Below are 72,089 nucleotides of genomic sequence, written 5' to 3' on the forward strand. Positions count from 1 at the left end.
GATGCTTTGAAATTAGAGAAGACAAAGATAAGAGATTATTTGATTGACTAAATGAGTTTACCACCTATGCAAGCGGAGCAAGATCTAATTACTAAAGACTTCAGGAATATAGAAATTCTTTAATTCCTAGAAGTCACTGGAGACTCAAGGCAAAAAATATTCTTCAAAAATTAAAGTCGTGAATGTAAAAAAGAATTAAGGAAAAGATGATACCAGTGGTTTATCTCATCCCTTCTGAGACTGAAGGTGGAATTTCATTGAGGAAAAAGAATACATATGTGTCATCTTATTTATATTTTAAGCTAAAATGAAGAGTAGGTTGTTAATCCTCATCTATAAAAATCAAAGATAAAGTCCCAGGCTATGTGAATGTTCTCACATGAGAAAACAGAGCTATCTCCGTTTTTGTTTGTACATTTTCCAACAAAATGTATGCAGAATAATCAAAAAACTTTAATGAAAATAACCTTTTCTGATAGATTCTTTTGGCTAGCATGCTTTAGAATTCAATTCCTCTATTATCTTTCTTTATCATAGAGTAATATGAAAATCAGAAGCTTAGCCACATTTAGTAAAATAGAACTTTCATAGTGTTATATAAAATTTCTTGGAAGATTTTAGTAGGAAGACATTCTTCATTTCTAGAAACAGTTACATGAAAATTGCAATAGCAGATCTGAGGCTGATTCCTTATAACATAGTGCCATCTAGAGATTAAAGCTGATGTTGCTACAAGCTACAATAACCACAGCTAGCTTCTATTAATAAACGACATTACATTTTATAGCTGATAAGTTCAGTAGGGTACATCTATAGGGTGTACAATTTGAAACAAATTAATGAGCCTATACACAAACGAGGGCTTCTCAAATGGTGCTAGTGGTAAAGAATCTGCCTGCCAATGCAGGAGACATAAGAGATGCAGATTTGATTCCTGGGTCAGGAAGATGCCCTGGAGGAGGGCATGGCAACCCACTCCAGTATTTTTGCCTGGACAATTCCATGGACAGAGGAGCCTGGCAGGCTACAGTCCATAGGGTCACAGAGTAAAACACAACCGAAGTGACTTAGCATGCACACACGAACAAATTTTTAGCTGGTACACTGACATCTGTTGATTGCATTGAGTGGCCTCTCTGGGTGATAGCCCATTTATGGGCTAATATGTCTAATGTGTCTAGTTTAATGACACACTGTAGCACTGAGGAAAGTTACATGGGGCTCTAAGAACATGCATTTGATTAGATGTCTCCCTGGTGGCTCAGACAGTAAAGCGACTGCATAAAATGCAGGATACCCGGGTTCAATCCTTGAGTCAAGAAGATCCCCTGGAGAAGGAAATGGCAACCCACTCCAGTACTCTTGCCTGGAAAATCCCATGGATGGAGGGAGGAGCCTGGTAGGCTACAGTCCAGGGGGTCTCAAAGAGTCGGACATGACTGAGTGACTTCACTTTCTTTCTTCTGTAAGAAAATATAATTGCATTTCTTCAAGGAAGCAAGACAGTTCTACCATAAATATGAAATTGTATTAAGTACTTACTATGGGTCAGGCATTGTACTTACTATATGTATAAATTGCCTGAGGCTGCTATAGCAAATTACCACACATTCGATGGCTTATTGTTGTTCAGTCACTCAGCTGCGTCCCACTCATTGTGACCCCACAGCAGCATGCCAGGCTTCCCTTGTCCTTCATTATTTCCCAGAATTTGCAGAAACTCATGTCCATTGAGTTGGTGATGCCATCGATCTCATCTATTCTCTGTCACCCCTTTCTCCTCCTGCCCTCAATCTTTCCCAGAATCAGGGTCTTTTCCAACTATGGCTTAATAACAGAAATGAAGTCTATCACAATTTTAAAGGCCAGAAGTTTGATATCAAGGTGTAGGGAGGCTGTGCTCCCTCTGGAGCTCTAGGGAAGCAACCTTCCTTGCCTCTAAGGTTCCGGGAGCTGTCAGTACTCCCTGGATTCCTTGGCTTGTGGCAACATCACGACAACTTTTGCCTTCATCTTCCTATCACTTTCTCCTTTGTGCGTCTTGCTGTGGCCTCAACACTCCAATCTCTCCAGTCTCTGCTTCAGGATTTACATTTCCGCCTCCTCTTCTGTCTGTGTGTCTTCTCTCTGTGCGTTTCTCCTGTGGGTCTATTTTAAGGACACTTCTCATTGGATTTAGGGCTCATTTTAACAATCCAGGGTGGTCCCCTCATCTCAAGACTTTTAACTCCATCTGCAGAGATCCCCTTTTTTTTCCAAATAGGGAAACATTCACACATTCCAGACATTTAATATATCTTTGGGGGAACCATCATTCGATCCAACATACTATGTCTTTTAAAGTAAGGAAAGGAAATAGAGAGGTAAATGGCTTCTACTTCAATAAGCTTATAGCACAATCAGAAACAGGCTTGTGTTCATAGTTTAACAATCTACTAGATCAGGGCTTCTCAATATTGACATTTGGGACTAGATAATGATTTGTTGTGGGGAGCTGTCCAATGCATTTTTCAAATGCTTAGCATTCCTATCTTCTACCCATTAGATGCCAGCAGCACTGTCTTAGTCATGACTACTATAAATGGACATTGTCTCCAGACATTGCTAACTGCTCTGTGTGGAGTGAAACAGCCCTGGTTAAGAACAAGTCATCTAGGGAATTCCCTGGAAGTTCAGTGATTAGGACTTGGCACTTTCACGGCCGGGGTCTGTGTTCAGTTCTGGTTGGGGAATTAAGATCCTGCATGCCACACGTGCTTCCATGCTCAGTCGCTCAATCGTGTATGACTCCTTGCAACCCTATGGGCCATAGCCTTCCAGGCTCCTCTGTCCATGGGATTTCCCAGGCAAGAATACTGGAGTAGGTTGCCATTTCCTCCTGTAGGAGATCTTCCCGACACAGGGATGGAAAAATATTTGCAAAGTATATATCAGATTAAGGGTTGATATTCAAAACATATGCAGAACTCATACAATCAATAGCAATAAAATAAATAATCTAAGCAAAAAATGGACAGAGAACCTGAATAGAGGTTTTTTTCCAGAGGAGATACACAAACGGCCAACAGTCTGCACAGGGTGTACATCTGAAGGGAATGACGTCATTATCTTGAAGATCTATCTGTACCCCCATGTTTACTGCAGCACTATGCACAGTAGCCAAGATATGGAAACAACCTCAGCGGATGAATGGATGAAGAAAATGTGACTATAAATACAATGGAATATTATTCAGACATGAGAGAAATGAAATCCTACCACGGAAGGACCTTGAGAGCATTAAACTAAGTGAATTAAGTCAGACAGAGAAAGACAAATGCTGCATGATCTCACTTGCATTTGGAATCAACAAAAAAAAGCCAAATTCATAGAAACAGAGTAGAATGGTGATTGCCAGGGCTGGGGGCTGGAGGAAAAGGGAAGATGTCAAGGGTACAGACTTCTAGTTATCAGATGAATACGGTCTGGGCATCTGTTATTCAGAATGGTGACTGTAGTTAACAATATATTATTTACTTGAAAGTTTCTAAGAAAGTAGATCTTAAATATTTTCGCCACACATATAAGAAAAAGCATAATTATGTGAGGAGATGGATGTCTTAACTAACCTTATTACTAGCGACCTTACTAAATCATTTTGCAATATATACACATGTCAAATCATCACATTGTACACCTTAGATTTACGTAATGTTACATGCCAATTATCTCTCAATAAAGCTGAGGTAGAGGGAACAGCAAGTCGTCTACATTATCATAAACAAATCTTATGGCACAGACATTCCTGATGGCATCATCAGACAAATCTGATGGCACAGAGGAGAAAGAAACCAAAAGGACTGGGATGGTTAAAGAAGTTTTCATGGAAGAAATAAAATGTCACTAGATGAGAATATAGCACTTGGAATTGTGGAGGAGGCCATGGAAAGCGTTACTAACGTCGTCTTACTGAGAGGCACTGTGCGCTTGTGAAGACCAAGAACCATACCTTATGTATCCTTTTTTTTTTTTTTTTTAAAGTTTGTTTACTTAAGCCACATTTCACGGTATACGAAACCTCAGTTCTCTGACCAGGGATCAAAGCCACAATCCTAGAGTGGAAGCAAGCAGTCTTAACCACTGGACTGGCAGGCAAGTCCTGATACACCTTGTTCATCTTTATGTGTCAACCTCCTAAGCACAGTCCTTGGCACAGAGTAACTCTCAAAAATGTCTGTTGAATGAGTCCATGTTATTCATTCAATCATGACTGACTCTGTGATCCCATGGACTGTGGCCCTCCAGGCTTCTCTGTCCATGGAATTCCCCAGGCAAGAATATGGGGGGGGTGGGTAGCCATTCCCTTCTCCAGGGGATCTTCCTGATCCAGGGATGGAACCTGAGTCTCCTGCATTGTAGGGAGATTCTTTATCATCTGAGTCACCAGGGAAGCCCAAATGAGTACATGAGGTTAGATAAATAGATTGGAGTCAGAAGTGAAGGGTCTGAGATCACAGACAAGGGAATTTTAAATTTATTTTGTTGGTGAAGGGGAAGTCTTGAAGGATTTTGAGCATCAAAGATAAACTGCATAAGGAAAGCAGTGGTATATAAAAAATATTGAAGAGGCCAGAAATACGATCAAGAAAGATCAGCTAAGAAATTATTAAAACAGTCTCACTGTGAAGTAATGAGTTCTGGGACCAAGATAATGACAGTGGGAATTAAAATGAGGTATCAATGACAAGAAGAAATAATTGTCAGCTTCTTATTACTGGATTTGGAGAAGATGGAGAAAAAAGGCATAAAGGAAAAATTTCAAGACAGGTTGACTAAGGGAATAGAGTTTGTTCATTTGAGAAAAATTAAAAAGTCCAGAGTGGGAAAAAGATGATGAGGTTGAGATGAGTAGCTGCTAATGGAGATGCAGGGCATGTTTTTTTTTTTTTTTTAAGGTAACCTCCAAAAAAGTGATTGTAGTTGAGAATGGATCTAAATAAATATGAGGTAAATTGTGATCAATTTTAGGACTTTGCTTGCTAGATACTACTCTCAAAGAAATTCATAAGACTTTTTGGATCACTAAAAAAAATTCTTTTTGCAGAGATTTTGGAAGCAGTTTGTCTGAACTCAAAATCATGAATTCTATTTCTAATCAATGACTCTCATCTTGGACTGAAAGGGCAGACAGTTATGGATTACTGCATTATTCACACTCTAACATGCCAGCCACTATTTCCACTGGATATTCTGACAGTCAGGACAAAAAAAAATTTTAATCTACAGCTATTTTAACATGACAAACAAGTTTTATTTTTTAAACAATTTATGTAGTAAAAGAGAAAAAGGACAGAAAAGACAAAATATTTTAAAAATCCATTAAACAATGGGATTTTTTTCATTGTCAATAGTTTACACAAACAGGTTATTAACAACTTGCAAAAATAATATACTTAAGTTATTTTTAATTTTCTATTCTGTAATTTTAGGCTGTAATCCTTTTTCATACTGTAGGTTATCATATTTTGTGAGAATGGACTCTTATATAGTTAATTAAGAAAGTAACTTGATTTAAAAAAATATTCACTAGGCTAGGAATTAGTGAGTGAAGAATAGAGGCAACTCAAACTCCAAATGTGCCCTTAAAGAAAAAGGGGGCTTTTGTCAACTTTGTGGGTCGTTATCTAATTACCTTACTATCTGTGTAGGAAAAACTTCACAATCATTATTTGGTATTCCTCTAATTAATATGTGGGTATATACACACTGAATTGTGGTGTTCAGTTCTGGAGAATAATTAAAAATAAGAATTAACTAGCAAAGTCAGAACTAAAGCCATCGACTTTGTTGGACTTTATGATTAATTTGCTTTCTGTTTATTTTGCTAAAATCGGTCCCATGTAGCAGTATGAAATAAGTTAAGAAGTTGACTCAAAATAGTTTTACATTTAAATCCAAAAATCTAAATAAATAAAAGGCTTTTTCTAAAAAAAAAAAAAAAACAAAGAATTCAGTGTTTCTTATAAAACCTCCCTAGCTGCATAATAAACAGCTTTTCCCTCAAGAGCTACCCACTTGTTCAATTAATTAAATTAACAGACAAATAACTGAAATTAAAATGGTCATTATTATCACCATCCTCTTCTAGAATTTATCTGAATTTCAAGCATCACAAACAGACCCTGTTTCTGAAGACAAGCTTCACTGGGAACTCGAATATGTATAAGAAGGTAAGAGAGGCAGCCCTTGAGGTCTTGCAGTGCTTTGGTTAATCATTGCAGGAGCCTTGTATTTTGTTTCAACCGCCCTGGGTTTTATGTTCCAGAGCATTACTCCACGGTTAGCTTTGGGTGAGGAGAAGGTATTCCAGTAACCTGGGTTACTGTGAACTCGACTTCCCATTAGGTTCAGTGGGTAAAGAATCCATCTGCAATGCAGGAGACACAGAAGACGAGGGTTTGATCCCTGGGTAGGGAAGATCTCCTGGAGGAGGAAATGGCAACCCACTCCAGTATTCTTGCCTGGGAAATTCCATGGACGGAAGAGTCTGGTGGCCCACGTCCATGAAATCGCAGAGTTGGATGTGACTAGGCAACTGAGCACGCACACACACATTACCTCTTGATAAAAAGTTTAATTTTTGTAGGTCAATTATAAACAGAATTAGTGAAAATTCTGAATAAATCTTGGCAGCTGACATTGAGGACATTCATTCATTTGATTCACCAGACATTTACTGAGTGTCTGTTGTTTGCAGGTACATTTTAGGTATCCTCAAAATACAAGTAAGAAAAATGCACTTCCAAGTTAATATTGGGCTTCCCTGGTGGCTCAGCTGGTAAAAAATTCGCCTGCAATGCGGGAGACCTGGGTTCGATCCCTGGGTTGGGAAGATTCCCTGGAGAAGGGAAAGGCTACCCACTCCAGTATTCTGGCCTGAAGAATTCCATGGACTATATAGTCCATGAGGTCGCAAAGAGTCTGACATGACTGAGTGACTTTCACTTCACTTCACTTCAAGTTAATGTTAAGATAAAGCCTGCAAATGTGTAACAATAATGTAAATGAATGCACACTGGGAGTTCGAAAGACATTTTAAAGCAAAAGTGTGGACTCAAAGAAAAATATACGATTGCTTCAACCAGTATATATTATTCATTAAAAGATTCTTTGGGGACTTCCCTGGTGGTCCAGTGGTTAAGAATCTGCCTTTTAATCCAGGGGACATGGTACAGTTAAGTCCACACCCACAACTACTGAGCCTGCACATGGCACTAAGAAGCATAGCCAAATAAATAATAAATTTTTTCTTCAAAAAAAATTAACTTCTGCTCTAAAAATGGATGTATTTGGATCTCCAACAATGTTAGATTATGAACATTAAATATTCAATGCACAATATTTACACAAAGAACTCTAATAGTAAGAGAAAACAATTGCTTTGAGTCTTAAAAACATTTAAAAATTTTTCTAACATATATTTTATAAGGTATGGAAATAAACTATTTATATCCAATAGAAAATCTGACATTTTTTACACACTAAAATATGAATCCTACTTTATAAGCAGACCCGTTCACAAAAAAACAGGCTAATAAAAGACAATGGTAGCATATATAAAATGTCCATTGCCTTTCAAGTTGCAGGCACCCCAAAATATTAAGTAACAGTAAATTGAGAAAAAGAAAAATAATCTCAAGCTTTCAATTTTGCAGAGAGAAAGAAAGAACTGGTGATGTTTATCTTTTATTGAGACTATATATGACATGATAATGCTTAAGAGCAAAGAGTTTATAATCAGACAGACATTTTATAAGCTGGCTATGTTTTAATTCAGGGTTTAATTCTCAAGTCTCAATCCAGGGTTTAATTTTATCTAAGGGTTAGGTTTTAAAGTCAGTCAAGGAGATGAAAATAAGGTACACAAAATTTACCTTTGAAAACCCTTTGAGAATTGGGCCCCCTTGGAAAACAATATATCATCTCTTTATAAGAAATAATCACCAGCTTTCTTTGTGCTTTGTTCTTTTCATTCACTTCAGTTGAGTCACTCAGTCGTGTCTGACTCTTTGCAACCCAGTGGACTGCAGCAGGCCGGGCTTCCCTGTCCATCACCAACTCCCAGAGCTTATTCAAATTCATGTCCATCTAGTCAGTGATGCCATCCAACCATCTCATCCTCTGTTTTCTCCTTCTCCTCCTGCCTTCAATCTTTCCCAGCATCAGGGTCTTTTCTAAAGAGTCAGTTCTTCGCATCAGGTAGCCAAAGTATTGGAGCTTCAGCTTCAGCATCAGTCCTTCCAATGGATATTTAGGACCGATTTCCTTTAGGATTGATTGGTTTGATCTCCTTGCAGTCCAAGGAACTCTCAAAAGTCTTCTCCAACACCACAGTTCAAAAGCATCAATACTTTGGCACTCAGCTTTTTTTATGATCCAACTCTCACATCCATACATGACTACTGGGAAAACCATAGCTTTGACTAGATGGACCTTTGTTGGCAAAGTAATGTCTCTGCTTTTTAATATGCTGTCTAGGTTGGTCATAGCTTTTTTTCTAAGGAGCAAGCATCTTTTAATTTCATGGCTGTAGTCACCATCTGCAGTGATTTTAGAGCCCAAGAAAATAAAGTCTGTCACTGTTTCCATTGTTTCCCCATCTATTTGCCATGAAGTGATGAAACCCAAGGCCACGATCTTCGTTTTTTGAATATTGAGTTTTAAGCCAGCTTTTTCACTCTCCTTTTTCACTTTCATCAAAAGGCTCTTTAGTTCCTCTTCACTTTCTGCCATAAGGGTGGTGTCATCTGCATATCTGAGGTTATGATATTTCTCCCGGCAATCTTGATTCCAGCTTGTTCTTCATCCAGGCCAACATTTTGCATGACATGCTCTGCTTATAGGTTAAATTAGCAGGGTGACAATATACAGCCTTGACATACTCCTTTCTCAATTTGGAACCAGTCTGTTGTTCCATTTCCAGTTCTAACTGTTGCTTCTTGACCTGAACACAGATTTCTCAGGAGGCAGGTAAGGATATCTTTAAGAATTTTCCACAGTTTATTGTGATTCACACAAAGGCTTTGGCATAGTCAATACAGCAGAAATAGATGTTTTTCTGGAACTCTCTTGCTTTTTCTATGATCCAACAGATGTTGGCAATTTGATCTCTGGTTCCTCTGCCTTTTCTAAATCTAGCCTGAACATCTGGAAGTTCACGGTTCATGTACTGTTGAAGCCTAGTTTGGAGAATTTTGAGCATTACTTTGCTAACATGTGAGATGAGTGCAATTGTGTGATATTTTTAACATTTTTCGGCATTGCCTTTCTTTGGGATTGGAATGAAAACTGACCTTTTCCAGTCCTGTGGCCACTGCTGAGTTTTCCAAATCTGCTGGCATATTGAATGCACTACTTTAACAGCATCATCTTTTAGGACTTGAAATAACTCAGCTGGAATTCCATCACTTCCACTAGCTTTGTTCGTAGTGCTGCTTCCTAAGGCCAGGACCACTTGACTTCACAGTCCAGGATGTCTGGTCTAGGTAAGTGATCACACCATCGTGGTTATATAGGTCATTAAGATTTTTTTGTATAGGTCTTCTGTGTATTCTTGCCACCTCTTCTTAATATCTTCTGCTTCTGTTAGGTCCATACTGTTTCTGTCCTTTATTGTGTCCAGTGAAATGTTCCCTTGGTATCTCTAAGTTTCTTGAAGACATCTCTAGTCTTTCCCACTCTATTGTTTTCCTCTATTTCTTTGCATTGAGTATTCCCCTAGTTCTTTCATTAAGTACCCGATAAACTAGCTGATGTACGTTTAAGGATCACATTGTACAAAATAAGTAAACTCTGCTGCTGCGGCTGCTGCTGCTAGGTCACTTCAGTTGTGTCCAACTCTGTGTGACCCCATAGACAGCAGCCCACCAGGCTCCCCCGTCCCTGGGATCCTCCAGGCAAGAACACTGAAGTGGGTTACTATTTCCTTCTCCAATGCATGAAAGTGGAAAGTGAAAGTGAAGTCACTCAGTCGTGTCCGACTCTTCGTGACCCCATGGACCATAGCCTACCAGGCTCCCTCATCCATGGGATTTTCCAGGCAAGCGTACTGGAGTGGGTTGCCATTTCCTTCTCCAAGTAAACTCTAGACTCTCGCTAACATTAACTGGACGAGCAGGTGGGTTCATCTATTATTTAAATTGTCATTTTGCTTCCTATCTTCTTCCCTACAAGTATTAGGGAATTCACATAAGATTTTTTAGTATGTGTATATAATGTGATGGCATTATAAACACTGATATGCTTCAATATTATTAAGACAATGAAACTAACATCTCTTTCTCAGAGATAATGAGGGAAGTAAATGAGATTACAGGCTTTCCCAGTGGCTCAGGGGTAATGAATCTATCTGCAATGCAGGAGCCTCAGGAGATGTGGGTTCTGACCTCTGGGTTGGGAAGACTCCCTGGGGCAGGGAATGGCTACCCACCTCAGTATTCTTGCCTGGAGAATCCCACGGACAGAGAAGCCTGCTTCACAGGGTCACAAAGAAGTCGGACATGACTGAAGTGACTTAGCACACACGCATGCAAATGAGATAATATATGTCAAGTACTTAGGGACGTGCCAATCACATGTAATAAATTACAGTATCTTTTATTCAGCAAATACATGAGCAAAATATTACTTTTCAACTTTGAAGGTAGAGGCAAAGGTCTTCCAACCCCCAAACACAAATAGCCCCTGACAATGCTATTTTCTTAAGGAAACAGTGTGATCCATCTCATGTTTGAGAAGGATGTGCTAATATAGTTGCTGTTGGTGTTTCCAGATCTATTCTTCCCCTTCTCCACACTGCTCTGTGTCCTGATAGGCCAACCAGTATGGACTACATCCAGTGGGCTCCCTGACTTTCAGTTTGACCAGTAAAAATCATGGGCAAGGCTCTGAAGGGAAGAGGGTATGAAGTCAGTATCTGTTTCCCACCAGGCTGTGGATCAGCAACGACTGTATTTCTCAGCTGCTGCTGTTCAGTGCTTCACCAGGGGATCTTACCTACCCAGGGATTGAACCCGTGTCTCCTGCATTGGTAGGCGGATTCTTTACCACTGACCCACCTGGGAATTTCATGTTTCTCTACCAAAGGCCATAGCTTTTGTGATCTGACTTCCTACCACTAGGAATCTCTTTCTCTTGCTTTTGGGAGATGATTTCTTTCCCTGGCCCCTACAGGTAACAGCTCCCTGTTGTTGCATGGAAGATGGGTTGGAAGGGAAGGAGATGGGAAGTGGGGAGATTACTAGAAAATACTTGTAGACAGGAAATAATGAGGATCTGATCGAATCCTGGAAGGTGGGCCAGAGAAAACAAGACAGAAATAACACGCAGTTAGAATATATCTAGTATAGGATACAAAAGAAATTGTAGCTCACTGGATGAAAGAGCAGTGGAGAGAGTCTGTCCAGGAGACTTGCAGGGATCTTGTTTTAGCAAACATATGTGTCTATTCACAGACACCAGAAATGATACTTTCTGATTTGCTTTTTTCCCTTAATTTCTGTTATCACTCACTGGGGAATGGATTGCTTGCTTCTTTGAGGTATCTCATATTTTATTCAGCACTTACTAGGACCCCACCTACTCTCCTGTTGGACTGTGAAAATTATTTGGGTATATGGCTTTATTTTTGAGTAGTCAAAAACTGTTGTTGTTTAGTCACTAAGTCATGTCTGATCCTTTTGCGAGCCGACCAGACTCCTTTTCCCATGGGATTTTCCAGGCAAGAATACTGAAGTGGTTGCCATTTCCTTCTCCGGGGGATTTTCCCAGACCAGGCATCAAACCTGTGTCTCTTGCATGGGCAGCTGGATTCTTTACCACTGAGTCACCTGGGAAGCCTAGTTAAAAATTAGAGCACTCTATTTTAATTAAAAAGAATTTTAAACGGCTCTATTGAGATAAAATTGACATAAACGATGTTTTTTCAAGCATACAAGATGTTAAGCTTTGACATATGTATACTTGTGAACCATCACTACAAGCAAAATAATTAACATATACACAACCACTCAAAGTTTCCTGTTGGCTTTTTGTAATCCCTCCTTCATACACCCCTTCCCACAGCTCTCCCTATCAAGACCCAGGCAACAACTGTCTGCTTTCTGTCACGATACAGTAGAATGTAATCTGAAGAAATGTATATAATCTTTATATATTTATATTTACAAATAAATACATTTATGGATTTATATAAATAGTCCATGTGTATTTTTCCTGGTTTCTTTCACTTGGCCGAAGTATTCTGAGATTTGTCCATACTGTGGTATGTATTCCTTTAGTTTGTGTGGTGTTTCATTGTATGAACATACCATGATTGTTCATATACTCACCTGTTGATGGACACTGTTGTCATCTCCAGGATTTCACATATAGATTTACCAATTTTTTTTTTTTTTTTTTTTGAGTGTGCGTGCGGCATGTAGGATCTTAGTTCTCTGACCAGGGATTGAACCCGCATCCCCTGCGCTGGAAACACAAGAGCCTTAACTACTGGACCACCAGGGAAGTCCCCTAGATCTATCAGTTTAATGAAAGTGATTATATTTCTACATAAACTCCTAATTCTGCCACAGAAATTAGCAAATGTATATACCTCAAGAGTCTAAAAATAAAAATATATGAATAAATAAAACTAGGCCTCCAAAAAAGCTGTTACTATTTTGTGTTCTTATGGCTTTTTGTTTTTAAACAAATTGAATTTGTGTACATCCAGCACTGATTCATTCTAAATAAAAACTAAAGAAAACAAAACAAAAAAATGCCATCAAAAAAATGCCATCATCCATTTGCCTTAAGGACACAATAAACTAAATAAAAAAATATCCTGATCATGGTTTATATTAGTTTTAATCCTATATCAAGCACTATATCCACACTGAGTACTACACTCAATAGAAAATTCACTGTTTTCTTTTAATCCAGTGACAAGGAAAGGGTGGACAAAAACATAAGGATATCGTCAAAATACACAGAAAATAAGAATGAAAAATATGTTTAATCAAATTTGTAGGCTTTGTAAATTTTTGTGGGCCTAAAGATTGAGAAATCATTTCAATACTAATATTGAACTTCAGTGTAACTTTGCAGTATCCTGTCCCTCAATATCTAGACTGCTCTTGATTTTTCTGAAGTTTGATTTAGGTTTCCACCTCCTTTTGCTGTAATAGTTATCTTACAGAATAGTTATCTTATAGATTATTCTATACAGAATCATATATCTGGAGAAAGTCATACTTGTTTTAAACAAGCATTTTCTTCTGTATGGTTTTCAGAGTGATTTTCATGTGTTCCTGAAGGGGAATGAAAAACAGTCATCCCTCCAACAGGAAGCGTGGAGAAACATCCAGCTCAGCTCTGTGGTCATGCACAGCTTCCTGTTACATTCCAGGAATTGCTCTTGGGTGTAAACAATCATCTTCCAGGGACAGGCCTTGGGTATCACTCTCAACTGTAGAGCATAATCTGGCTATCGCTGTTAAAATCATTCTATAGAGTAGGACATCTCCAGTTGCTGAATATGTCAAACCCTTGTCAGGCTCATTCTAGTGATTATTACTTTTAGAAAAGCAGAATGCTTTATTGATAGGAGTCTATGCATCTTTTTCTCCAAATAAAACACTCTTTGATTGATTGTTTCACCATATTGAGAAGTGTGTTTGAAAGGAGGATATCCACAAGAGTTTTATGCTTTCTAGCATCTGCCAGCAATGAACATAATCATAAATAAGGACCTGCCTATAAAAATGCCCACAGCATCATCAGAATGTGAGGATATTTGAGAAATTGCTCAAAAATGAAACACAACTTTCTGAATAATATATTACGTTAGTCAGGACTTAGGACCGTACTGCATAACGACCTAAAAATCTATACTCAGTGACTAGATAGAAATGCATATGAGACATAGAGTTAATCCCAAAGTTGATTAAGAGTGTCAGGTGAGTTGTCCAATATGAGGGCTACCAGACAGGTGTGGCCACGTCAATGTGAATGTAAATTAATTAAAATAGAATAAATACTTCAATTGCTCAGTCTCACCAACCACACATTTCAAATGCTTAATAACCACATATGGTTAGTGGTTGTAAAAGTATTCAGCAAACATATAAAGTGTTTCTAGCATCACAGAAAGTTCCATTGGCCAGGGACAGTGTACAAAATACAATACGTAAACAAAGATGAAAGTATCTCAGATTTTTGCTCTCAGAAAAACAAGGAATGAGTGACTTGCACCACACGAAGAATTTTTCTGCTGTTTCTAAACATTTAATAAATTTGAGTGAGTCAGCTTTTTTAAACTAAATTGATTAGAAGTTCTAACTATCATTACATAATAAAACTAGATTTTATGGATTTTAACAGTATTTAATTTGGGGCATTTAAAAAAAAATAGGTACTTAGAACATTTTTACAGAAAGATAAAAGAAATCACAATAAATTATAATTTAAAAAAGCTGACAAACAATAGAAATTCAAAACTAGCATTTTTAGTGACTGTCTAGCAAATCTTTATATCCCCTAGATTTTGTTTCTTCATATGACAATATTCTGATAACATTTTATAGAGAGAGAATAGAGAGACAATTATAGTGTGGTTAATTGTCAGTTAAAATTTTTTATCATTGAAGTTAGGGTGCATAAAAACATGTGACTTCACACAGACACACACTCTTTCCTTTAGTACTTGCAAGTTTGTACCCTACAAATAGATATTCTATAAATTCTCCACTGCGTAATTCCCAATAGAAAGGAAAATTATAGGTGATAAATTAATAATTCTATTTTTTTACTTTTTATTTTGTATTGGAATATAGCCAATTAACAATATTGTGATAATTTAAGGTGAACAGCGAAAGGATTCAGCCATACATATACATGTATCCTTTCTATCCACACTCCCATCCCATCCAGGCTGCCACATACCATTGAGCAGAGTTCCCTGTGCTATACATTAGGACCTGGTTTGTTATCCATTGTAAATATAGCAGTGTGCATATGTCCAAACTCCCTAAGTATCCCGTTCCCCCCATCCTATTGCAGAAACCATAAGTTCATTTTTTTAAGTCTGTGAGTCTCTTTCTGTTTTGTAAGTTCATTTGTATCCTTTCTTTTTATTTTTTTATTTTTTTTAATTTTATTTTATTTTTAAACTTTACGTAATTGTATTAGTTTTGCCAAATATCAAAATGAATCCACCACAGGTATACATGTGTTCCCTATCCTGAACCCTCCTCCCTCCTCCCTCCTCTCTCCCCATACCATCCCTCTGGGTCGTCCCAGTGCACTAGCCCCAAGCATCCAGTATCGTGCATCGAACCTGGACTGGCATGTCGTTTCATACATGATATTTTACATGTTTCAATGCCATTCTCCCAAATCTTCCCACCCTCTCCCTCTCCCACAGAGTCCATAAGACTGTTCTATACATCAGTGTCTCTGTATCCTTTCTTTTTAGATTCCACATATAAGGGATGTCATATACTGTTTCTCCTTCTGTCTGACTTACTTCGCTCAGTATGACAATCTCTAGGTCATCGATGTTGCTGCAAATAGCATTATTTCATTCTTTTCAATCCCAATTGCATATACGTACCACATCTTCTTTATCCATTCCTCTGTCAATGGACACTTAGGTTGCTGTATCCATGTCTTGGCTATTGTAAACAGTGCTGCAATGAATACTGAGGTGCATATATCCTTTTGGAGCATGGTTTTCTCTGGATATATGCCCGGAAGTGGGATTGCAGAGTCTGCTTTTTAAGGAACCTCCATGTTGTTCTCCATAGTAGCTGTACCAATTTACATTCCCACTAACAGTGTAGGAGGGGGTCCCTTCTCTCCACACCCTTTTATTATTTGTGGATTTTTTGATGAAAGCCACTCTGGCTGGTGCAAAGTGATATCTCATTGTAGTTTTGATTTGCCTTTCTCTACTAATTAGCAATGTTGAACATCTTTTCATGTGCCTCTTGGCCCTCTGTATGTTTTCTTTGGAGAAATGTCTATTTGGTCTTCTAAACATTTGTTGATTGGGTTGTTTGTTTTGATGCTGTTAAGCATCATGAGCTGTTTGTAAATTTTGGAGACAAATCCCTTGTGGGTCACATCATTTTCAAATATTTTCTCCCAACCTGTGGGTTGTCTTTTTGTTTTGTTTATTGTTCCCTTTGCTGTGCAAAACCTTTTGAGTTTAAATCGGTTCCATTTGTTTATTTTTGTTATTTCCATTATTCTGGGATATGGGTCTAAACAGATATTGCTGCGATTGATGTCTGAGAGTGTTCTGCCTATGTTTTCCTCTAGAAGTTTTATAGGGTCTGGTCTCACGTTTAGGTTTTTAACTCATTTTGAGCTTATTTTTGTGTATGGTGTTTAAGAATTGCCTAATTTCATTTTCTTACATGTAGCTGTCCAGTTTTCCCAGCACCAGCACTTTGTTGAAGAGACTGTCTTTCCAACGTTGGATAATTTTATATGCAACATTATCAAGTATCCCTGATAGAGGAGAATTTCCATTTTGATTAGACGGTGAGAACCAATTCCTTGCTTATAATTTTACATGCCTGAAAAATAGATGCATTTGCCACAAACTAGATTTGGCTCCATACACTTCAATTCTTAATTTTCCTCAGCTCTCATGTAGGTCCAGGGAAAAGGCTCATATTATTTTACAATATCTGGTCCTAAATCTTCATTTCTCAGCACTAGTTAAGGCATCTGGGAAACATGCAAGAATAGTCTTAGAAACAATTCTTAAGGGTAACGAGCAACAACTGAACTACATTTAGACATGACTATGAACCACGAAGAAAGTATGCTCCCTACATTCAAAATAATGTATCCAACACTCAACCTCCCTTCAGTTGAATCCCCAAAACGCCCCTGGCCATTCTACCACCATTTATCACCAAAGGGAAGCAGGACAGGGAGTACATATGAATATAAAGTGAGAGCAGTTTAAGTACAATTAAGATATCTTTTTTCAAATTTCACAAAAAATATATATAATCACGTGACACAATGCTAGAATCCCTTCCAGGACTTCAGAAGGGATCTATGCAAGTAAGAAACCATGAAGCTAAACTTGACTAGTTTCATGGTAAATCCCACTGCAACAAAGGATACATTCTTCACAGACAGACTGAGAAATGAAAGTTGAAATATAAGGCTTCTGGTTAAATATAAGATAGATTTCCTGACATGGTTGCTCAGCGTCGACATTATGACTTAATAAATATGGACACATGAATTCAATATTCAAGAAGTTGTTTATTTCTTTTTAGCTACTTTGCCTCTGTTTAAAATATAATGCCATGAGATAAGGGGTAGCTTCTAAAATCTTCAAGATCTAATATCCATATTTCTGAAACATAAAGTAACTGAGAGAGGATGAAAGTGATATATGTCTACGTTCAATAATTCTTTATAATGTCAGAGAAATGTAGCCATTACTGAGCGAAGTATATTTTAAAGAAGTAATTTTAAAAGAAACAGGAGGTAACACTAGCCATCCGTTATACTTAGCCTCGATTATTATTGATGCTTTACTGAATTCTTGTTTTATCCTTGCTAAGGACAGGACAGTTTTTTCTATTCTCTCTCTGTTATCAGGTTACATAGAGAACTCTGGCTACAAAAGCAGTGGTGTTTTTTGTTTTTTTTTTTTTCCTTCTCAAAAGCAATAGCCAATGTTTTCCCATTTCCCTTTTCTTTCCCAGTCCTGCATAATACAAACAAAAACAATTCCTCATGGAGAATGGTTAGTTGATACCAAAAACAGAACCTCATCTGCAGGCCCCTCTCTCCAGCCTGCCTCCACTGGCCAGAAGATAAAGATCATGAATCTCAACAATTGTTCTCCTCCAATCAAATTTTCCCTTGTGGATGTGCTGTTCTATACTTACATTATATAGAATATTCTCACTCTAAAGGTCTTCATTCTTTCACCTTAAAAATCACCAAATTAATAATTTAGCCCCTTTCATTTGTTTCTACGGCAACCATCACACTGTGAAACAGACATATCTGTTCCCTGATAAACTCACCTTGTGAACCAACGTGCAGTTTAAATTTTTAAATTGATGTTAGAATAGAACATCAAACAGATGCATTTGATCGAAGCACATCAAGATTCCTGAAAAGTAACTTGAAGTGGTTTCTCCATAATTGGAAAAGATTACAAGCTAAGACTGAACTTTTACAAAGTGTGATTTGGAAAGAAGGTTTTAAAGTCAACACGTATTTCCTTAGTAACCAAAAGCATCACACATAGAGTCTACATAAAAGTAACTAGACTCTTCTCCTATAGAAGACTGAAGTCTAGTTTAAAAAAAAAATTAAAGGTCCTTTAACAATAGCATTCAACTCATGACTATGAAAGTAAGAAATATTCACACAAAATATATGATTGTTATAGGACTGTTCACAGATCCAGAAGAATGATCCAAGGAAAAGAGTGTGAGTTACAGTTTTGGGGGTGGATGGTATTAATGGCATGAGGGACTTAACTGGTGGCACCAATGCAGGAATTTCTGGTTTGATTCCTGTGTCAGGAAGATCCCCCGGAGGACGGCAAGACAAGCCATTTCAGTATTCTTGCCTGGAGAATTCCATGGACAGAGGAGCCTGGTGAGCTACAGTCCATAGGGTCACAAAGAGTTAGACACGGCTGAAGTGACTTAAGATGCACATACGCACAGTATGACATGGACAAAAGCAGAGACAGAAAAGCATGAGACATTTGGAAAGAGAAGGGTGACTCACTTTATTTCTAGCCTAATGTTAGCAAGGGGATATATCAGAAGAAAAACTTAAATGATAAGGACCAGACTTTAGATAGATTTAGGGCTTGAATACAAGTTAAGCATTTCATTCTATAGATAATGCAAATCCACTGGGGAAAAAATCCTTACAGATTAATGAAACAAATAAGTACTATGTTTTAGGAGAAGTAATCTGGTAGTTCTACCAACAGCGTATCAAATATAGAGGAAAGATCAGAAGCAAAAAAAATTGTTCTATTATTAGAATCCCATATGTTGAGGCATTCTTTAGTTCTGGGAACATTTTATTTGGTCATAAGAAAATATTTTTACTTACTAAATCATATGAAGTCGCATTTTAGTTAAAATATCTCATGTCTATGTATATTGATGAGATTCATCTATGGTTTCCTCTATGTGCTGTGCTATGCTTAGTTGCTCAATTTTGTCCAACTTTTTGAGACCCCATGGACTGTAACCCGCCAGGCCCTCTGTCCATAGGGATTCTCCAGCAAGAATACTGGAGTGGGTTGCCATGCCCTCCTTCAGGGGATCTTCCCAACCTAGGGATTGAACCCAGGTCTCTAGCATTGCAGGCGGACTCTTTACCATCTGGGCCACCGGGAAAGCCTGGTTTTCTCTATAGTGGAATCCTAATCATTTTATTAATGATGTAATTTACTGAGTGTTTGCTATATTGACTATGCCAATTGTTTTCTATCCACTTGTATGTCATTTCATACTCATAGCAACCCCTTCTAATTTTATAGAAGATGAAATATAAGCCTATAGGTGACCACTGGTCCAAAGCTACACAAGTAACAAGAGGCAGAGCAACAATCTGAACTCAGGCTGGCTCATTCAGAAGCTGGTGCTCTGACCACTACACTAGGCTGTCTTACAGGATAAGATTTATTGTAGAATAAATCAAGAAATTCATGATATTTCTGTTTATTCTAAAATTAATTCCATATAACAAAAAGTATCCATTTCTTTACATGGCATAAAAATCTCCTAGAGGATCTACTCTGTCTAGCTGTGGCTACACAGTATTGGGATATGAACCTTCTTCATATTAACTGATTCAAATGTAACAAAATACTTACTACTTTCTAGACAGCAAATGCTGGAGATAAGTGATACGGCCACATCCCTTCTCTTAAGAGCTCACATTTTGGTGGAGAAAATATACTTGTAAATAAGTACATTATTTATAAGAATCTCAACAAATGCACAGGAGGATAAACTCCAAGACCCACACTTACTATACACAATCACAACTGAACTGTGAAAAGACAGAGACTTCCAAATGAGATCTGTTCACAATTCACACTCTACCAAATCTTTAAGTAAGAATTAATGATCATCCTTCACAAACTTATCTCTATTCTTGCTTCTTAAGATAACTTTTCAAATAAACAATCTGTATACTGTAGATCAAGTTCTGCTCTCAGAGGATCTCAAGCTAAGAATTGCCACCAGGAATTTCCACAGCAGCACTATCTGTAAGGGCAAAAAAAAAAAGCGTTTTATATATATGTGTGTGTGTGTGTGTATAAATCAGAAAAGTCAATTGACACATGAATGGAATAATAAATTGTGGTACATTCAGAATGGAATTGAATACTAGAGTTAAAACGATATAAAAAATAAGTCACAAAAGAATATATGATATAATTCCATTTATATAGAGCTTAAAAACAGAACTCAACAATATTTTGTTTTTGTATAAAGAATATATTCATATCTGGTAAGGCTATAAATGAAGTCAAAGAAATGATAAATACATCGTTCAGTGGTTATTCCTGGTGATGAAGAAAGAGAGCTTCAAAAATATTGGTAGTGTGTTCCTTAAACTGGGTTGTGGGTACACTGGCGTTAGTTTTATTATTTTGTTATGTCATACATTTATCTTTACATCACACATATATCATACATGTAGTTTTACATGAATGAATGATAAATTTATTGGACATTTCAACAAATGTAGTTAATTTTTAACTTAAAAAACATTAGTTTTTAACAGCAAAAGTGGGTTTTTAAAATATAAGCTTTGTTAAATAATAGACTTATTTAACTTAAAAAAACAACAAAGTTGTTCTTTCACCAACAGCGTTTTCAAAGTCTACTAGGGCAACTCTTGGGAAAAAATGTGCTTCTTCCAAAGGCAGTATACATTTTGAAGTCTATCAATGAGGAAACACCTGCCAAAAATGAATTTCACTAGGAAATAAATTTAGTAATTTACCATCTCCATGGCTGCCAACCTCCAGTGACTGAAGCTCTAAACCAAGAGGCAGCCGACTTAAGGTGCTTTTTTTCTTCCCCTTCACGTTCCAGTTTGCTTACTGGATACAAGCCAAGACCCTTAGATGACTCAATTTTTCACTCTATAAAATGAAGACAGTACTTGCTATCTCCCAAACAGAGGTTATGAGGATTAATCTGTCCATAAAGCATTTGAAGGTCCTTGCAATAAAGATTAAACCCGTATACAAAATTGTTGTATTTTATAGGTGTGAGTTTGCAAGACCAGTTACCTTGAAAGAATTTATTTTCGAAGAATTAGCTATACTTTAAGATTCTATGACACCAAATATGTGGTTTGATCTTATCGATTCATGGTCTTGAATAACTAGGCTTCTCATTGATGTGGTTATTTAAGAAAGACAACGGTAATTTTCCACTTACTATTTTGTATGCGTTTACTCTTCCTGAAATATGGTTGAAACTATAAATATCAAAGCTGGTTACTATTAATACTTAGTCCTAGACACCATCCTACAAGTGGCACTGGATGAGTAGTGTTGCTGGTTTACAATCTAGAAATCTAAATGTAAAATTAAAGGTAGGCATAAAATTTATATCAAAACATGTGTGTGACCTAGTCAAGGATTTTTTTTCTTCATTAAAAATCATGTCATTAACATTACAGCTTACTGTTAAATACTGCTTACTTACTATGTACATATTATACTGGCATGAGGAAGTAAATACCTTTTAGCAATTCATATCTGTCTCTAAATCTGTTAACAATATCAACCTATCATACGTAAAGGTATTTTTATTTTCAAAATTTAAGACACTGAAAAATAACTCTGGGTCTCAAGTTACTGCAGCCTCGGGGTCAGGAGGCATTAGCCTAGCTTTTAGAGAGACTGAAGTCTTTTCTATTCAGTTTGTGATTTAACAGCATCTCAGGATGCATTTAACAAGTTCACTTTTCTTTCAGTACAACTTCCCCTGTTCACTTTTTTCATTCACTTATTCATCATCCAACAGATATCTATGAAATGCCTATCTACTATGTGAAAGCTTTGCTAAGTGATGAGATGCCAATGAAACAGCACCCCTGCCCTCAAAAAAATCCATAGTCTACTAGGCAAAACCAAAGAAATACTTGGTTACCATTCAAAATTCAGTATTTTTTTTTAATTAACAGTTCAGAAGAAAGCACTGTGATAGGTAATAGGGTCAAAGATGAGTAAGACAGTGATGCTTTCAAGGACTGAATAAGGGTACCAGGGGAAATCACTTAAAAGGGAACGATAAATGTTATAAAGTATGCACACAAATCCACGGGAGCAGAGAGGAGAGGTATATAAATAAAACTGAAGGAAATGGGAAATGGCTTTCCAGGTAAGACTCCTAAGTTCAGACCTAAAGATGAGGAATTACCTAGCAAAACCAGATGTACAAGCACGCATGCCAAGCAGAGGGTATATATGGATGAAATGGCATGTGTGAATGATCAGGTCAAACCCCTCTTTCAAACCTCTCCATTGCTTTCATAGGCTTGGACTTGAACTCGGTACCCAGGATAGTCCTGAACACCCTTTGCTCACCATCTCCAGGACAGCCCTCTCCTGCAGTCACACTGACCTCTCACAGCCCCACTCTCTCTTCCTTTGCCTACACCGTGCCCTCTGCTTGGCATATATGCTTGTACATTCTTTCTTGCTAGATAATTCTTCATCTTCAGGTCTGAATGCAGGAGTCTTTCCAGGAAAGCGATCTCCAGTTCCTTCAGTTTTATTTAGATACCTCTCCTCTCTGCTCCCATGGATTTGTGTGTATATTTTATAACATTTATCTTTCCCTTTTAAGAGATTTCCCCTGATACCCTACTCAGTCCTTGAAAGCATCACTATCTTACTCATCTTTGACCCTATTACCTATCATAGTGCTTTCTTTCATAGTATCTACTCAATAAATCCTGTTGACTTAGTGCTCTACAAAAATGAATAAATAACTCTTGCATGGGAAATCCCATGGACAGAGGAGTCTGGTGGGCTACAGTCCATGAGGTTGCAAAGAGTCAGACATGACTTAGTGGTTAAATAACAACAACTACGTATTAATTTGAAAAACAACTTGTATTGCCTAGGTTTTCTCAGTGCTCTGTCTGACCACAAATGTTTGTACTAGATGAAAACCTTTCTAAGAAACTACCAATTAAATATTTTCTTTAAAAAAATTTAAAAATGAATAATTACACCTGTATATAAACACACATCTGATAGAAGAACACATAGGAAGTATAAGAGCGCATAGAAACAACACATCAGTCAAGATACGTTTAAATTTGGGAAATAGGCAAAAAGGTCAAAAGCAAAGATATTTCCTATGTTAACTTTGGAAGGGTGGCTGGAAATAAGCCAGGCATGGTGATGGAAAAAGGAGTGCTTTGATACAAACTAGTGTCTTCCTGCTGAGGGAACATCACATAGCACGTCGCAGGAATGAAAGCCAGTGTCTCCCAGCCTCCCAGGGGAACTGACCTTTCACTGCTGCTTTACAAAACAAGACAGAACTAACCGCTTTGCCACAACCAAAAGTGGAGTACGGTAATTACGTGTTCCCTGGGTTCTACCTTCTCTTAGGTTGTGACTGTCTGCCTGACCAGGTTAGACATTCTCCACACCCCCCTTGCTCTCCTCCCTTCCCTGCCTCTTTTCTGTGGCTTTCTCCTTTCATTCCAACCTTCCTTTTCTTATATTCCTCCTTTCTGTTAAAACAATGGCTGATGACAAGCTTTTTGCTCCCCCTGACAATTCAGAATACTTTGGGACCTTAAAGATCATTCTGACCAGCTCCATTTTACAGATGGGAACACGGGGATCAAACAAAAAAAAAGACTCTTACAGCCTCTTAGAGCAGTCATTCTGAGAGTCACAGCAAAGAAGCAGGACTCAGTCTCCCAACTCCTAATAAAATAGCTTCAGACTCTGTACAATCATGCTGCTACAACCCTACTGAATTTTAACAATTTATTTAAGTTCAGAAGAATAGTTTAGAAACACTGGTTTCTCCCAGCAGTTTCTCTCCACCTGGGCTGTGATATTGACTTCCTGGAGATTGCAATTGTGTGAAGGTGAAAACAGAATTATTTTGACAATATAAATGTAGAGCATGAAAGTTTTCTTCTTGTTACAATATGTATTTTTCCATCAAAGCATCATGTATGCAGCAGAGTGGGAAATTACTGTATTAATGGCTGGCATAGACATGTGTCTTAGGAATTCTGCACTGATGGCCAGACCAGTTCATATGAAATGAGGAACGAAAAGCAGTAACAGGTGGAGCCTGCGAGACACTTGAGAAACTGAACCATTCCCAGCGTCTCAGCTCTTCAGGAAAGTCCTTAAACTCCTGAAAAGACTTGCTGTGGAGTGATCCTTGGTAGGAATTGATGAGTAGCAGGACTGTTTGCTTTAGAAGGGCTTCCCAAGTGGTGCTAGTGGTAAAAACAAAACAAAGCAAAAACCTGCCTGTCAGTGCAGGAGATATAAGAGATACAAGTTCGATCCCTGGGTCAGGATCGAAGATCCTACATGTGACACTAGATGAGTAGTGTTGCTTGTTTACAGTCTAGAAACCCCTAATCTAGGAAGATCCCCAAGAGGGGGGCATAGCAACCCACTCCGATATTCTTGCCTGGAGAATTCCCATATACAGAGGAGCCTGGCGGGCTACATTCCATGGGGTCGCACAGAGTCGGATACAACTGAAGCAACTTAGCACACAGGACACACTCATTGTGGCAGCCACTGCTAATACCTGTCCAATAACTCCTACCCTCGTTTTTCTTAATTAATTAACAGAGCTTCTTTTTTTTTCTTTCTTCTTCAGATGAATGTGTCCAGGTACACAGTTCTCACCACTGAAATGTAGCTGGATGACAGCTGGGAATTTGGGTCTCCTTATGAAGGTGACTCTCTGACTCCTCATTTTCCTTTTTCCTGCTTGAAGTGTGTTCAGAGAAATGATGGTAAAACAGCCATCTTGCAACCAGGAGGGTAAGAGTCCAGCCCTGCACTGAGCATGGAGGAACAGAAAGAAGGAAAGAGCCCAGGGCCATGAGGACACTGTAAAGCCAGACTGAGAAAAATAACCACCTATTTGAGCCATTGTTGTTGCATTCCTGTTACACTGCTGCTAAAAGCAAATCCTAACTGACACTTATGCAAACATAGAAAAAGGCGGCTCCCCAGGTGGTGTAGTGGTAAAGACTCTGCCTGCCAATGTAGGAGGATCAAGAGTAGCTGGTTGGATCCCTGAGCTGGGAAGATGCCCTGGAGTAGGAAATGGCAACCCGCTCTTCTCGCCTGGAAAATCCCATGGACAGAGGAGCCTGGCAGGCTATAGTCCATGGGGTCACAAAGAGTCAGATGTGGCTGAGCACGCACACGCACACACACCCATGCACACGCGCACGCGCACACGCACACACGCACACATGCACAGAAAGAGGAAACAGGATCATGAGGAAGTATGCTGGAGGGGAGTGTGTGAAAACCATGGGGAAGGGTTTGAATTCTCACAGACCATGAACCTGGGGAGTCTGAACAAATTATACCCCAAACCTAAGGAAAATGGAGGTTCCACTGTACATTTCTGCAGCATGATCTACCAAGAATTTCAGTTTTAACCTAATCTATCTTTATCCTAAGACTTGGGCATATCTGAGCAAACCTATAGGTCCTAACAGGTAGGAAGAACAGGAGTCTATTTCGATGAGAATCCAAGTATCTTTCTGGAGAAGAATTCATTCTTAGGGGAGAAAAGGTAGGTGTGTGTGAGACTGTTGCAAGGCTTAAAATCTGTCAGCAGAAAGGAAGGTTCTGCACAGTATTTTTTACTTTAGATTGCTCTCTGGCCAAATGCCCAAAGACTTCTGCCTGTGTCCTAGGACAAGGAGGCTGCAAAGGAAAGAGTGATGCGAAAACGAGCTTTCTCTAAATACCTTCCTATGACAGGAGTAATGCTGCCGAAGTTAATTGTTGCAGTGGTGGCAAAAGAAAAAAACTGGTAGTAAGAGCTCTAAATGTACCTTACAGGTATTCATTCACTATTCTAGGTTCTGCTGTGAAGGAATGCTGCAGATGCAATTAAGGTTACTAATCAGCTGACTTTAAGACAGAGTGAGCCCAAAGATAATCACTTCTGAGATTTTAAAAGCCAAAGAAAAAAAAAAAAAAACGGAAAAGAAGAACCAGGAGAGATGAAACAGAAAGGTCAGAGACATCAAAATGTGAGAAGGACCTGACCTGGCTTTTACAGTGAAGGGTATTCACGGTAAAGAATGCTCTGTGAGACAAGGCATTCATACGGTCTCTAGAAGCTGAGAATGGCCCCCATTGCTAGTCAACAAGGAAAAGAATTTCAGTCCTCTGGCCACGTAGAACTGAATATTCTCAACAACTGTAATCAGTTTGGAAGCAAATTCTTTCCCAGAGTCTCCAGTAAGGAATGCAGCTTCCCAATGTCTTGATTTTAGTCTAGTGAATTCCACACTGGACTTCTGACCTTTCAAACTGTGAGATAATAAATTTTGTTTTAAGCTGCTAAGTTTGTGGTAACTTGTTATGGCAACAACAGAATATTAATATACTATTTTACTGTATTACAATTAATTCTTTATACTTGTCTCCTCTAGTTAATTCCCATCACTTAAGGAAAGAAGGATATCTTTGTCATTTTCTTAGTTTCTTACTTCTTCTACTCCTCCTAAAGTTTCTCATCTATGTTTTTCTCAATTTTGATATAGAAATTCTAGTACCTTTCCCTGACAATACTTGCAATTTCTTTTCAAATACCTTTGCAAGATGTATGGTTCAAATATATTTATAAAAACAATGATGTTTAATTATTGCTGAGGTCTTTTTGAGATAGGGGCACGTATTAGTCTGTTCAGTATGACATAACAGACTACTACAGACTGATAGTTTGAACAGACATTTGTTCTTACACAATTCTAAAGGTGAGAAGTCCAAGATTGAGGTACATCAAGCTTGGTTTCTGGTGAGACCCTCCGTACTGGCTTATAGATAACTGTCTTCTTGCTGCGTCCTCACATGGCCTTTTCTATATCCATCAGCTCAAAGAAAAGAGAGCTCTTTGGTGTCTCTTCCTCTACTTGTAAAGATACCAGCTGTGTCAGATTAGGAGCCTACTTTTATGATCTAATTTAACCTTAATCTCCTTAAAAACCCTGTATCTAAGTGCAATTATATTTGAGGTTAAGGCTGCAACATATAAATTTTGAGGTGACACCATTCAGTCCATAACAGGGCAAAAAGGTCTAGTCTTATTTTCATCTCAAATAATAAGAGTTATGCTTCAAGACATAAGAGACGTGGGTTCGATCCCTGGGTCGTGAAGATCCTCTGGAGAAGGAAATGGCACCCACTTCAGTATTCTTGCCTGGAGAATCTAATGGACCGAGGAGCCCGGCAGTCTACAGTCTGTAGGGTCGCAAAGAGTCAGGCACGACTGAAACAACTTAGCATGCAGGCATACTTCAAATAGGCATGTGTATATTGGGCTCATTTACAGTTCTGATACTATTTACTATCACGTTCATTGGGGAGAACTGGAGAGACAGTCTGACATCTCTTTCAATTTTTAGTGATCAATTCTATTGATGCCATTTTTATCTTTTGTTATTTTATTGCTTTCACATTTGTATTTATGTTCCAGTGGAAGATCTACTGAAAAACGGATTGTTCTGAAAAAATAAGGAAAAAATGACATTTAATATTATATTTAAAATGATATTCCTTTCATAATTTACAATAAAATAAATTTTGTTAGTAAATAAAATGCACATATTCATTATGGGAACCAAAATTAGAATAAAAATTAGGTCTAGTCTCCAAACTAATTTGCTCTTTTAACTGCAGTTTGTTCTCTTTTTCTTACTGGCATAGTCACACTCTAGGTGAGTGGAAAGGAATTTCTACTTTACTCTTCAGTCCACACTTTCTGGAACCTGTTTGTAGGATGAACCATAAAAAATCTTTAAGCAAATAATTCTTGCTTTGGATTTGTGCTTATTAAGATAATGTTCAACTAAAAACCACAGAAATAGTGTCAAATTAGAATCCCAGACAATAATACAGTGATCCTTTAAATCAGAGTTTGGCATTTTCAGTTTTTTTCCTGTAAAAGGTCAGATAGTAAATATTTTGGACTTGGCAGGTCACAAATCTCTCACAGTTATGTAACGCTGACAGAGAAGCACAAAAATTGCTGTGGTTGTGGCTGTGTTTCAATAAAGCTTTATTTATAAAAATAAACTCAAGTGGTGACTAGATTTAGCTTATGCCTTTAGTTTATGAGGCCCTGATTTAAATCAAAGTGTTTCTGGTACCAGCAGCACCAGCAGCATCTGGGAACTTGTTTGAATCACACTCTTAGATCTCACCCCAGAACACTGAAGCAGAAACTCTGGGTGTAGACAATCTGTGTTTTAACAAGGGACAGGGGAGCCTGGTAGGCTGCCGTCTATGGGGTCGCACTTCAGTCGAACACTAAGTCAACTGAAGCGACTTAGCAGCAGCAGCAGCAGCAGCAGCGTGTATGTTAATACAGATTTTCATCAACATATCACAGCTTTGCTCATGTAACATTATAAACTATTAAAAACGGTGATGATTTCCAAATTTATAAGAAACATATAGTGTTCTTCTAGTATTATGATACAAAGTGAGCCAGGAAGTTGCATTCACAGATAATGAACTCTTATATACAAAGAGTTTAGCTTATTCCTCTTTCTGTCCTCTACTCCAAGCAACAAATAGTAGGCGCTCTGGAAAGATTTTTTGAATAAACAAAGTCAAAAATAAGAAAAGATGAAAAATAACGTACTGACTGACTTTCCTCACAAGTACAGATTGACAAGGAAACTGATTAACCGTGCTGACTGCAATTCTTTTGCTTTCTAAACACTGAACGAATGAATGAATGAGTGATCCAAACAGGAAGTAAATGATCTGACTTTCCTGTGAATAAGTTAATGTTCTCTATGCCTATATAATTTATAAGTAGCAGAAACAGAAACATGCAAACTTTCACGCACTGATGGAAACTTTTGGTCAAAGGTTCACATTCCAATTCAGTTTGAAATTTCTCATTATTTTCTATCTCCAAAAAGTGAAAACAAAGTATTCAGAAGTTAGAAAAATATACAAAATGTAAGTGTGATTTGGGGATACAGTTAACAGAGAAACAATGTAAATGGTTCCTTAAAAAACTGCTTCCTTCTGCCTTTGTCATACCCATCCTCACCTGCCACCCCTAAACTGCATCCTCCTAAGTCAAACCTCAGCACTGAAGAATGCCCTATGGAAACAGCCCAGACTTAGTCCAGACATGGTAAGCCTACATCCTCCATTAGAGGACATTTCTGTTTGTTTAGGTCAGTCTATCAAACATAGACATGTGTGTGTGTTTGTGTATGTGTAACGGGTTCACACACACACACACACACACACATATATCTCAATGTTTTACATGTAATAACTATACTATATTAAGTGCTGTAATAAAATAATATCTATTTATCTTTGGGACTTTTAGCACCTATCTAGTGTTTACAACATTACTCAGCAGTGACTTCAGTGAGATGGCAGAGTAGGTTATATTAGCCTTAATCCTGTCAAAAAAAGAAAAAGAAAAAACTTAAATAGCTATCCACAAACAAAAATAACTCTGGGAAGGAGCAGCTAAGGACCTACTGCAACATAGTGGGGGCAAAAAGAATGGAGAATAACTACACAGAAAGGATCAGGTCTCAGAGGAGATTGATCCAAACAGTCAAAGAAATCTTGAAAAAGAACAAAACTGTAGACATCATAATTGTGGATTTCAAACTATACTACAATGCCATAGTAATCCAAATGGTATGGTAATGGCATAAAAACAGACACATAGACCAATGGAGCAGAACGGAGAGCCCAGAACTATCATTAAATTTACACATTATATGGTCAACTAATCTTGAAAAGGTTGCAAGAACACACAATGAAGAAAGGACAGTCTTTTCAATGAAACTGGGAAAACTGGGTATTCACATACAAAAAAATAAAACTGGACCCCTATCTTACACCATTTAAAAAAAATTAATGTGATATAAAGAACCTGCCTACCAATGCAGGGGATACCAGTTTGAATCTGGTCTGGGAAGATTCCACATGTTTCTGGGCAACTAAGCCTGTGTTCCACAATAAGAGGAGCCATGGCAATGGGAAGCCCACACCCAGCAACTAGAGAGTAAATCCTGTTCTTTGCAACTAAAGAAACATATAGTGTTTGCACAGTAATGAAGATCCAGGACAGCCAAAAGTAAGTAAACTTTTTTAAAGGGGGGGAAATTAACGTGATATAGGTTAAAGAATTATGTAAGACCTGAAACCATAAAACTCCTAGAGGAAAATGTAGGGGACAATTTCCTTAATGTTGTTTTGCAGGGATTTTTTTTTTGGGGATGTGACACCAAAAGCATAAGCAACAAAATAAAACACCAGCAAGTGGGACTACATCTCACTTAAAAGCGTCTTCACTGAAAAAGAGACAACACAATGAAAAGTCAATCTAAAGAACAGAAAAAAAGTGTTTGCAAATTATTTATCTGATAAGGGGTTGATGTCGAACCCCTTTTGAGGAACTCATACGACTCAGTAGCAAAACAAAATAATAATCTGATTGAAAATAGGCAGAGGACCTGAATAGACATTTTTCAAAAATGGTAAGTAAATGGCTAACAGGTACACAGAAAGATGCTCAAAATCATTACTCATCAGGGAAGTAAAAGTCAAAACCACAGTGAGATATCACCTCACACCTGTTAGGATGGTTGTTATCAAAAAGTCAAGGAAACAAATATTGACAAGGATGTGCAGAAAAAGGGAACCCTTGTGCACTGTCGGTGAAAATGTAAACTGGTATGGTCACTGTGCAGACAGCATGGAGAGTCTTCAAAAAATTAAAAAAGAACTACCATAGGACACAGCAATCCCATTTCTGGATATATATATATGAAGGAAATAAAATCAATATATAAAAAGAAATGCCTTCACTATAATCAATGCAGCATTATTCACAATAACCATGACATGGAAACAACCTAAGCTTATTGGCAGATGAATGGATAAAGAAAATATGATACATATATCACACTGACGTGAAGTGAAGTGAAAGTCAGTCGTGTACGATTCTTTGGGACCCCCTGGGCTACACAGTCCATGGAATTCTCCAGGCCAGAATACTGGAGTGAGTAGCCTTTCTCTTCTCCAAGGGATCTTCCCAACCCATGGATCAAACTCAGACCTCCCACACTGCAGGCGGATTCTTCACCAGGTGAGCTACAAGGGAAGCCCAGGAATACTGGAGTGAGTAGCCTATCCCTCCTCCAGGGGATCTTCCCAACCCAGGAATTGAACCGGGTTTCCTGCATTGCAAGCAGATTCTTTACCAACTGAGCTATGAGGAAAGCCCATATATCACATTATATTTCATCATATATGTAATGAAACATTATACAGCCATAAAAAAGAAAGAAATCCTGCCATTTGTGCCTGGAAGACATTAGGCTAATTGAGATAAGCCAAACAGAAAAGCAGTATTGCTTATATTTGGAATCTAAAAAAAAAAACCAAAAAACTGTCAAACTCATAGAAACAGAGAGTAGAATGGTAGTTGTCAACAAGTGGAAGGAAGAGAAAATGGGTAGATGTTGATCAAAGAGCTGCTGCCAAGTCACTTCAGTCGTGTCCGACTCTGTGCAACCCCATAGATGGCAGCCCACCAGGCTCCCCCATCCCTGGGATTCTCCAGGCAAGAACACTGGAGTGGGTTGCCATTTCTTTCTCCAGTGCATGAAAGTGAAAAGTGAAAGTGAAGTCACTCAGTCACGTCTGACCCTCAGCGACCCCATGGACTGCATCCTTCCAGGCTCCTCCATCCATGGGATTTTCCAGGCAAGAGTACTGGAGTGGGGTGCCATTGCCTTCTCAAAGAGCACAAACACTCAATTATAAGATGACAAGATGTGAGGATCTAATGTACTGAAGAAAATTGAAAATGATTGTCAATTATTCAAATATTTATAAATACTGACTCTAGTTGTTTAGAACAAAGCAGACAGCAATTTATATACCTGAGTTATTTATTGAAGTATCTGACTCTTTGGATTATACAGAAGCAACTTCAAATTTTAGCTATACAAGGCAGATTTGGTCTCAAGATATATTCAAGGAATCAGTTACTAAGTAACTTCAACCATTTCTAATTTATGATAATCTAATTAAACTCAATGAGCAATTTTGCACAAAGTTCACTATGTATGTACAGTGTTAAGGGTCTTTTCGTTATATAATTCCATAAATAAAAAGGTTTTGGTTACTACAAATGTGTGCTAATTGCTTTTGTTAACAGACTTCAGATTGATGATAACTGGAAATAAATAATACAAAGTTATGAATCCATTATTTTGCTTACCAATTACACAGTCAGATGGCTGCCCTTTAAAACATGATTTTGGGGAAGTAGGCTAACTTAAAATTTAAAGGACTCATCCACTGTTGATACAGTTTCAAGAATCTCACTGTTAACAACACTTTAGATGTCTGCTGAAAATTAAATGGAAATATTTTAGAATTGCTCATCATTTTTTACATTCTTCAAGCAAGAACAACATCAAGACTTTCATCTTTGGTTCAGTACAGTGTGTTATTTAGCTAAGTCAACTGAAATCTTCTTATGTAAATTATGGAAGAGAAACATTCACTTATTAACTTAATATCAATGGACAGAAGAGGTATTTGTTACAGCAGATAAGGGAATCTTGTGTCTATGGCAGAAAAATATCTTTTTTCAATATCTTTATAACTATCAGCCCTGTGTTTGGTTAAGATAAGAGCTGTTATATTAACTATATTCATTAGAGGCAACAGTAAATAACTTGAAAAGGTGAAATAAATACTGAAATAAAAGTGGAGCTTTTATTGGTTTCTTAAATTGTCTTTAAAAATATCATCTTACTACTAGTTCTCCAAGAGAAACTATAATTAAATACTTTATGAATTTCCTTAAAATAGTAAATGTCAATTAAACTATTGATCCATCTATTCTCAAATCAGTGTTTTCTAGATAATATGTAAATACACAATACTATTAATACATATAATAGTATTATGTGTCTACATAATATTAAAAATAACATTTTTAAAGCAGTAAAGTTTAGTCCTTCCTAAGAAGAATGTTACATGCTATTTTCAAATTTTGAATTATTTAATGTAGGAAGCTTCACTTCTGTCTCAACTTTAATATCACTGAAATAATTTTTTGCACTTTAACTTTTAAAACAACTTTATGATATAATTGAAGAAGGCAATGGCACCCCACTCCAGTATTCTTGCCTGGAAAATCCCATGGATGGAGGAGCCTGGTAGGCTGCAGTCCATGAGGTCGCTAAGAGTCAGACACGACTGAGCCACTTCACTTTCATTTTTCACTTTCATGCACTGGAGAAGGAAATGGCAACCCACTCCAGTGTTCTTGCCTGGAGAATCCCAGGGACGGGGGAGCCTGGTGGGCTGCCGTCTATGATGTCACACAGAGTTGGACACAACTGAAACGACTTAGCAGCAGCAGCAGCATGATATAAATAGATTTTTAGCTTCTCATTTGGAAATAATTTTAAACCTATGAAAAATTCAAAAATGAGAATAGTAAAAAAATCTAGATACTTTTACATATATTGCTAAAATTTTATCCCATTTGCTTATTAGATTCATATATGCATATATTTAAGTATCTTTGCATGTGTGTGTTTTCTGAAATATTTGAGGGTAAGTAATATACTTATGACACTTTCCCTTAAATGTCCCAGTGTGTATTCCTACACTGAATAGGGTATTGTCTTACTGAACCCCAGTACAATTATCAACTTCAGCAATTAACAGATAAGTTATTTTGTTTAATCAATCATCATTCTTTCAGTTTTGGTGACACAATAATGTCCTTTACAATATTTTCTTCTTCAGTATAGTAGTATCCAGACTAGGGTTAGATACAGCGTTTAGTTGTTAAGCCTCATTAGTCTTCTTTAGGAAGGCTGGGAATGGAACATTTCCTTAGCTTTCCTTTGTTCTTATGACATTGACACTTGTAAAGAATTAGATTAGAGTCTTCTTTTTTCCAACAGACCATTTCTCATTTTAGATTTGTCTGCTATTTTCTCATGATCAGACTCAGGGTATGCATTTCCAGTTAGAATACTACACTGGCGATGTTGTGTCCTCTTAGGGAGGCATTCAATATCCATCTGCTCCTCACTGGTGATAATAATCATGGTCACTAGCCAAGGTGTCCTCTGATTTCCTGACCAAATAATTACCATTTTTTCCCTTGTAAGTAAGAACAATTCTGGGAGAAACTCTTTAGGACTATGCAAATATACTGATCCTCTAGACTTAGTATCCACTTAAAATTCTTTCCTCTTCAGATCTTTACTGTAATGGTCACAAAGGCCAATTTTCCAACCCCATCAGTCCCTCCACATTTACAACTCAATCCTCAGTATTCTACTCTGAGAACCTCCCTTCTCTAGCATTCATTCACTCATTCATCAACTGATCATCTGGGTGTACTTGTACATTCTATTCCTTTTTTCACTGGATTAGAATTAGTGACTCTAATTATTCTGATGCTCAAATTTTCCCATATTTAGCCAGTAGGAGCCCTTTCAAACAGGATCTTATGTCCTGTAACACATGTATTTCTTTTTTCTGTGTTATATATTTTATTATTTTATTATAGTAGCACAAAATAAGCACATTGAATGTATCTTCCAGTAAAAAGAACTGGCAGTAATTTTAGCTATTTAAAAATTTTTTCTTCTACTTTTATTGAGATGTAATTGATACATAGCACAGCATAAACTTAAGCATAATTTTTGACTTAACTACATCGTGAAATAACTATCACCATAAGTTTAGTGAACATAAATCACCTCACACAGATACAAAATTAAAGAAATATCAGTAGAAACAACTTTTGTGATGAGTATTCAACCTTCATATTTTCAACTTTCACCAGTGTTAATTATACTTATCATGTTGTACATTATATCCCTACTACTCATGTATCTTCTAACTGGAAGTTTGTACCTTTTGACTGCCTTTATCCAATGCCCTCCCCCACTCCTGGCCACTAGACCCCCAGCTCTGGTCACCACAAATCCAATCTCTTTTTCTATGAGATTTCTGTTTGTGAAGGATAATTGACCTACAACATTATATTAGTTCCTGGTATAAAACATACTGTTTTGATATTTCTATACATTTCAAAATGATCACAAGGATCAGTCTAGTTGCAATATGTCGCTACCCAAAGATATTAGTTATTGACTGTCTTCCCCAGCCTGTACATTCATACCCATGAATCATTTATTTTGCAACTGGAAATTTGTACTGCTTAATGTCTCTCACCTATTTCTATGCTCTCCATTGTAACACAGGGAACATATTTTTTCCTTTGTCCCTCCCTTTATCCATCCCTCCCTCCTCCTCCTCTTCTCTCTCTCTTTTTTTTTTTTTTTTGTTCTTTCTTACCTTACAGCATAAAGACTTTATTACAAGCTCATCTTACACTTACCTTGTTTCCTTCTTGGAATCAGCTATTTCTCCAAAGAGCCATTATGGTGGGGAAAGGTATTAAGAAGTCAATATATGGATTCTGGGTGTGTTCTCCAAATGCATTGTGACAAGGGTTAAGAACTAGTAAAATCCTATCAGACAGTTGAATTAGTTCTTTGACTAAATTAGATCTGGTTTATGTCTAGTTCTATTTTATTTTACTATATATTGAGATTTCATACAGATAATAAAAATAGTGTGGTGATTTTCTGACTCCCTTAAAAAAAACTTTTAAAGATATTTATGCAGATTTGTGGTTACCAGAGGCGGAGGTGGGGGAAAGGTGAACTAGATGAAGGCAATCACTTTCAGTTACAAGATAAATAAGTAAGTACTAGAGATGTAATGTACAACATGATAAATATAATTGATACAGCAGTATGTTATATACGAACATTAAGGCAGTAAATCCTAAGAGCTCTCATCATAAAGTTTTTTTTTCTCTTTCTTTAATTTTGTTTCTATACAAGATGATGAATATTCATTAAACTTATTGTAATAATCATTTTATGATGTATTTATATAAAATCATTGTGCTATACACCTTAAATTTACACAGCACTAGATGTCAATTATATCTCAATAAAACTGGAGGATAAAAACATAAAGATATTTTTGCTGACACCATGATGGCACTCTTCAGAGGTACATAGAGATCATCAGACTTTTAACGCTATCTCTTTACAGGGTTCAGATCAATCCAAAAGGAAAATGCATTCTTTGACAGAATGGGAAATTCCTGTATCTCTTCTGATGAAGGAATAAATTATTCAATATTCTGATGCCCTAAATTTCCCCTAATGCCCCAACCCACCTCAAAAAGAAATTGAAACTCCACATTTACATATCTACACATATCCATACGAGTTTCACTGTAATATGTCTCACCAAGGTGTGCAATTAAATGTAAGAATCTGTTGCATTCTCTCCAAGGTGAGCTATTTAGTAGTGAGGCTTCATTACAAATTTTTTCATTTTCTTGAGAAAACCTGCTTTTCTTAACAAATGTGACCCCCCACTTTTGTCAAGACTAGAATATGGCTCCATTTTAATACTCATTAGATTTGTGATTTCTTGAATGATAACCACTTTCCCTGTTAGAGAGGAGACTCCTGAGTTCAGAGGCCAGCATGTCACCAGGGCTATTGTACTGCAGAACTCAAAGAAAGATTTGCTAACTGTTTAAAGAGACCGTGATCCAACATGGACTATGTAGACAGCATTATTACAAATTGTGAGAGTGTAGGTGTACGTCTCAGCCAAAAACCAAAGACCACGTTGGAATTTCAGTGGAAGAGTTGGGGAAACTAAAGAAAATTTTGTAGGGTAAATTATAAGTTGCTTCAACTTAGTGTTTTATTACTTCATGGGTTTCCAGCATTTTGACTGGTGAAGTTTTTGATATGCTCAAAAATTCATCCTTGTCTCAGACTCCTTTCTACTCACAACTAAGAGACAAGGCCATGCAGCACAAGCCGTTATCATACCCACAATCACCTAGGGAATGCATGTAATAAAGGCCTGGAGATTAGTGTAAATCTCCAAATTTACACTATTTGGAGTGTAAATCCAATGGGATTTAAAATTTGTTTGAGATGAGTGAAAGTCGCTCAGTAGGGTCTGAGTTTTTGCGACCCCATGGACTGTAGCCTGCCAGGCTCCTCTATCCATGGAATTCTCCAGGCAAGAATACTGGAGTGGGTACCATTCCCTTCTCCAGGGGATCTTCCCAACCCAGGGGATCTTCCCAACACAGGGACTGAAGCCAGGTATCCCGCACTGCAAGCAGATTCTTTACCATCTTAGCCACCAGAGAAACATAAAATTTTAAATGTTTAAATCCTAGTTAATAAAGCAGTTTTGGTTTTTAGTAATTAGATAATAACATAATCTGGCATTGTAACGACTTTTTGCTCTTTGTGGTGGAATTAGCATGGTCTTGCTAGGAATGCTATTTCAAATTCAAAACACAAGTATCTCTCTCTTAGATTTTAGAAAACACTATGTAGATTGACTCTGAGTTCTTGATTTTGAACAGCATGTCACCTTTTCTACTTGTTTAAAAAGAAAACTGAGTCAGGAACCAAAGTAGCAGTATTAGGACTAAGGAGCAGATGTTAAAGAAAAGTCAATAGAGACCATTATAAGGTAAAACTTTTGGTAATCAGCATTATCATTTTATGGAAGTAATGAGGAATTATCTTCTCCTTTCTTTTCATTATTTTCTCTACTATATGCTGATAGTGGGTACAGTCAAAGTCAAGAACATGAGATACCAGAGATATATTTTTAAAAATCCAATTGACTGATTACGAAGGATAAATGTATACAGAGAATTCATGCAGTGTATCTGGACAGACCAGATGATAACAACAGTATTAACAATGACTATGGAATAACAGCAACAATATTTTAGCACATACCACATATACAATGATATGCAAACATGCACAGAGTCTTATTTAAATGAACCTTTCAGTTTTATAATGATCGTGAAGTAGATAATACTATCCCCATGTTATAGAGGATGGTACTGAGGCAAGTGAAGAAAAGACAGTAAGTGAAAGAAACAACATTTAAACTTGTTACTCCAAAGCTAATGGACTCCTCCAATTAACAGTGTAGACTCTAGATATCTAAGCAATTTACAACTTATATTTCTACAATGAAAAATTTCTCCCACGTCATGCTCTATATCAAACTCTGGCTATTTTTTTAAATCAATTCTTTACTGAATATTTACTCGAGTGAATAATGTCTTCCAAATAATAATAATTACATATCTAAGAGTTAAATGGTACTTACAATATATCAAACACTGTTCCAATGTATTCAGTTCAGTTCAGTTCAGTTGCTCAGTCATGTCTGATTCTTTGCAACCCCATGAATCGCAGCACACCAGGCCTCCCTGTCCATCACCAACTCAAGGAGTTTACTCAAACTCACGTCCATTGAATCGGTGATGCCATCCAACCATCTCATCCTCTGTCGTCCCCTTCTCCCACCTTCAATCTTTCCAATGAGTCAGCTCTTCGCATCAGGTGGCCAAAGTATTGGAGTTTCAGCTTCAACATCAGTCCTTCCAATGCATATTCAGGACTGATTTCCTTTAGGATTGACTGGTTGGATCTCCTTTCAATCCAAGGGACTCTCAAGAGTCTTCTCCAACACCATAGTTCAAAAGCATCAATTCTTCAGTGCTCAGCTTTCTTTACAGTCCAACTCTCACATCCATACATAACTACTGGAAAAACCATAGCCTTGACTAGATGGACGTTTGTTGACAAAGTAACATCTCTGCTTTTGAATATTCTGTCTAGGTTGGTCATAACTTTTCTCCCAGGGAATAAGTGTCTTTTAATTTCATCATGTACCCTTACTCAAATTTCACAGCTATCCATGGTAAATATTTATTTCAGTATTAAAAATATGTGTACTTTTATCACATATGGATATAGATTCAGAAAGGTTTTTTGGTTTTCTTTTTACTGTACTAAGTCCACTTGACTAATTAAATAACCCTGGGAAAAACAGGAAATAATATCACCAAGATTATTAGAGTTCCCATATGATACACTATTCCCTGCTTATAGAAATTTCCCAGAGGGAAATTGAATTTTCTATCGTGATTTCATAAGTATTCAGAGAAATATCTGCTTTGCAGTCTAGTGAATAAAATATTTCTATTTAGACTTCTTTGTATTAATATCCTGCCTATTAAGAAACATTGTATTTTTAATATCACCCCTAATATACATTTTAGCATTAAAATTACAAGCTAATTATAAGCCAAAAATGAGAGACAGAGGCATGAAATAGCATAGTATTTCTAATTTTATAGGACATGAATCTGTGGGGAAAAGAAAGAGCATCAGTTTTTTTAGCCTTCTCTGCCTTCTCATCATTGTGCTGTACCAGGTATTTTCCTTCATCAGATTGTAAATGTTCCTTAGAACACGCATTCACTCGTCCATTCTTTTATTCAACACCTCCTATGCATCATGCAATATTTCAGACACTTTGGGGACTCAGTTACAAAAATCCCGTGTCCCAGCAGAATAACATCCCAGTGCAATCATAAAGACAATAACACATAAAAATATGGACTTCAATGCCAAGTTTCTATAAAGTACACTAAGAAAAAGAAATCAATATAATTATTTCCCTCTTAATTTTAATGTAAAACTGAATTGCAACAGGAAAGACAGTGGTAAGGCCATACTATTACTCTGCTGTCAAGAGAAGGTAGGATGTGATTATATACTCCTGAGTCCTTCTCTGTAGTATAATTTTCTAAATTTCATTTGCTGAGAGAAAGGAAACACTTTGTATGGTTTATGGTTCCATTTAAATTATAGACTTGTGAAATCACTTTTGCGAAAACTCTTGTTAATCAAGTTTTTTGTAAGGAGAAGGATTAACACATTCAGCCTCTATATCCTATAAATGCCTGGCTTCTTGGGATACTCCCTCTGTACTCAGAAACAGCTTACCAGGAGAACTTAACTGTATGTCAATGAATATAAATATATACCTTTTTCTTAAGTGAGTTAAAGTAAGCAGCAGGTATATTTTCACTGCCATAAAATATTAATTTCAGAGAGGTAAAATGCTACTTGTCAGATAGGCCTTGTTCTGCTACTTTTAGGTGTTGCTAACAGCTGTTGTTCAGTCCCTAAGTCATGTCCGACTCTTTGCAACCCCACAGACTGCATCATGCCAGGCTCCTCTGTCCTTCACTGTCTCCCAACTTTGCTCAAATTCATGTCCATTGAGTCAGTGATGCTATTTAACCATCTCATTCTCTGCTGCCCCCTTCTGCTGCCCTTAATCTTTCCCAGCATCAGGATCTTTTCCAATGAGTTGGCTCTTCGCATCAGGTAGTCGAAGTATTAGAGCTTCAGCTCCAGTCCTTCCAATGAATATTCAGGTAGTCAAAGTATTAGAGCTCCAGCATCAATCCTTCCAATGAATATTCAGGGGTGATTTCCTTTAGGATTCACTAGTTTGATCTCCTTGCTGTACAAGGGACTCTCAAGAGTCTTCTCCAGCCCTACAATTCAAAAGCATAAATTCTTCCATGCTCGCTCAGCCTTCTTTATGGTCCAGCTCTCACATTTGCACATGACTACTGGAAAAACCACAGCTCTGACTATACAGACCTTTGTCAGCAAAGTGATGTCTCTGGTTTTTAATACACCATCTAGGTTTGTGTTAACTTTACTTCCAAGGAGTAAGCGTATTTTAATTTCATGATGGCAGTCACCATGCACAATGATTCTGGAAGCCCAGGAAAATAAAATACACTGTTTCCAATTTTCCCCCTTACAGAGATTTTGTTAACTGCAGGACTGCCCCCCCCCCAAATTTTTCTGAGACTTCACTTTATTATTGTATTTATTTTTAAAAGATTTTGTGATGCAGACCATTTTTAAAGCCTTTATTGAATTTGTTACAATAGTGCTTCTGTTTTATGTTTGGCTTTTTGGCCACGTGGCATGTGAGATCTTAGCTCCCTGACCAGGAATGGAACCTGCACCCCCTGCATTGAAAGTTACGCATATATATGGAATTTAGAAAGATAGTAACAATAACCCTGTGTACGAGACAGCAAAAGAGACACTCATGTATAGAACAGTCTTATGGACTCTATGGGAGAGGGAGAGGGTGGGAAGATTTGGGAGAATGGCATTGAAACATGTAAAATATCATGTATGAAACAAGATGCCAGTCCAGGTTCGATGCACGATACTGGATGCTTGCGGCTAGTGCACTGGGACGACCCAGAGGGATGGTATGGGGAGGGAGGAGGGAGGAAGGTTCAGGATGGGGAACACATGTATACCTGTGGTGGATTCATTTTGATATTTGGCAAAACTAATACAATTATGTAAAGTTTAAAAATAAAATAAAATTAAAAAAAAAAAAGTTCAGTGCAGTCACTCAGTTGTGTTTGACTCTTTGCAACCCCATGGACTGCAGCATGCCAGGCTTCCCTGTCCATCACCAACTCCCAGAGCTTGTTCAAACTCATGTCCATCAAGTCGGTGATGCCATCCAACCATCTCATCCTCTGTCATCCTCTTCTCCTCCTGCCTTCAATTTTCCCAGCATCAGGGTCTTTTCCAACGAGTCAGTTCTTCACATCAGATGGCCAAAGTATTGAAGCTTCAGCATCAGTCCTTCCAATGAATATTCAGGACTGATCTCCTTTAGGATGGACTGGTTGGATCTCCTTGCAATCCAAGGGACTCTCAAGAGTCTTCTCCAACACCACAGTTCAAAAGCAAAGCATCAATTCTTTGGCACTCAGTTTTCTTTAAGGTCCAACTCTTACATCCATACATAACTACTGGAAAAACCATAGCTTTGACTAGATGGACCTTTGTCAGCAAAGTCTTAACTACTGGACCACCAGGAAAGTCCCTACACCCAAGTATTTTAGATTTGTTCTCACAATTAGTCTATTTGCCAATACATTCTCTTGACTTTTATGAATAATCTTATCGCATGCTTAATCCCAGACTTGAGATTTATTGGATTTCCAGTGCTCTGAAAATCAGCCAAATCCCTCAGCTTAGGCCCTCACACAGGAAGAATACTCAGGACAGTCCTAAAGTTGGATAGTTTGAGTTTCCATGAAGAAGGATCTTTTGTTCTCCTCCCAGGAACTAAATAAAACATGTCACTAGGCCAGCTCCTGGAGCCAAATTTAGGAGTCAAGTAGAGGCCACTTAAACGAGAAATAGGCAAGTTTTTAAAAGAGAAAAAAGAAAATAAGTAACTGTCTCTATTATTCTTGAATCATGGTCATTTTAATGCTACATATGTTTTCTATGATAATTTCATCTTTTCTCATTTTGTAGATATGTGGTGAAGGCACCCTACTTCAAATATACTAATTATTCAACCCACATATTTCCTGACTTATTTGTGTTTTGTCCCATAGTTGAATTCATTGGATGTCTGCTTCTAGATTACACCCCAGCTCAAGATTCTGAGGATCTAGGAGATACGTGTGACAGTGGATATTAATTCAGTCCCAGTCATACTTTCTGAGACTCATGATTGTGGGTACGAATCTAGTGCCAACATAAGAGACAAGGACCTGCCTTGCCTGTTTCTGAGTTTTTGTTCTATTGAATACTCAGTGTCCCCTAGAACTAAAACCCTTCTAAGCTCCTACCAATTCCTGTCCCAGCATGTGGAAATTTCTCCCTAAATTTCTTACCAGTGTCTGGATCATTGCTGCCCGTAGAATAGTTAGTACATTTCAGTAGGCATTCAGAGGACTCAGACAAATGGAGAATTGTATGATTGTAATATTGTACTTCTAAAACTAGCCTCATCACCAATGTTTGCTTTCTGGAAGTTTTGTACGTTTGAATTAAGAGAGTACATTTTAAAATCAAAACATCTCATGAATTTTTTACTCTTGGAGTCAAACACCTCATAAAATATTTTTTCTTTAAAGTTGAAGTGCTTGTTCTTTAAAAGATGTAATCAGAAAGGAAGATTGTAATAATATTCTTAAAAGGATACAAAGTTTTGACTTTGTTTATATTTATTGGAATAATACTTTGACTGGTTCAAGTTAAAATCAATGGAGAAGTATTTCTACTCAAAATAGAAGAAGGGAACCAAGCAATTTGAAATCTCAGCATCTTACAAAAAGTGAGATAGAAACACTGCCCTGTAAAGGATGTTAAGAAATATTCAAGCATCTCTAAGAAATATTCCTATTTCTAGGAAATACTGCAACGAATAAAAGTGAACGTATGTTCTATTGCTTGAAACTATGAAGAGCCAAGATTTTTCATAACTGAAAACATGAAGACATTTCATCAAGTCAAGAAGCTAGTACATTATCTAGTACTTCATTGAAGGTTTTTATTATCAGCATCAGACAGAAAAGTCTCACAAGTAAATGATAAAAAGAATAAATGAAGAATGAACATTGCTGAATAGTACTATAAAAGCAGGCAAATTTACAGGAGTATTCACATTAATACAATGATATTAAAATATCTGACTTTAATCAAAGTGTCAAGGCTTAAGAATCAGGCGTGCATCTTAAAAATTTATATCCTAAAAATACTCATAAATTATGAGTTGTTTTTCAGATAATAGTAACACTTGACAATTCTTGATACTGAGACACAAGAGAAATTTTTCCTATGGATATTTGTTAAGAGGATATAATATAAAATTCTTAAAATAAATACAACAATAACAAATATATTTCTTTTAACATTTTAACATCCCTCAAAGTAAAGCAATGTTTATTCAATAAAAACAAAAAACGTTCCATAAAAGAGACACTGTGGAGATTAGTGGGTTTAAAACAATATAGTTAAGGTATACATTTCTGTTGGTCTTATTTAATCTATGGACACATATTAACGCAAGTTTTCTAGATTTTTTTGAAAATCAGATTGATGAGAATGGGGAGAGGGGAGGGAGTGAACAGAGCATCTCCAAAGAAAGATAGACACAAGCACAGTCATTTACACACAGGTACAGTAAGGAGGTACAGTATTTCAATAAATTCCACAATACACAGCCACAGACTACACAGACTATTGCTTTTCAAATGCCCATTAGAAGCTTACTAATTAACTTAATGGGCTGGAAATTGCGATTTTAAAAAAAGGAGCGGAGGCAGGGTCGGGCGGGGGGCAGATATGGCAAAACTTTGGCACTGGTGGTACAGTTTTGGAATAGTGGATGAATCTCCCTTAGTTCATCCATAATTCAGACAGGAAAATAAAGAGAGCAAACTCAAAAACCTCCAGACAGTTATAAAAAAACCTCACAGACCTCACCATGTGGGCGCACATGGACAGCCACAAAGACTTGCACGATGCACAGAGAATTAGCATCAGAGTGACAGGAAGTGGAGGCAAAAGGAATGGGCTTTGTTGACCTGAGACAAACAGACTGCCAGATATGTCTCCTGCAAAGACGGATTTACTGGGGATCAACAAAGAATCGCAGTTTAAGGTCTGCAACCACGGCCAGTCACTGCCAAGTCTTCCCGACACCAAGGGAAGAACATTTTTATTGAGAGGAAAAGGAAATTGGGAGGCTTGCAGTAAACAGAGTCCACGACTTTTCATTGGTCGTGTCCTTGCCAGCAAAGAAAAGGAGTCTTTATTCTTCCTGTTGGGCTCTACTATTGTCCCAGGGTGTGAGAGCTCCCCCTTCTGGTCTCTCAACTCTATTTAACTGAAAGAAAGAAAGAAGAAAGTGAAGTCGCTCAGTCGTGTCAGACTCCTTGCGACCCCATGGACTGCAGCCCACCAGGCTCCTCCATCCATGGGATTCTGCAGCCCACCAGGCTCCTCCGTCCATGGGATTCTCCAGGCAAGAATACTGGAGTGGGTTGCCATTTCCTTCTCCAAGGGATCTTTCTGACCCAGGGATTGAACCCAGTTCTCTCACATTGCAGGCAGAAGCTTTAACCTCTGAGCCACCAGGGAAGCCCATTTAACTGAAGTTTCTATTTATTACTTGTATACGGATTGATGGGCCTAAGAATAAACAAAATGCTGGAAACTGTGGCATGCCAATATGAGTATAGAAGCTGAAACCAGCCAAGGTTTCCTCAAGACCCAACTTAAAAATAAGGGCAGAGTGTTCAAATGTGATCTGATGGTGCCTAACCAGCCTGAACCTGTAGGTTATTAAATGAACATACCAAACCACCTCCCAATTTTAGAAGTACAATGTTATAATCATACAAAGAAAACAGCTTTTCATCTAACTTAAAAATTTGACAATTATGGCAGGGTAGTCATATGGAGACTATTCAGGACTAATTAAGAATTAACTAGAATTCTCTCACATTTCATTGATTTTAAAGAGGTATATATTTTTTCATATTTTAACATCTCTAAATCATCATGTCTTTCACATTTTACAGTCTTACAATTAATTCCAGCACTTTTCCTTTGTTCATACATTAAATGAAAAATTAAATTATGTGTCTTACAACCAGTGGCATCTTAGATATGAAGGCAGATAGCATTTTCTTATCAGCATGATTCATCATATGCTTTACCAATTAAGAGTCACATTTTCCATTCAAAGTAAAGACGCTTGACCAATACAGTAGAATTCAATGCTACTTTGACCAATATACAGTAAAAATAATAGACACTTACTGTTCAGGATAAAGAAAATCTCCTAGTTATGGAAAATATTTGATCACTTGAATTGTACTTTTTATCTGTTTCCAAATATTTTAAGAATGCAATGGCTGAGATAGAAAATGTCTATGATTATGATCTATTGATTGCTCTATAAATATTGGTCTTAGAGAAATGTAGGGGAAAGTAGAAATTTGAATAAAATTGAAAACAAGATAGAACCCTTCAGCGGGCAGGACAGCCACAGCTATGGGAGAATGTGCAAAGGGAGTTAAGGACGCTGTTATAGGAGAGCAACCTGGAGTGCCGGTGTTAACATAGGGATTAGTGCAGAAAGATGCTTACCTTGCCCAGGCTGAGGACACAAGGTTCCTCAGGAACTTGCTTCAGGGTGCAGGGTGGGGCGAGTTGCATTGCATGACCTCACAAACCCACAACACTTGAGTACCCCTGCAGCCTGAGCAAGCAAGGAAAACCACCCACACAGGAACCATAGAGAGTTGCTCCCTTCCTCTGCAATGTCCCTCCCACTCCCTCTACAGGCTAAATTGACATCATGTTCACTGAAAACAAAAAATGCTTACAGAGTTCAGTATGGGCTCTCAGAACAGGTAGTGAAGGGTGCTGAAAGGCGATACATTGATAACTCGTAGTACCCATTGATAACTGGTAGCCCCTGAAGTGTCTGCTCTAGGAAAGGTGTTGTAAGCCCTGAGTTAGATACTGGGGAAAACACTATCATTAGGAAGCTGTACAGAGAAGGCAATGGCAGCCCACTCCAAGACCCTTGCCTGGAAAATCCCATGGACAGAGGAGCCTGGTAGGCTGCAGTCCATGGGGTCGCTAAGAGTCAGACACGACTGTGCGACTTCACTTTCACTTTTCACTTTCATGCATTGGAGAAGGAAATGGCAACCCACTCCAGTGTTCTTGCCTGGAGAATCCCAGGGACGGAGGAGCCTGGTGGGCTGCCGCCTCTGGGGTCGCACAGAGTCAGACACGACTGAAGTGACTTAGCAGCAGCAGCAGCAGCAGGAAGCTGTATGGTGTACTAGAAAGAGGAGAATAAAAAGGAGAGAAACAGATAGAAATTATGCACAGGGAGAATAGTCCTAGAAATCCAGGGCCCCAGGTAGTTAGAGTACAAATACCTTTCATTTGTTTAATATTTTAAGAATTTTATAAAGTGCTACATATTATTTCATTTTGATCCTCACAATCATCCTCTGAGATTAGTTGTGTTAGTACTGTTGTTGTTGTTGTTGTTGTTGATATTTAATCCCTAAATCATGCCCGACTCTTTTTGTGACCCCATGGACTATATGTAGCCCACCAGGCTCCTATGCCCATGGGATTTCTCAGGCAAGAATACTGGGGTGGGTTGCCATTTCCTTCTCCAGGGGATCTTCTCAACTCAGGGATCAAAACCAAGTCTCTTGCACTGGCAGGAGGGTTCTTTACCACTGCGCCACCAGGGAAGCCCGTACTATTATTATCAATTTCTAAATGAGAAAACTGTGGCCCAGAGTCATTAACAGACTCACCAAAGTACCAAAGCTAGTGACTAGCAGAGGATTTGATCTTAAATTCTGAAAGATGTATGTATAGCAAGCACTGTGGGCTTTAATAGTGAAATTAGACTAGACTGCCCCAGGGTCCTACTACCCAGAAACACGATGCAAATTACAAAGGAGTCTATCAGCAAACAATTAAGAGTGACCTCTACTAATCTAGCCATCTTTACAAGACAACATCTACTTCTCTCTTCTGCAATTGTTCTGAATAATCCTCATCTTCTTTCAGCACCCTGACTGCACACACACACAGACACACAAATACACACAAATACACCCCACACACTCCGTGGGCACAATGATAATGCCTGTCCTGGAAACTTTCAAAGATCTAGCGTTAAACCTTATCAAAATAATCCCTGGCTGCCTTTATTTTTGGTTTTTCAAAAAAAAAAAAAATTAATGTGCATACATTCTGGGAAGAAGTAACAGATTACACAAAGGTAAAAGTCAACTCACAAATGTTCATTAGATCTGCTAGGTATTAATATGCCAGCTATTTTCCTTGATTCAGTGAGTTCTTTCCTTATTTATATAATTTTAATGTCATGTAACTCACCTCAGTTTCAATCCATATAGCCTTCAACTTTACTTACATCTTTAGCTCTATTACTACACCCTGTTCTAAGTATTTAAATTATATCTGAGGGTTGAACATATGAGTGTTAAGGGCAAAAAAGCCCCAAATCTGTCTCTTGTCTAAAATATCCAGATACTAAAAAGGAAAACTCTATTCTGTTTGAATAACACAGATAACTTCCTGTACCTTCCAAATCCCTTTATATATTTTCTAAATGAATACCATCAACTGTAAGGTTGCTCTTTTTTCTTCCCTTTCTTTGGGTATTTATGGTACAATTAAATTGTAACTCTTATGGCACTCACTGCCCACTGGTGTTTTCCGGAGCTTTCTCATTCTTTGGTTTCCTCCATAGGCATTTCATTATTACTAAACACCACTACCAGAGAGTTAGGCAGGATGAAGGTAAGTCAGTGAAATGAAAAACTGTCTGTGGTAAAAATTTCTAAAAAAAGCTGAAGCCATCAACTAATTTGTAATTAGAGTTCTGATTATCTAGTGATCAACAGCAGAAATAATTTAAAATGTGTAGTCTTCAGAATCTTTAAGTGAGTGAACACAGTTATGATAATGAAGAGAAAGGAGCAAAGAGCATCTATTTGTGTTGCTCCCCTTTCTTCTGCATAACTTTTTTATATTTGCATAAATCTCATACTTAAAGCAATTTACAAAATAGCAAAATTCAATACAAAACCTAAGTATTCTAAATCATTTGAAATAAAATAGTTCTTTTTTTTTAAATTGGGGAATTTTAACATGGGGCTTTGGGGACAGGATTTTTTTTTAATAGGTGTTATGTTCTTTTTTTAAAAGCTGTTTTAACATTAGAAGGAGAATTTCCTGATGTATTTATAAAGCTGCAAAAGCTATACTGGTAACAGCAAGGAGAGCCAAACTGTGTTCTATGGAATGAATGGTACAGGTTAGAAATGATAGAATGAAAACAGCTCTGTCAGGGAATATTAAATATATTTTTAGCAAACATATTTAATGCAACAAAGGTTATTATTACTCAGCGGAAGAAAATAACTCCACATATTCAGTCTTAAAACAAAAGATATTTGAAAATACAAAGTTTAAAAGAGTAACCTAATCCCAGGACACAGATGGATCTTTACAAAGAAAGCTTTTCAATCATCATCTATTCTGTTTTTTTCAGATGCTTCTCCACCCAACCTGACAAGCAGGAGAATTTGCCCCACTCTTCTCTGAAGAGCAACATACATTTTCAGGTTAAAAAAAAAGTGTCGACATATTTATTATTGCTGGATGATATCTTCGTTTTTTTTTTAACTATTTTAAAAATTTTCCAAATATTTAACGTTGAAAAATATGATTTCGTTGAAACAATATTTTCTCATCTTAAATTATGAAATCTATAGGATTTTACTTAACTTTTTTTTCTGGTTTCAGGTAAACCCCCAATATTTGCAACTGACACAAAATGACAACAAATAACACAGTCCTTCAGCTATTTGTATAGCAGTTTTCTAAGGTATTTAGAATTTTTAAATGGGTGTATTTAGTGCCATGTGCTATATCTGATGTGAACCACACCTTGAGACTAAAAATTTTTTTTTAACTTTTTAGTTACCTAGACTTCAGAATTAATAGTTAATTCTGAATAAATCAGTTCTGACTATTCTGGGCAAACAAACTTTTCAACTACGTGTTTTCATTAGCATTACTTAAAAAACGGCAGAATTTTTTCACGAAAAATCGTTAGGATTATAATTCCTATGCACAGGGATAGAATGATTCTGTTAAAAGCTAGCATTCTTTCCCGGTGAGTAATGTAATTGTCACCTTCGTTTCTATGTGCCTACTACTAAATATTTTAAAGTGTGTAAATTTAAAATAATTCCTTCAAAGTATGTATATTGTGAGTCATTGTGAGAGATGAATTAGGACACACATGGAGATTCAGATATGAATAGTTAAGATCATGGAGAAAATGCAATTTTAAAGGCTTTTGCTGTGCAACTCGATTCAGAAAAAAACATTTAGGTACAGTTTATATGCACAACATGCTTCTCCCTCTCCTTGACTATTAAAACTGCTAATTAGCAGCTGTTCAATTACTTAAAATAGTCAAACTGTGCATGCTGTAGCTAAGGGCAGAATGCAAAAGTAAAAGAAAATTAGTAGTAAATCCATTGTTCCCTTTTGAAGGACAGTCGTTAAATAGGATCTTATGTCTTGTTTCACTGTCACAATGTTAGCCTGAATCTTACTAAGAAACTGTAAATTCAAAACACTTGTTAAATACAAATATGTTTTCTTTACACCATCAAAAATGGTATAAAGAACAAAACTTAATTACTAAAATAACATTTATTGACAGATTATGTACAAATTAATAAATATAAGTGTACATCAACTTCTTTTCTCTTTCATTATTAGCATCACTCTTGATAAAATTCAGCAGCAAACACAAATTCATGTTGAATTTTAGATTTACACATGTAGATGAAATATTTGGAGGGAACGGCTGAATTGCTTAAATCATCTTTTCATAGCTAGTAATTAATACTTATTTTCAAATTAAGTATGATTTGCTAAATACTTTTTCAAGGGCTACTTTTAGAAAGAGCATCATTTAATTATGTATGGCAGAAACAATTAGGATATGTTTCTAAGATAATACATTTTGTTAACTTCAACTTTGCCACATAAAATATTTTGTCATTTTCTTGTAGTTTCTGAATTTCTTGGAAAAAAATCCATGTTTGCTAGTCTGGAAATTAGGATGAAAATGGTATATACTTAAAATATATTGGAAATGTGAAATTAGAAGCATTTGAGAGGGCAATTAAATACAGACTATTTTGAACAAAGTTTGTTTTTCACAATTGACAAATAAGTCACTTTGTCTCAAACCTTTTCAAAACTACTTCATTAATGTAATTTGGAATAATCAGGAAATAAAAACTGTTCAGTGTTTAAAAATGTAAAACAGATATATTTTCATTTATTAAAGCACAAAACATTAAAAGCAATTCCTTAGGATAGAGGGCATATTATTTCAACATACTTTTAAATTAGAAAATGTTTGATGGTCTTATAGCCTCAAAGAAAAATACTAATGAAATTAACAAAAAAATTTCCCCCCAACTCTGTAGTCAACTGTCACTTCTGTGCTACTACAGTTCTTACAAAATCAGGACAAAATGACTTTGGGATGTGTTTTCCTACATCTGGTGTACAATATATGCTGAAGTACCTTCACACTAAGCAATTAAGTTCAAAGATTTAATTAAGAGGAAGAAGAAAATGTTCTCCTTTCTTTTTCAGGTCTACTACTTAATTTTTCCTTATTTAACCAACATATCTTAGATTAGCATAAACAGAATCATATGTATTCCCTGTCTGTTCTCTTCCTCCAGAGCACGTAAGATTTAAAGGAAATGAACACCAAGCTGCTTCTTTCTTCCAATTGTAGCTATTCCACAGCAATTCAGGATATAGATAAATCCATACATGTCTGTCTTGTTTTGAAAAGTTGAATTTAAACATCCATACACAGCTGGTGCAAGTGTAAACTACTAAAACACGGAAAAATCATTTTACTTTGCTTGGTAAAGTTTAATATATGCATACCGTATGACCACTCCTATGTACAATACCATATAGACTAGAAAAATTTCTCCTCCTCGTCCCTGGGAGGCATGTCCAAGTTCATGGCTCTGTTGTTCACAATAGCAGAAAAACTGTAAATAATTCAAAAGACCAACAACAGTGGATACGCTAAACCACTCGTGGGGTACTTATATACTGGAACATTTTATTAGATGGAAAACTCAATTAACTACAGTAATTGGCACCAACAAGGAAGATTTTTTAAAAACAAATATTAAATGAAAAATACGATTCTTCCCACTGATTTCAATTTTTTAAAAAGGCAAACTAAACATACGTTGTTTAGGAATACAGCCAAATGTAGTAAAATTATAAAGAAAACCAAAGCAATTATTAGCCCCAAACTCAGGGGAGAAACTGTTTTGAATGAGGAAAGAGGGTACAAGATAACATAATGTGAAATTCAAAGGTGCCTGAAATGTTTTATTTCTCAAGTTGGATAATGGGCACACACATGATCAAGTTTTTGGTGGGTTTTGTTTTTGTGTTTTACAGCAGCTCTCCCTTTTTGAAATTCATATTCTATCTCACAATAAAACAAAGAAAATGGAAAGGAAACTGAATTTAGCCATATAACTGATTAGAAAATTGCTAGTAACAATTCTGATTAGTCTAGAGTAGCCTATGCACTGTTTGTCTTCCCCTAACCAATAAACTAGCAGACAAAGGTGCAAAAGAGTGCATGTGTTAAAGTGCAGAGTAAACCAGGAGCAGCAGCATTTCTAATGTGCGTGGTGCTAATACTAAGTTTATCAGAACTATGTTACAGTACAGATGAGAGTTTCAGCAGTGGTTCTCAACAAAACTGCAGTGGATTTAGCCAAGAAAAGGAAGTACGATGCAGCAGGTGGACAATACACTCAGAGAATAAGTGTCAGAATGGTGGTATGGAGAGGATGAAAAAGCTTCCCGCCCCCCTGCTCACCCCTGCCAGTTGTGTTAGTTCCTTAAAAGAGCAAGACTGTTTTCTTCCATCTCGCCTTCCCCTCCACCAATCCCCCACTCTCACTCCCTAGGACAATACAAGGCCACCTTAAATATATACACGTTTACACTTTTTTGAAGAGTCCAGTCATCATAATTCACTCACACCTTGAACAACTTATTTTTTGAGCACCCACAATGTGGCAGGCACTAACTTTCCAATAGAGGAGTGCACAAAACAAAAATCCAAAGTTCAAAAAATTCAAAAATATCTAAATAAAACAGAAGCCACTTACCTGATAGGATTCAATACCATGGTTAGTCTGCTCCTGGAAAAACAAATTTATTTGTTTTAAATTAAAATGCCCGAAATTTGTGCATATACATACACATCCAGGTTTCATTCACCAATCTTTTCATAAAGAATTTGGTCTATTTCTTTACCTAAGAGCCCATTGATTGAAATTCTACATCATCTTCCTTCTTTACACATAATGAATTGTGTACCATTTCCAGGCTTAGTTTCTTTTAAGTAGAACAAGATTCAGAACAGGCTAAAAGTTATAGTTAAAGACACTTCAGCTGAGATTAAACTTTTGGGGATTTTTGTAATTTTTTTTCTCCCATCCTCAATTTCCCATAATTTAAGGGTAGCTCTTATTTTGTTTTTTAGACTTTTTTGGTGTGGACATTTTTTAAACTCTTTGTTGAATTTGTTACAATATTGCTTCTGTTTTATGGTTTTTTTTTGACTACTAGGCATGTGAGTCCTTAATTCGCCCACCAGGGATCATACCTGCACCCCCTGCATAGGAAGCTGAAGTCTAAACCGCTGGACCACCAAGGAAGTCCCTTAACAGTTGTATCATTTGTCTTTGGTGAAGCATTCTAAAACATTCAATTTAGTTTCTCTAGAAATAATTTCTTTGCAAACTTATCTGATACCTCTTTATGAATTTTTTAATTGTTACATCATTAAAATAATAACTGCAACTGACGTAAGTTTCAGAACTGACATCTTTCGGGTTTTAACTCTCAAATTGCTGATAAGCACATAACTCAGGATTACGACAACAAAGAGTCCGACACGACTTAGCGACTAAACCACCACCACATAACTCAGCTGCTGGAAGCAAAGATGAGCTGACTTACTTATCAGAGAGGAACCCACTAGCCTTAAACACTGTTGTCTTTGGCATCAGTCACGAAGAAAATGGAGAAGTTCTGTTCACCCAGCGTCAGTTAGTGGGAGGCTGGTTGAGAGAATTTATAGAATCAAATCCACAACAACAAGTGGTGATGAGCAAGGGAACTTGCCACCTGGAAAATACTGTGGAAAGAAGGCTCCTAAGAGGAAGACTTTACGCTATAAGATCCAACTGATAGCAGTTTGGGAGGGACTTAAATTCTGCCCTAAAACACATGGGGGTTTTAGTCTGTGAATCAGGTAACAGGTGCAAAATAAATACCCAGGACCTTCTTATCCTCCCACCACCACTTATTACAGTGTAAAAATATATAGAGATAAATGATAATAATACAATGATTACAATTAGCAAGAAGAATGCTGTGTTTCTGATGATGAGTCCCCAAAGAAGAGCAGACAACTCAGATTAGTGGCTGATTGAAACCTATTGGCATCACCCTATCAAAGTCTGTTTATAAGAGTGAAAACCTATATGGCCCTAGATCTCACTCTGCAAACTGAATGAAATAAACAGCTGACAGATCTGAGTTTTCCAATACCCCTCCAGAGAGGAAAACGCAAGACTGTAGCATAAAGGGGCCCCAGCAACCCAGCAGAAGCTGGAGGGGAAGGGCTCTGGGCTCCCCACTTTGGGGAAACCACCCTCTCCTAGTAATAGGACAAGCAGGGCCAGAAGCCTTACAGGCGCGCTGCAAGCCAAAGCTGGAGGCTATGTATGGACCTGTGCCCATCAGGGCCGTGATGTCTCTGTAAAGAAGTCACTTTGAAAGGGGCGAAAGAACAAAAACATAAACATGCAAGAACAAAATAATAGAAACGAATACATTGTAATTAAATTTAAAAATGAAAAATAAAGCAAGCCTGATCCGTGCATCCCGTCCACCCCCTTCACTGGCCCCCCTGTACCATCCCCACCTTTTGGTGGTCTTGAGCCTCGAGGCCAAGGTCGAGGAGGCGCAGGACTGAGCCCACCTCGAGGTTTAGTCTTTCCCTCTAAGGAAACTTGACCCAGAAGTGAAGGCTTCAAGCCTGTCCTCCCCCTCATTCCTGCGGAAGAAAAGGGACACTGCGGCCGTCAGAGCGGCGCCGGACACTCACCGTGTTCAGGCCACCCGATTTCCAGCAAGGTGGGAGCAGGCGGCCTCTCCAACCCCACTCCTCTCCTCCCTCCATTCTGAACCTTCTCTCGTGGACCTACTTTAGGTTGAAGGAATATTATTCCAGTAGCTCCTGAACCCAGATTTTTTTTTTTTTAAGAGTGTAGCTTCCTCTCACTATTCCTCTCCTTCTAGTCCATTCCAGCCACCTCGTGTCGCACATGCTGGTATTCACACACCTCACCTTGCAGGCTGACTCCCCCGGGGGCTCGTATACCTCTACCCAAGCTTACCTTCATTTTGCTTCCCCACACCCCACCCCGCCGCAGGAGTTTGCGATATACTGGTCGTCACCAGCGATGGAAGTAGAGGAACCACTCAGGGCAGTACGACCTGCCTTCCTGCGCATGCCCAGTCCGACAGCGAGTTTTCTCTCTCCCCCTGTGACAGCAGTGCGCAGGCTCGGATTTGAAAGGGAATCGCCCATCACACACTTGCCATGAGAAATGTGCGACAGGATACCTTTGTCCGGCTGATCCAGTGATTTGCTCCCCTGAACTTTTAAACAAGTTGTTTGGCATAGAGTTCGGTTTTCGTTTGAAATAAACTTTAATAATAATAGAGTTTTGAGAATGTCACAGAATTCAATGGGATAACTAGAGAAATATTTGTGTTGAGGTAAAAATCAAGGTTTGGAGGAAAACAGACAAGATTTAGAATCACTGTTCTTCACAGTTGAGGCATGTGGATTTCACAGTCTTGTCTTTTAGTTGTGTTTTTAATTTGTATTTTAATTCTATTCATTAAATAGAAATAAAGGCCACTCCCTGAGTACCATCATTACTACCCTTTCAAAAAGGGCGTTTCAATCCCACCAAAATGAGAAGGCTATAAAAAACACTGAATTGCTTGAATTTAAACCTTACCAAAAACTTACTGTGGTTGTGCTCTCTGAAGCTGTTCAGAGTGCCCTTGATGTTTCTATTTTTGTAGACTGCAGAACAATGGTTAATCAAGCTTTGCCTATGGGTCCATATCCATATTTTTTTTATAAAACCAGTGTAAATAAATAAAACAGGTTACGTGCAATTCCAAGCAAGTGTTAGTTTCTCTACCTCTTGCGTCTAACTCTAAGTACTAACTACCCCTCACAGATAAAAGGAAGACTCCCAACTTAGGATATTCAGAGTATCCAAAATTTTATTTTGCCCATTAAGGACATTAACCCTAAATTTCCTATTATCCTAATTTCTTTTAAAAAATAAAAATTTAACACAGAACAATAAAGTAGAACATTAAAGAGTAAATGGCATACCTTAATATAGAATGCGTTTAGGATGATAAAAATAACTACATTGTCCTTATTTTCCTTTTTTCATCATAGGTTAGCGACCCTTGTATCATCTGTTGAGAGACCACTGTGAGAGATACTGCTGTGGATCACATTATATGTAATAGAGTTGTCTCAGTCCGTTCAGGCGGTTTTAACAAAAATATCATAGACTGAGAGGCTTAAACAGCATTCACTTCTTACCGTTCTGGAGGCTGAGAAGTCCAAGATCAAGGTGCCAGCAGGTTTGATATGTGGTGAGAGCCCACTTCCTGATTCTTAGCCATCTTCTTGCTGGGTCCTCACATGGAGGAAGGGATGAGAGAGCTCTGTGAGGTCTCTTTTCTAAGGGCACCAATCCTACTCACGGGGGCTTCACCCTCATGATCTAACCATCTCCCCAAACCCTATCTCCTAAGATCGTCACATTAGGGTTAGGATTTTAACACATGAATTTTGTGAGAACACAAACATTCAGTCCGTAACAGTAGTTTCAGCACACAAAGCTCCATACTTTCTGAGCAGTCTGTCTTCATCCCTTCAAACTGAGGTATGTACTAGGTCTTATAAATAGACCTTGATTTTACAAAATGTATAGGGAATGGGCTTCCCTGGTAGCTTAGCAGTAAAGAATCCACCTGCCAATGCAGGAGCCATGAGTTCGATACCTGGGTTGGGAAGATCCCCTGGAGAAGGAAGTGGCAACTCATTCCAGTATTCTTGGAAAATTCCAGGGACAGAGGACCCTGGCAGGCTGCAATCTATGGTATCATAGAGAGTTGGACACAACTCAGCCACTAAACAACAACAAAATACAAGGAGTTACTCTATATTGTTTTATAAACCTAAGTCAATCTAGCTCCCTCTAAAACACCACATATCAAAACCAAAGCTGCTAAATGCTACAGTAATCAGTGTTTTACACTGCATGTTTAGAATTAGGCTTCATAAAAATTGTGACATGTAAATTAGCAACTTGACACAAATAGTTGCATTAATATACAAGCAAATGGAAAATAGTTAACTGGCATTCTAATTGTGTTAACATTACATACTATAAACAAATTAACATAGCATCTAAGTGTACCTTTTATTCTGAAATCTCCTCCATGTAGAGCCCAGGTCTTTTCTCTTAAGTACAATTTCACCAGTTAGAATTTTATTGATTAGATCATGTCCTTCATATATAACCTATATTTCTGTACATCTGAGATTTCTAATATTGGCTTAATAAAAAAGAAAAAAAATCACAAAACATCAGCAAAATAATATGAGACTCTTTTAGGATTTTGGCTTATTTTCTTCATAACCTTTTACAGTTTTTCATGCATATGAAAGCTAACAGTATTTTTTTTAATCATATTGTCTATAAAGAGTCTTTCTAAAGTATTCAACTAGCTTTTCTTAGAAACAATTTTCCCATCCAACTCCTATTTCATTAATTTGTGTAACATTTAATGCAATTACATAATTATAATAACAACCAGCATAAATCAGTTTAGAAACAAACACAACTGATTTTTGGCAAACCCCCAACTGTGACTAGTGGAAGCAGAAACCTGTAACTTACTGAAAGGAAGCCTGCTAGCTCCAGTGAATGCTAGTGGCCTTGGGTCGGTATGTTTTGCAGAAGAAAGAGAGAGTTTTGATTAATGTATTAAATATAAAAAACAAAACATATGTTTGAGTTAACTATTTTCTCATTTACTTTCCATTATTCCACTAGAATAGCTAGTAGTTAATCATGAATAGAATACTAACATTTTAGCATTGCCACATTATTAAATGAAATAGGGAAAGTTATAATAATGATATTCTTTACAATTTTTTAAAAGCAAAACTGTATCTGGAATATCTTGGCTTTGAATAAAAGAGACTATGGTCTGGGGCAGCAATATTAGATCTACCCTGTTTCCTACTTAAATTTTCAAGCTGACCATAGACAAATCAGAACACAGACAAACATTGTTTCATCTGTATGTCCTTTTTCAAACATTCTTTATCTGTCTCACTCTTTTCACTTACTGCTTCTTCCAATCCCATTTTAAGTATTTTTAGCTGGTCAAATACCCTTCCTTTTTGAAATCTATAATCCTCTTCCTTCAAAATTCTTCCACATCTTAGTTCTTCCCTATGGCAGTCCATCAGATTCTATTTTTGCTAGGTTAATGGGTTAACAATTAATAAGTTAAACCAACATGAATATATTAATGGGGTTTAATAACATGAATATCTAACATATGTACATGAGTTAGTGTGTCACGGCTTATGGGTTTTAATAGAAATCTTATGGAGATAATCTCTTACTCTAAAAGATGTAGTTAAGGGTGAGATTTTAATAGGTGTTATAGAAGACTTAGGAATTGGGAGAGAATTTTCAGTGACTGTACTTCTTAGCCCTCTTTAAAAACTAATACTATGGAAACCACCTCATTATACTAATCACTAGGGCTGACTCTTAATTCCTTGCTCCAAAGATGTACAACTATCTTTACTAAAGAAGGGCAAATTCAGAAGTTGCATCTAAACTAAAAAATACCTTTATTTTATTTTGATCCAGAAAGTCAGTCTTTGTGTGTCAATCTGTGTGTGTGTGTGTGTGTGTGTGTGTGTGTGTATTTTGGGCATACTTGTTAAAGTGTAAATTTCCAATGGAAAAAGAACATGCTATATATAATTCCTAGAGGAATACTGACATCACTCTAGAGGGGTTACTCCTAGTAGTATAGCTAGAGCCACGTCCTTATTAACAGACATCTAGTCAACTGTAAAGCACAAGCCATTGGTGCCAAGTTTTCCCCAAAACTTAGAGGCAAAAATTAAAGCAAACAACCCCTCCCCTCAAATGTAAAGCTCTCCAGTCTTGCACAGCTTGGCAGAATCTCTTCCTGCTCTTTATTTCCCCCAAACTCCATAAATTGGGAGTAACAAATCTTGTTTCAGGCCATGCCAGTTTAGAGCAAGCACAGTTAAATCTTTGTTATTTTGGAGATAAAGTGTAAGTTAATGGACAGTGGTACACATCTCATCCCATTTTCCAATAATTCACAACTATTTGTGAAGTTTTCTGTCTTCAGATCTGAGTGAGATCTGAAGATCTGAGTGAAACAATGGTACTTATACAAATTTATCACTACCTCCTTAAAGTGAAATTATGTTTAAAAACTTCTCTTCAGTTGTTCAGTGTTTTTCATAACATAATTTACTACAACTTCTTGCATTATCAAACCTGGTTTATTTTTAAAATATGTGTTGTTTGTCCTTACTCATCTAAGAGTTATAATTTAACAAGCATGCCTGAAATACGCACATGTGTATATATAAAGGCTTTTTAGATCAAAATAAAATAAAGGTTTTTCCTAGTTTTAAATGCAATTCCTGAATTTGCCCTGCTTTTTGGTGGGATAGTTTTGTGGTCTGTCTTCCATGCAAGCAATTAGGAGTCAGCACTAATGATTAGGTGTCTACCAAAGTATGCTTCTGAACTATCTTCGTTTCTATGGTTTTGAAGCCTTAGATAAAGATTACATGTTTCCTTCAAGGTAAACCACTAAAGGAAATTATAAAACTGGTGTTTTTCTAAAGCCTCTTTGAAAATATATTGACACTGAGGTTGATAGCCTGCATTACTACTGGTTTGTAAGCAAGGTTTGCAAAGAAAACTGACTATATACACAGTTCATTTTAGAAATCTATTTAAAGGCTTTGGGTTGGTAAAAGTGGTTTATTTCTAAAAATATTCAATTAGAGAATCTATCAATACAAAAAGGTAAGTTAAAGAGTTTCACTGATCTAGATTCCTGCATCCTATCAGGATTGGCCTGTCTCTCATTGTTTGATTGCATAAATAGATGAATCCTTGGAAAACTGGAGAATCTCAGCCAATGGGACAACATGGTATGTAATTATGCGAATTAACTGAGATGTTCCCATTTTTCTGTAACCAGTATGAGTAATAATAAATTAACATCTCTCACATTGAGGCTGGAGTCTTAGAAATAGTAGAGTCTTTTTTATGCACACACATACCCCATTAAAATAATTGCATTTAAGAGTTAACAAATAACATTTAGAATTTTGGTTCTCTGTTATCATTCTCTCATGTCCTTTTTTCTGTTCCCAATCTGGCAGAGGGACTTTCCTTGTGGCTCAGCTGGTAAAGAATCCACCTGCAATGCAGGAGACCTGGGTTCAATCCCTGGGTTGGGAAGATCCCCTGGAGAAGGGAAAGGCTACCCACTCCACATTCTGGCCTGGAGAATTCCATGGACTATATAGTCTATGGGATCCCAAAAAGTCAGACCCGACTGAGCGACTTTCACTTTCCCTTTAATCTGGCAGAGGGAGGAACAGGTGTAAAGGGTGTTGGGAGGACTGGATGGAAATGATTTTGAGTAGAACAGAATAACAATTAAGAAAAAGATCAAAGAAACAAAATCTCTGGGTTGTGAAGAAACTGAAAAAAAAGATGTCCTTATAGAACTTTTATTTGAGCAGAGAGAGGCAGAAAGTAAACAATAGATGTAATAAGAAAATAAATAGAATGTTTTCTTTAAGATGGGAGGTGCTGAAAAAAGTAGAGCAAGGAAAATGTTGTGGAGACTTGCAATTTTAAATGCATTCAACAAAGAAAAGGGAAAAATACTTGGCTCTAATTCTTGGGGTGAAGTGGGGGGTTAGAAGATAGCCCTGGCAGAAAGACCTTAGAGATTTTTGGATGAGCTCTTGCTTTTAAATAAATAAGGAGAGAAATCACCAATCCCTGCCCTCCACCTGCTTTCTCTTCATCCATCCAGCAAATGCTGGCAAGATTCTTAATCTCACTTCTCCAAACAAACAATACTGAAATGGTGCAGGCGTTTCAGTAAAGATCCACTTTTTGTATACTTATTTTTAAAACGTATAGACACATACAAAGAAACTCTGTGTCCAGCATCTTCTCACTGCGAGGCATTGTGCTGGCTATTTCCCCCATACAATACTTATACACATGTCCATCCTACAGATATTTCTCCTTGAAAACAAGCTTTCTGTGTTATACACTTCTGTATCTTACTCAAGGATTATTTGTTGACTGAATAAATGAATTCATTCATTCATTCATTTCTGAGCACTGGATTTGACCAAAACAGGGGTGGGGGGTTGGTGGGTGGGAAAGGTTAGTTTTACCATGTACTAAAGGAGGCAACTGTTGTGTTCCATTTAGAGCAAATGTATCAATTTAGAGGTGATTTAAAAGTTATTTTTCATTCCCATTAATCTTAAACTATGGATAGCAGACTTTGGAAGAAAATGTTTTTCCTCCCCTTTGTACTAAATGCGTGAGTAGGTTCAAATGTATTATTTATCTTACTTCATGAACACACAACCAACCTATCCAATTCTGCATGTCCTGCATATGTGAATACGTGTGTAAGTGTATAGAAGAGTCTATGTAGAGCTATTTTTGGATACTATGATACATTTTCTTGGTGAAAAATTACTACAGCATCTTCGATTACAATTTAATATTTTAGTATAGAATGCTTTGAGAAACTGGCTCAATATGTAGAATATCATAATTTAGTATCTTTTCAACAATAAAAAGAACCTAAATAGATGTTGGCAAATAGTCTTATATTTTAACTTTAGATTATTGTTAATAATAGTTAATATTTATTATCTTTGTATACTATTTATGACCTTCAACTATTTATATCGATTATTTCATTAAATTCTTAACAGCAATGAAGTAGATACTATTAATATTCTTATTTTAAAGATGAGGCAATTGAGAGGTAGAAAGTTATCCATGATTAAATGCTAGTGAATGAAACAGTTGGAACCCCCACACAAATCCTTATTGCTCTAAATTCCATTCTTTAAATATTGGTGTATGTCATTCCTACTTTAATAAATAGCCATAGAAATGCCAGATGCTTTATGAACCACCTGAGAGGGTTTTGAGATGCCCTTGAGACTTCAGGAGAAGTTGAAAGGGATTACGTTAATCTATATCACTTAATCTCAATTTTTTATTAGCTAGAACTAACCATACGAGAATACTTCTTGACTTTTGTTTCCTCTAGCCTTCAGAACAATGGCAGCTTTGCTCGTCACTGAATGTCTGTGGGAACTAAATAAAGTGAAAAAAAAAATTTTTTTTAAAGAGTCACTTTTCTTATTTCCTTTAAAGATTTCCTGAAGCAGGATTTGATGCCTTGGAAACGTTCAGATTCGAATTCTTTAATTTTCTTCAAAACATTCATGCGAATTCCTAATGATTAGTAATGCTATATGGGCTTCCCAGGTGACTCAGTGGTAAAGACTCTGCCTGCAATGCAGGATATGTGCAGGAGAAGAGAGTTCAATCCCTGGGTCAGGAAGATCCCCGGAAGAATCCCATGGACAGAGGAGTCTGTCAGGCTACAGTTCATGGGTTCGCAGAGTCTGACACAACTTGGCTACTAAACAACAAGTAATGCCATATAAAATCAACAATACTGTTCTACTTAGGTAGTTTCAGGAAAGAAAGACCGGAGAAGGCAATGGCACCCTACTCCAGTACTCTTGCCTGGAAAATCCCATGGATGGAGGAGCCTGGTAGGCTGCAGTCCATGGGGTTTCGAAGAGTCAGACACGACTGAGCAACTTCACTTTCACTTTTCACTTTCGTGCATTGGAGAAGGAAATGGCAACCCACTCCAGTGTTCTTGCCTGGAGAATCCCAGGGACGGGGGAGCCTAGTGGGTTGCTGTCTATGGGGTCGCACAGAGTCAGACACGACTGAAGCGACTTAGCAGCAGCAGCAGGAAAGAAAAACAAAGGCTATTCTTTAGGATTCAAAACAAAAATGAAAAATACATGGAGTGTTTTAAACCTCTAAATCTAGTTTAATTGATATTGTTTGAGTGTATAGCTAGGAAGAACTGCAAAACTGCAGCAGCTAATCTTGTCTAAGGGCTTCCCTGGTGGCTCAGATGGTAAAGAATCCACCCGCAATGTGAGAGATTTGGGTTCAATCCCTGGGTTGGGAAGAACCCCTGGAGGAGGGCATGGCAACAAACTCCAGTATTCTTGCCTGGAGAATCCCCATGGACAGAGGAGCCTGGCAGGCTATAGTCCATGGGGTCGCAAAGAATCAGATGCAACTGAGTGACTATGCACAATCTTGTCTAAGACTATAAGAAGCCAGAGAGGATCCTGCCTTCAGGATCAGGGGCAGGGGCAGCACACAGAGGAGAGAACTATAGATGGTGGCCCTTGGTGATCTGTCTTAGCATCCAACTACACTTAGTTTCTTGTTACTCTGGCAGTCTAACCTTTATCTACCTGTTCTCTCCTCTTGATTCAGGACTGCCAGTGGTTAGTATACTTTCTGAAAAGGAAGTATTAAAAAATAATAATAATAATAAAAATAAAATAAAACCCCCAGTTGGGACAGAGTTTTGTTGCCATTTCAGATTTACCAGGTAGTGTGACTATTGCTGTTGCTTTACATTGGCTCTCTTGCTGTAGTTCTCACCTGCTTTCCACAGTTCCATAGGCAACTGCAGACTCTGGAGGAAGAGTAGGAAGCCCTTCTAATCCTAATACAGTCATACCCCAGAAATGTTGCAGATTCGGTTCCAGAGCACTACAGTAAAGAGAATAATGCAAAAAAGCAAGTCACACACATTTTTTGGTTTTCCTGTGCATATATGAAAGTTACGTCTACACTATACTAAAGTCTATTAAGTGTGCAATAGTATTATGTCTTAAAATATATATATATACCTTAATTTAAAAATATGTTATTGCTAAAAATCCTGATCATCATCTGAGCTTACATTGAGCCACAAATATACCTTAATTTAAAAATATGTTATTGCTAAAAATCCTGATCATCATCTGAGCTTACATTGAGCCACAATTTTTTCCAGTAGTAATGTCAAATATCACTGATCACCATGATATATTTAACATTAATGAAAAATTTTGAAGTATTACAAGAATGACCACAATGTGACACAGAGACATGAACTCAGTCAATGTTGGAAAAAAGTTCCTGTTAGACTTGCTCATTGAGGGTTGCCACTAACCTTCAATTTGTAAAGAATGCAATATTTGTGAAGGGCAACAAAGAGAAGCATGATAAAAGGGGGTCTTCCTGTATTTTCTTTGCATTTCCCATGTCCCCAGCTGGGTGAGCTAGAGATCATATTCATGGATAATGGTTACTGATCATTTGACTGTTCTTATGTAGGAAAATCCAAGTGTCAATTTGTTATCACTGTCAAACTAACTATCAGTTTTCCCAAATAGAGAATTGACAATCCAATCACTTCCCTTCACATACACACACCAATGAATGAGTGGTTATACCAATATTATGTTCAGTTGATCAATAGAATACAATCTGCTATAATGGCAGCCCACTCCAGTACTCTTGCCTGGAAAATCCCATGGACGGAGGAGCCTGGTAGGCTGCAGTCCATGGGGTCGCTAAGAGTCGGACACGACTGAGCGACTTCACTTTCTCTTTTCACTTTGATGCATTGGAGAAGGAAATGGCAACCCACTCCAGTGTTCTTGCCTGAGAATCCCAGGGACAGCCAGCCTGGTGGGCTGCCGTCTCTGGGGTCACACAGAGTTGGACACGACTGAAGTGACTTAGCGTAGCATAGCGTAATCTATTACAGTTCTTTCAGAGTTCTAGTCAAAACTTGTTCTGTTAGGAACACCCATTTCTGTCCCATATCTACTTTGGTTTTATGTCAGGGATATGTGATACAATATGTAGTTCCCATGAAACTGGATATATCTGGGCTTCCTTCATAGCTCAGTCAGTAAAGAATCTTCCTGCAGTGCAGGAGACCTGAGTTTGACTCCTAGGTTGGGAAGATCCCCTGGAGAATGAAATGGCAACCCACTCTAGTATTCTTGCATGGAGAATCCCAAGGACAGAGGAGCCTGGCAGGCTACAATGTATGGGGTTGCAAGAGTTGGATATGACTTAGCAACTAAATCACCACCAACCTATATCTAGCTCACTGCTGAACTTCCCCACAAGTTCACTTACCAAGAATTAATTTTAACATTAGAGAATGATATCCAACAATATCTAATGACTCCTGAACAGTGGAAGAAGGCAGTGCCCAGTGTGATTTAAGACAGAGAACTTTCATCTGGAGGCCACGGACACTCTAGGAATCACTGAGCCATCTCAGACAAATGATGTCTTCCCAAGATCCAGTCATAATACCAGCAGCTGATTCAGTGCCTCTCCTGTTTCTGCTTCTCTGAGTCAGCTGTTTAACTATAATCAGCTTTCCTTTTCTTATCAGTCTGCCTCCCTGCCATTTTGATTACACCCTAACTCCATAGCCATTATCAAAATTTTATCCCTTAGTTCCAACTTGCTTCTGATTTCAAAAGCTTAATAATCTTGTCAGATTCTAGTATCAGTATCTCCCTTCTTTCTTAATTCTGGCCTCTTCCATTCTCTAGCCTCCCACCAGTTCCTACAGACTTCAACTATCTCTTTGTATAATACTATATGCATGCATGTTTGCTCAGTTGCTTCAGTCCTGTCCAACTCTTTGCGACTCTATGGACTGTAACCCACTAGGCTCCTCTGTCTGTGGGATTTTCCAGGCAAGAATACTGGAGTGGGTTGCTGCCCTACTCCAGGGATCGAACCCACATCTGCATCGCAAGCAGATTCTTTACCACTGAGCCTCTGGGTAAACCCTATAGTACTACTACTACTGCTGCTACTGCTGCTAAGTCGCTTCAGTCGTGTTAGACTCTGTGTGACCCCATAGAAGGGTCCTCCGTCCCTGGGATTCTCCAGGAAAGAAAACTGGAGTGGTTACCATTTCCTTCTCCAATGCATGCATGCATGCTAAGTCACTTCAGTCGTGTCAGACTCTGTGCAACCCTGTGGACAGCAGCCCATCAGGCTCCTCTGTCCACGGGATTCTCTAGGCAAGAATACTGGAGTGGGTTGCCATTTCCATATAGTACTACATACATAAAAATAAAACCAAAAAATGTCAGTCTCTCTTTTCAGATAGAATTACAAGATTTACCTATTAAATATGTCTCTAAAATACTTCCATAAACAAGAATTACATTCATGATTCAGTAGATAGGACTTTCAAGTTCACTGATTAACAACAAAAAAATTTTTGAGCACATACTCTGTGGCAATGATTTTAGATGAACATACATTAAACTTCAAAATACATTTGTTTGCCAAAGTGTGTGTATGTGTTCAGTCATTCAGGCGTATCCAACTCTTTGGGACCCCATGGACTGTAGCCCGCCAGGCTCCTCTGTCCATGGAACTTTTCAGGCAAGAGTACTGGAGTGGGTTGCTGTTTCCTATTCCAGGTAAGCATTAATCTTGAACACTGGATTTTGAAGTAACCAGTTTCTATAGCTAATGTGAGATGTGGATATAACTTAACAGTGCCTGCTGAACAGCAAGCCCACTTAGACAATGTAAAATATTAGTCATCTCTTAAACATTTCATATTGAAAAACAGAATTCTCTTGGCTAATGTTAGTCTTTTCTGGATTATTTGATTATCTGGCTACTGTTAGGCAATAGTAGTTTCTTAAACATGACCTGTGACTGATTCATCTGTCCTCTCCATAACTCTTTCCTTGCAACTAGCTCATCCATATATGATTATTTAGAGAACACACAACAGCCAGCAACAGACAATATGAAGGTATTTAACTATACCATCCTTCTACATATGTCATTAATCCATACTTTTGTGTGTCTTGAGTTTTTATACCAATTCCTTCCTCTTTGTTGTTGTTCTTGCTTTCTGTATTGCTGTTTTGAAATTGAAAGATAATATACAGAGAACAAAGAACATAAAATACACTAATTGTAAGTGAGTAACGATTACTATTTTTACACCCATGTAACCACCCTTAGATCAAAAACATAGAACATTTCCTAGGCTATTTTCCGCACCCTGTTCCCATCCTCTAAGCTCTGCTTTACCCTTATTTTGCTATCCTTGGTGGACTTTTATGGCTCATAAACATCAGCTTCCTACATCCCTTCCTATCTTGACATGACTTTAAACATTCTCTTGGAATAATTTTGCAGCTCCCTGTAAACTTAACAGCTGCCATGACTTCCCAGCCAGAGAAGGAAAGCAATTTGATCTAAACATTTTGCAAGCAAGTTTAACACTGGGCATATCTAAGTATGTATGGCTAAATCTAATATCATTCGCTTTTAAATGTATTCCCACATAATTTGGGGAAATCCCTAAAAGCAGATATGTCAGACATAGCTGTTCCTCTGACTACCACAATGCCATCACGCACGTATTCTCAGAAAACAAAGAAAGTCATTCAGATTCCCAAGACAATTCCTGAGGATCGATTGGGTTCTGACTTTTCTTTGAATGATAGCAGTGTGGAGCTCCGAGCCCTGCTCCGCAGTGTTTTTAACTGGCCCTCAGACTTTCAAAATTTTGGATCTAGAAATGTCAGCTTTTGTTCCATTTCAGTTTCGGTTTGACTTTAGTCCAAACTTTGTCATATACCTCTTGAATACTGGTATGTGAAAAATAAGCTACTATACTGAAGCTTACCACCTGCGTTTGGAAAATACTTAAGGGAGCAAGGGTGTATTGGTTTGTAGGATTTTTCAAAAATGTGCCCATTTTATTGGAAGTTTCATGTAAAGCATGCTTCTGTGTTTTTGTACTTGTATAAGTTTAATTATTTGATGGACGCTTATAGAACTACAGCAATTGAACCATCACAAATCTTCAATCTGAACACACTGTCATCCAACCTTTAAAGTCATTTCAGAAAAAAAAATTATTTGCAATTATAATTCACATTACCAAATACAATTTACAGAAAATAAAAACAATTTTTATCACCTTGCATACATAGAATGTATTAGGCCTGAATGTTAAGGTCAATATAAATATATAAGTACTCAAGTATAGTTTTGTGAAATAATGTAACAATTATGAAATCTGTGTTATTTTAACTAATCTTAAAGAAGTAATTGGGTAAACAACACCTTGTTTCTGGAACTACTAACTAGCAAAATAGACCTAGATGACAGGCTGAATCAACATGTTTCCTCTAACATAAATTGAAGTTAAAGCCTCTATTTAGAAAGCAAAACCATAAAGGAAACCTAAGAGGCTTTTAGGAAATTCAATAAAATTGATGAAAAGCATCAGAATTTGGTAATTACTCCTACTTGGGACCTGTCTTCTTGCTGTGTGTCTTTTAGGATTTTAAAAATTGTAGAGATGACCAAGATGGTCATGTGTACCCCTTTCTCACAGATAAGTGATTGAGAAAAAACAAATTCAGCTTAAACCTACATGTCTTCTACATTGAATTTTTTCAAATACAACACAACCCATGTTTGGAATGATTTTCTATCCTTAAGCAGATTGTGAGTTGCATTAAACTGCAAACCCCAGATAGCGAAAATACAACAGTATACTGTAGTTCTGAAGTGTCTCATAAACAGAGGTTGCTACAGTTAATGTACACACGTTTTTCAAAATTATTTCTGAAAGTTCTGTCTTTTGTGTGGGGGTGGTACTTTTATGCCCATAAACCTTTGGCGAAGGATGTGAAATATCCTGGGTCAGTTTCTGATGGTTTCTCCGTGTGAATAAATAATACACATATGCAGTGCCAAAGGATACTGGCAAAGCACCAATCGAGATTAAGCAGCTAAAGTCAGTGTCCTACCAAGTACTTTATGCAAAAATTAAGTACCTGAGCTGGTCGATATGGACTTAACATAAGCTAAGGTTTTTTTAAAAACGAGATACAGGTTCCTCTTCTAAATAACTAAATAAGAATATCTGCAAAATAAGGACCAGACATTTGCATGTTTTAAAGGCTCCTTGGGTGATTATAAAGTACAGCCAAATTGAGAACCTGGCTTAAGTTAAGAACAAGAAATTTAAAATAAGCTCCTTCTAACTTTGATGTTACACTCTTCCGGTAAAATCAAATGAAACACTTCACTGTCATGTACTATTGTGATACACGCCCTTAAATGTTTAATTAAAAATGTACTAAATTTGTTTTCTAAAAGCTGTACGATTTCACATACATTGATAAACATCAATGTATACTGAATTTCTTCGAGGATGGAGATTATCTCATTATTGTGACAAACAGTACCTAATACGTCTAACTTTCTTAATTAAATTATTGTCAGTGACCCTCATCTGGTTCTACAGAGTACTACAGGGACAATTTCAAAGATAGAAAAAAAAGAATGGAAAGAACTTTCTTTAAATTGCTTCTTTATTCAAAACCACAGACACATATCCCTTTATAATTTATATTTTCTTAATCTCAAAACCACAGATGGGATTATTAGGTTAAATGAGCATGGCATTTGTGTTCCCTATAAATTTATTGTCATTAAGAGCACCTTGGAATGCATTTGTAGCAAATAATCCATACATTCATGTTATGCATGATTATCAAATAACACATATGAAATTTAACTGTTCAAAATTCTTAACCAAGAAAATAAAATAATTTGACATTGGGGGATTATTTTATTAGACATTAGAAGGAATAAATAAAATAAAAACTTGAGGAAGGACCTGAAGTGTTTGATTTATTCATGAAACATTCACAATAATCCATAATATTCTGTAACTCTTAAACTTTTCAAAAGCACAGGCTCTGTTCTATTTTTGTTTTCGCTTCCACCAGTGCCAGAAGAGTAGCAGGCGCTGATTGTTAATTTGATTGAAAGCACAAATCATATGGTAAGACTAGGTTATGTATTTTCAGACATTTACAAATATATTTTATAAAAAATTCAAAATATCATCATTGAATATGTCTCATTGATCCCTGTTTGCTACATTACAAAAAAGAGTTCAAAATGTTCTGGATTTATAACCAGTTAGCTTTCCAAAGTCAAAGTGGTGTTTAAATTTATTTTTCTTTCCCATAAAATTCAAATAAGTGTGAGAAAATGATAAATTACTATAGAAATCCATGTTTACAATGCCAAATTGTCAAAATATGAAATATACTTAATACCAACAGCCAACTTGTAGGTTATCTCCAAGTTAGTATTCAAATTATACATAGATATAGTTTTAAAATTACACTGATGGTTGTATTCTCTTATATTCTTTCACTGTGCTTAAGCTTTCCAATCTACAATGTGGACATGATTATTGCTTCACTAGCTTGTTAAAATCTATAACGATACTACAAAACAAGAATACTTTAAGCGAATATATCTTTCAAAATTTCAATACAATTCAGTCAATGGATATTGACATATCAATTAAGTCAATTGATACAGTCAAACAGCACAATCTAGGGAATAAAATTCTAAATTTTATTAATAAGGGCAGAAATTTTTACACTCTCAATTCATAACATCTATTAGACTGAAACATTTGGGTGAAAAGTGAAAAATACAGAGAGTTCTCTAGTACTTGTTATATATAATGTAAACAGTCAGTTATATGCAACTGTTCTGATATTGAACTGAGCTTTTATCTGAAATGTTCTGGATTGTGTAAAACAGTACCGTGTGTTTTAGCTAACTTGAGGAGGCTGTGTGTCTACTTTGGCATTTCAGATAGCTTTTACATTCCTTGGTTGCAGAAAGCATTTGTTAGCAGTTGAGATATTTTCCTGATCTTCCAAATCATAACCACAAAATCTTTACTTTACTTTTAAAGTATACCTAGCTGTGACCCTGAGGTTGAGGAGATGAGTTTCTAGTTAGTTAGTAGTGACTTCAAAAAATATATAAGTTGGCTAATCTTTAAACTCATTGGGATGGGAAAGTTTTCAATTATTCTAATTTTACTTACAACAATTTGTTTATTAATTCTGAAAGGAAGTGTAAGTGAACCCTTAAAAATAAAATGTAATCTACTAATTATGAAACTTTCTGGGATTTCCAAGTAAGTAGGTTTAAGTGAATTTACATATTCCAAAATCTTGATTACCGTAAAAAAAAAATGTATACATTAACAATTACATCTCAAACTGTAGTCATAGAAAACAGTTGATTACATGTTAGGTTTCTGCAGAAATACTGCTAGGTGTCAAAAAACACCTTTTCCAAACTAGGAGTACCGCAGTGTTGACTTTCACTGGAAATAAGCTATAAGATAAATAACTCTCTTGCTAAGAAACCTGTATATAGGTGGGATTTCCCATGATTCAGAGTGTGTGATGAACACTTACTCATTGCACCCCTCCTCCTAGCCTTTCCACTTTACAGCAGAAGATAAAGTTTTAATGAAAGGAATTTGACCTATCAATACTGGCCAAAGTAATGTAAACTAGACTTTTAATAAAATTAGGAGTTTTCCCCTTTGAAAAGACTCATAAATGACCGTTTTAACAAGATTAAGTATAGTAAAATTTCAGATTTGGCCATCTATTTTGATTTGTAAAGCAGAAATATCTAGAAAACAGATCCTTGATATAAAAGTAGCAAAAACAACTTTTTATTTCATCACTAATTTGGCAATTGAACTTAACCAAAGCATGATAAAAAGGAGTCAAAAAGATAGTAAATAGCAGTATCATCAAGATGTGAAGGTCGAAAATTTTCACATTTGGACATTATAGGCGTCTTCTGGTAATATAAGATTTTTTTTTTCCCTGTTGTGTTGACTTGTAAAATTACGAACTAGTGGCATGTGCTTTCCAATAAATACTTACCGTATTATTTAAAACCAATTTAAAATTACTGTACTTGTAGTCAGTGCTATGAATCCTCACTTCTTTTAACAATTATGTTTCTGAGAATTCTGGAATTTCCTAAACCACA

The 72,089-nt window shown here is 37.1% G+C and overlaps 1 long non-coding RNA gene across 2 annotated transcripts; it reads left to right on the top strand.

Annotated features, from left to right (window-relative positions):
* Positions 1–30,324: 30,324 nt before the first annotated feature.
* On the top strand, positions 30,325–56,931 carry LOC139186229 (uncharacterized). 2 transcript variants are annotated; one of them, XR_011569790.1, is made up of 5 exons: positions 30,325–30,428; positions 49,247–49,319; positions 49,501–49,582; positions 55,284–55,523; positions 56,339–56,931. It is a non-coding gene; the product is annotated as an uncharacterized lncRNA (long non-coding RNA). The 2 variants fall into 2 exon arrangements; XR_011569791.1 differs by lacking the exon at positions 49,501–49,582.
* Positions 56,932–72,089: the final 15,158 nt, after the last annotated feature.

The sequence above is a fragment of the Bos indicus genome, chromosome 12 (genome assembly GCF_029378745.1).
Source record: "Bos indicus isolate NIAB-ARS_2022 breed Sahiwal x Tharparkar chromosome 12, NIAB-ARS_B.indTharparkar_mat_pri_1.0, whole genome shotgun sequence".
Lineage (NCBI taxonomy): Eukaryota > Metazoa > Chordata > Mammalia > Artiodactyla > Bovidae > Bos > Bos indicus.